Source organism: Paralichthys olivaceus, chromosome 12 (genome assembly GCF_024713975.1).
Source record: "Paralichthys olivaceus isolate ysfri-2021 chromosome 12, ASM2471397v2, whole genome shotgun sequence".
Taxonomy (NCBI): domain Eukaryota; kingdom Metazoa; phylum Chordata; class Actinopteri; order Pleuronectiformes; family Paralichthyidae; genus Paralichthys; species Paralichthys olivaceus.
Genome location: NC_091104.1, coordinates 7626595 through 7698683, shown reverse-complemented (window position 1 = coordinate 7698683; position 72089 = coordinate 7626595). Strand labels below are relative to the sequence as shown.

The 72089-nt window shown below is 43.3% G+C and overlaps 1 protein-coding gene across 1 annotated transcript; it reads left to right on the top strand.

Annotated features, from left to right (window-relative positions):
• Nucleotides 1–53527: 53527 nt before the first annotated feature.
• zfp36l1a (zinc finger protein 36, C3H type-like 1a) lies at nucleotides 53528–58048 on the top strand. Its single transcript, XM_020098140.2, has 2 exons — nucleotides 53528–53766; nucleotides 54817–58048. The coding sequence occupies exons 1-2, from the start codon at nucleotides 53716–53718 to the stop codon at nucleotides 55882–55884; spliced, it is 1119 nt and encodes a 372-aa protein (XP_019953699.1). The 5' UTR covers nucleotides 53528–53715; the 3' UTR covers nucleotides 55885–58048.
• The last annotated feature ends 14041 nt before the right edge of the window (nucleotides 58049–72089 follow it).

Below are 72089 nucleotides of genomic sequence, written 5' to 3'. Positions count from 1 at the left end.
CTGTGATAGCGAGAGCGCTCACTCCTCTCTTTCTCCTCTTCATTTCTTTTCAGCAGCACGCTTCCGCTCGCTCCGTGTGTGGTCTTCTTAATGAGCTGCAGTGTGGCTCCAAGTTTACAAAGGCTAGTGTTGCAGGTAGAGGTCATCTCTCTTATGGCCACTGCTGTGAAAGGAAATAGTAGAAACACATGAGTTTACAAGTTTTTACACTTCTGTGTCCACTTTGGCCCACTTACGGTGACCATGCAATCACTGCATGAACTTCACTGAGCGGCCATATTCACAAAACCACCAAAGCCGGCCACCACCCAGTGTTTGAAGCAGGTTAAGTTGCAGGTTAATGTGTTGTATTGTTTTGGAAGCATTGGAAGTCAAAAGTTTAAATAGTCGCACTGAACCACCACACAGGGGGGAGGGATGAAAAGCCTGTCTAGTGTTTCCCGTTGAAATTAAATTTCCACCAGCTTTGTTGGGGTCAGGGGCGTAAGTTAGCTGCTTAAAGTTAGGTTGAGCTTAAGTCAAGAGAAACAACACCAGCAGTCATAGAGAGGTGGGAGATGTGACATCGACTCTCCTGGAGATAGAGGTTCCAAACCAGTAAATGGTCTGTATTTATATTACTTATTAAAATCTATTCTTCATGACCCAACATGCAACTGGCATGCAGAATGGGGAGGACTGGGATCAAGCCACCGACCTTCTGGATAAAGGATGACTGCTCTACCCACTGAGGCACAGCCGCCCCACCAAGTGCAGTTTCTCATCTCTGCACAGATGGATGTGAAGTGGCTCCTCCCAAATGTTGAGGATTAGGTAACTATGGAGAAGATTTCAACATATTTCCAAGAAATAATCAAAAGAAAATCCACTATGACAAGTCACATCACATTCATTTATAGAGCAGATTTAAAATCAAAAGGAGTTCATCCAAGGGCTTTATAATAAAGCCACTTTGAGGTGTAACTTGTTTGTTTCTCACATTAATCATATTTCAGTTTGAATAAGTCACTCAACAGTAATATAAAACTAAAATCACAATAACACGAGGTTAAAAAACAAATTGGTTCTCTTACACCAGCCACGTGTGTCATGTCTCAGGGCTATATTGACTGAAATTGGGTCAATTTCTAACCCAGTGATTTTCATATTTTTAGAGACAATACTGGGCACGTGCGACAGATTTTAAAGCAGAGGTTTGGTCTGGTATCGTGCAAACGGTCAACGTCACAGTCACTGAGGAGCAACTGGAAAATATGTCCAGCGAGTGAGACGTCGAGCTGCGAGTCTAGTGACAGCAGCCGTGGAGGCAGACAGTGTGAGCGTGGTCAGACACTGATCCTTAAATCACAGGTCCAAGGAGTGATGACTGTTTAGCCACTTCACAATAACACTCATTTCATAAAGCTGCACGTGGGCCTGCATGCATGTGTGTGCGCCTCTAAAAACACTGAAGTGGGCACGTGCTGCATCACAATAATGTGCACGTGTACACCCGCGCGTCTGTGTGCAGGATGAAGCCCTGTAAAGATGCTTTGCAGCGATTTAGCATATAGGTAAACCCAGTCAGTGTGTTTACAACAGTTCTAGATTGCAAATCGCAGCCAATCCACAAACCACCAGACCACAACTGTTGAATATAGTTTTTCACCCTGACTTGAGATGTGAAACGAGCCACGTTTGCTTCCTGCGGTTGCAAATTCACGGCTACAGTCTAAAAAGGATTTCACTCTAACAAGCCTCCTGTGTTGTATCTGACTTTTTAAGCTCTGTAGGGTTACACAAGTCCGATTCCCATTAAGAAAACACACATGTACACCAGAGGGAGGAGTTCAGAGCATCGCTGAAGGACAGAGCATGAAGAAGGGATTCAACTTTCTAACCTTGCAGCTGGGGTGGTCTCATTGGAAGGAAATGGAGGGATATATGCTTATTTGCTTTCTGAAGCAGAGTCAGATGAGAAGATTGATATCACTGTCATGACTGTACAGTGCTGCATAAGGAGCTGGAGACAAGAGCTGGTAGTTAAGCATGAAGAATGGAAACATTGGGCCGGCACCGTGTGAAAGGAACAGTAGCATCCATGTTTTGAGTCCACTCTCAGTTTTTAAAGAAATGTCAAAGTGTTCCTGTAAGAGTGACTGAAACTGAAACTTCTTATGCAGACGTGATGGTTGGATCAATCTACAACTCATCAAACAGTAAACAGGCAGACACATTAACAGGAGGTGAGGTCGCTCAGCTGGGAGACGTGTTGACCCGTAAAAAGGTACATGTAGACTGTCTGTGTATGTACAAAATAATTAACCAATGCATGGACGGAGTTTCACCAAACTCGGTCGGGCTATTTCTTGGGAGGGTATCTCCAGTTTTTTTTTCTTTTGAAGCTGATCGGTGAAATATCATCAAGAACACAGTTTCCAGAGTATCTACACATTGATAGAGCTAAAGAGACAAAATAAACTTTGTCATATCTGATGTGATTGTGACATCACTGTGGAGTCAGACAGTGACACCATACAATGCTGCTGCAACCAATAACGTTAGAGATTAGAGGGACATTATGATGATGTTATGAAATGGCATTATCAAAGTATAAGAAGTTAGCATTGTCTGATAGCATATATACACAGTATGAGTGCAGGGTATGAAAGGCTGCTTCACATTCTCACTGTCTTAACTTGGAGAGGAAGAAGAGCTGGAGCTCTTCACTGATGTTTGCAGGCTGTCAAAACAGAGTGAGGGAGACTGAGTGGAAACGCTCGCTTTCCACCCATCGGCAGGATCTCAATCCATCATGGTGATTCCCACAGACAAAACAGTCATCACCAAGGACAGACAAGATCTGTGCGGACACAATGCTCTCACTGTTCAAACTGGGAAATCTCGAATCAAGTGAAAACGAGGGTGAGGAGTCAGAGAATGATGGGCTGAGAGATAGAACTGCCAGATAGCGCACATATTACATGTTTAGCAGTTTGGAGAAAAGCACACAGTGAAACGGGGTGGAGGTGGAAGGAGCAGGGTGTTTTTGCAAACAGGAGGATGAGGCAATGTCACATGACCTTCTGAAACCATACGGTCGGAGCTGTGAAAGCTCGAGGACAATGGAGAGTATGAGAGCATGAAATGGAGAAAACCCAGCATTGTAAACTGTGACTCTACAGCCTGAAGGCTTCGCTCCTCTGGGGAGGTTTTGGCCGCCGTCCTGCCCTGTGACAAGCCACAGTGTCAGCGGCTGCACAGCCAGAGTGTTTTTTAACATGCAGAGATGATAAGATCCAGCTTTGATAACAGATTTGACACAAGCAGAGAGGATGTGAGGTTCGTGTGCCATCAAATCAGAGAAAAGTGGAAACAAGAATTCACAACTCATAAAAAGTTGAATGTCTGTCGTCTGTGCTGCTCTTTTTTTCCAACTTCAAATTTAGAAATATCCTTTACAAAAGTAAATGTACTAATGCAACTATAAATACTCATTCATTCTCAATACTACTGATATAAAATTACCATCAGCAAAATCAACTGCAACAATTTGTAGTTCTCATTTCAAAAGGTAATATTTGTGCATGTATATCTAAAGCTAAATTGAGGTAAAAGGTGCAACAGTTCAACTAAAATGCAGTGAAGTAAACATTTGCATAAAATAAGGATGTTTTGTTTCCCCCTGCTCCGCTTCCTCCTGTTGCTCCTCTGGGGGAGGCTGTGTGGACGTGTGAATACATCTGCTGCTGTTGACTGAGGTGAGTTCAGACAGAAGGTGTGAGGCCCACACAGACCTTCATACAAATCATGATTCCACCGCCGCGCTGCTGTATGTTCCACCTGTTAAGAGTGTGATGTCTTCGTACCCCCAGAGGAGAAGAAGAAGTGGAGGAGTGTGAATACCTAAGAAAAGAAGGATTAGCACCAAACACATCCTTGTTTTTTCAAGAGGGAACAACGCACCACACCACACACACACACACACACACACACACACACACACACACACACACACACACACACACACACTGGCACTCACAAGCCTCTGATTAGCTCAGAAAACATTCAGCAGAAGACTTCAGAGAAATAATGAGAGCATCGTCTTCCCCACAGATGCTGCAGCTGCAGGCTGGTCATCGTCACTCGCTTGTTTGACGTGTTGACGGAGCAGAAAAACAGCACAAAGTGACCCCCTGTGGGGAAACTGGAAGCCATATCCCCCAAACCAGACCTTTATGAAGCCATAAATCCCCTGGTCAGTCAGCGTCGAGAGGTGTTTGGTGTCTGCCAGCCACTTTCTGCAGAGGAGAGACACTGAGGACGTCTTTGTGGAAACACATACCACACTGGCTTTGTTGTGAGAGAGACCCTGCACAGGTCCCTCACAGGCCTTCAAGGGACAAGGATCAGGACAGAGCCATGACACACACACAACACACACACAACACACACACACACAGACGTCCCCCTACAGTGCACCAGCCTCAGAAAAGAATGGTGTTAAAGGTAAGAATACACCTGGGCCTTTATACAATGGCTAAAAAGGATATCTGTATCGTATAATGTAAATCCCTGTTATAACTGGAACTATAAAAACTGCCATTTTGCTCCAACTACACTGTAGATAGAGATGCACGACATGACATCTCTCCAAACATGAAGCCAAAGCTTCAGCATAAACCACCTCAAATGACTGACAGCTGAGAGAAGTGAGAGGAAGTGGAGACGTGTTGTTAATCTTTTCATACAGGCTTTGCTCAAACTAACATGTTTAATCATGGCGGTACAACAGGAACAGGGAATCAATAAAACTTAAGTGTCGCTGTGGGAGCCTTGAGTGTTTGTACAAAATAATGTGAAAAGACTTAACTAAAAAAACTGTTTATTCAAAGGGGAAAATATTTTTTATCTCCTTAGATCAAAGTTCCTGAAGAATATGATTCAACGATATTCAACAGCTGGAATTCGTCTCAAATTCGTGCTCATGAGCGTAAACAAGATGTGACGTCTCTTCTGACCACATCCAGTTAACGGCTCTGTGGAAGTGCCAAAGGTCCGATGCCAAGCAAATGCAATCAATAACCGTACAAGTCAATAAAAGTTGAGGGTTTCCGCTGTGTCTTGACAGTCCTTAGTCCTCTTCCGTCAGGAAAAGGATCACGTATATATATATAAGAATTAGAGAAGGTGAGAGGAGCCAGAATGACACAAACACACTTTTCACTTATTCCCTGCAGGCTTTCTTTTCCTGGGAAGATCAGATGTGGGCCTCTTTCATCTCAGTGAGTGGGGAGCTGATGTCATCCCCATGTAGTCAATGACTCTGACAGGGTTTGGTCTCAGAGAGGGAAAGAGGAGAGGTACGACGAGGGAATTAGAGCAGAGAGACGGTGGAGGAGAGGGAGAAGGTGACAGAGGAAGACAAACGAGTAACTGTAGGGAGAAGAAAATGGACAAGACGGGGTGGGAGAAGGGTGAGAAGATGTGTAGAAGAGAGGAGAGAGAGGAAAAGAACAGTTTTTATGGAGAGAGGAAAAACAGAGGGCGTAGGTTAGAGGGGGGCAGAGTGATGGTTTTAACAGACTCAAGGCAGACGAGCCAAAGAGAGGAGAGGAAAAACAGCTCCGCAGCAAGTCAAGAGTGTAACCATAGTATGGTGAGTCTGCTTGTGTGGTGTTGTCCATCTGATGTCAACAACGTCACAAAGCTGACAATGAAAGAAGAACAGAAGGGAAGGAGAGAGAGGAGGAGAGGGAATTACAGTGACGGGGGGGAGGGAAGGAAAGCGTGAAAGGCCAAGAGAGAGTGAAAGAAGAAGAAGAAGAAGGAGACAAATCAGCTGCAAAGTTTCAAAGTCCAGCCATAAATTCAGTGATGCTGTCCTCTGCTGGACAGTTAAAGTACAGCCACCTTTGTCCCCTCAGTTTTTATTCTCACCACAAGGGGCCGCCACAACTGCAGCCTCTCTGACGCCACATGAAAGAAGAACTCAACTGTTCTCAAGGTTGTGACTCAGACGAGTCGTGACAAGATGATTTTAATTCAAAAAACATCCGAGTGGTCTCAATGATTTCCTCCTGTTTTCTATTTCATGTGTTTCAAGTTTCTATTTTTAGATCCTTGGCTGCCACACACACACACACACACACACACACACACACACACACAGACACACACACACACACACACACACACACACACACACGTCAGTATTAAATGTAGTTAAATAAATCAAATATCCATGTTAATGCTCTGAAAAGATCAGCTGAGTGTTTCATGTTGTACGTTGTCGTGTTAATGCTGCAGTCGTGAGCACGTTGCCTCAGCAGGAGAGTTGTGAGAGAATCCGATGGTCGTCTGGGCTCTTTCTAATGTATAGGATGTATAATCAAGGAGGTTATGTTTTCATGGTACTCATACCACAATACAAACCTGGAGTACTTGACGATGATACTTTACGTTTCACATTTGGGCCCCAACATATTTTCTTCCAGAGCCACAAACGATATGACATCACAGTTTTTTCCCGTTAACAAACACATGGCCGACAGAAGGCCTCATGTAGGTGTCGCCTTCATGGTCCTGATCAATTCAGTTTATATTGTGTTTTTGTGGTGAACGCAATACTGACAAACAACTGTTCCACAAATGTTGTTTACCATGCGCTTTCTGTGAAAACACATCAACTTGAATTCCAACCTTTATTCTTTGTTATTTCCCTGAGAGATTCATGTTAAATCAATTACAAATTTAAAGGCAGCTTTGCCTTGGTCTCTGTTACTACACATAACAGTGTTGTTGCGTTATTCAGTTTGATGTTATTTCTGTCTTCCCAGCAGACCCACTGAATAAGTCTGACTAATCAATGTCACTATTGTCAGCCAAGGACTTGCCGTACCTCACATGTCTGATATAACTAGATTTTCTTTTCTTAAATGTCAATTGGTAACAGTCTGCATCGTGTTCTTCACATGCTGGGTCTCTGCGGTTGTGTTTTTCCACAGTTTATGTGAGTAAATGAAAAAAAGATGAACGTCTCAGGACATGTCATCATCTTATGCTTTTCTAATGCTCCCAGAGAGAAATATGTCATACAGCTGTCGAGCACAAGAGTTGTGTTAATGACCAAATGTTGGGCTCCGGGGTCTTTGATGGCTTGGTTGTACACAGATATAACAATAGAGTAAATAACACCAGACTCTGCAACAAACAGCCCCCCCCCCCCCCCCCCCCCCCCCCCCCTCCAGCTCTCAGAGAACGCTTGTGGTTTCTTTTTCAAAACAGCAGATGCTTCCACAACTAAAACACACTCGCACTGACACAGTCAATTTGTCTTTTGTCCAGTTCTTGTCAGTTTTGTCTTTAATCTACCCCCCCCACTTTAAAAAAAAAAAGAAGAAGCTTTCAACCCCCCCCCCCCCAGCCAAAGCCTCCTTCTCCACATCTGAGATGCAGCAGGGTGGCAAGAGAGACGAGAAGTTGTGTAAGACAGTTAGAGTGGATACGTTTCTGTAAAGGGGGAAGTTCGGCAGTTACACGTGACGGAGAGAGCGTCCTTCAAGTACAAGGCTGAGGAAGGAGGGGCAGGAGGTCGCGACCTCGGTATCGGCTTCTTGGTGGGGGTGAGCAACCCGAAAAAAAAGAAAGGGACAAGACAATTGAGCACTCTCTCTCTCTCTCTCCCTCTCTCTCTCTCTCCCTGCACTCAGGCCCAGCAGCCACCTCCTGCTCCGCACCCCCAGCAACGCCACATCCCATCGACTAACGGACACTTTGATCAAAGGGGAATTCCAGCTCTCTGTCTCTCGCTGTTCCTATCTCGTCGTACTCAGTCAACTGGAGCGAAGGATGGAGGTCATACTGCTTATTCAGTTCCTGGTACACTGATTAGAACACAATGGAGCCCCATGCTGTGTCAGTTATGTGTGTTTGTGTTAAAGCACACACACACACACACACACACACACACACACACACACACACACACACACACACACACACTCAGTACACATCCTGAGCCAGCTCACTCTATGATCGTGACCCTATAGCAGGTGGTGTGAGAGCCTCAATTGCTTGGGTGTGGCTGGAATCTGTTCTCGGCCAGCTGTGGAGATGCTGGCCAACGGCAAGGATCGCCTAAAGAAATGCTGCTGAGCAGGAACTGGGAGAGGGACTGGTGCCCTGCCTGGTCATGGGACAGTGGGGGGGGGACATACAGGCAGAGACACATGGGAAAGACTAAGTCAAGGAGTCAGAGGGGGATCAGAGATGCTGGGAACAGGGCAGAGGAGTCTAAAGTCCAAGCTGAGGCAGGAAAAAGGAAATGATGTTTGGACTGGAAGTGTCAAAGCCTCAGGGAGATGAGCTGATGAGGAGACAAATATAAAACAGTCAAAGGGAAATGGACTGAAATGTGTCGTCCATCAGTGGGTAATGAATGAAACAAAAGGCTGAATCGATTGAGGGCTGAATCGATTGTCACTGGAACATTTAATTTAGGGTTCAAACTTCACCGCAGCATTTTGACTTTAATTCGTTTTTTGGATCCTATAAAAAAAGGATGAAAAGTCCTGATTGACAGCTGAGACGACTTGTGTATAGTCAAGAACGGGTATGGGTGGGACCTCAATATACAGCGACCCCCCCCCCCCCTAAATTGATACAACACAAACTGGCCCCCAACGGCTCAAGACGGCAGCGCTTGTATCCGTGTTGCTTCTTTTTACTGCTCACTCAAAACTCTGGATCCTTCACTCTCCATAATATGTGTGACAACGTCTCCAGTTCTTCTCTGACACTGTTGCCATTACTCAGAATATTTCCTCACACATGACAAAAGTTCACCACAGTAATAAAAACAACTGTTTTTATCAGAATAAAGCTCCTCATGACTGGAAAACTGATTCTGAAATGTGAAATCTATGGAGATCCCCTGTGAAGACAGTGTGGAGTGGACACTGGTGGGTGATCATGTCTGTGACTGTGTCACTATGTGCACTGATACCACAGTTGTGCCAAGTTTTCATGCCGAGTTATTTTGTTTGCGGCGCCTCATCTCAGCAACAAGTGCATGTTCAACTTTAAAAGCTCTGGAGTTTCACCATATAACACACGTGTAGAAGATCTACGGCTCTTTCATTGATACACATACTGCAGCGTCATCATCAACACACATGCTCTTCATGTTTCTCTGACTTCCTCTGTGGGATTGGTGCCATCTGAAGTGTGTCTGTGCAGCTTTCGTGCCGCGTTAGCCGCACATTTTCCACACCAAGCGAGACTAATGCCAGAACAGAGGGGGCTGAGCAGGGATGGCTGCGTGCGCTCACTGTTCACAATGCTTTACTGATATAATAAGTTTTGAGGTACATTTCATATATTATTGTAATTTTGCCCTTTTTTTTACGGAATAATCAGAGTGGCATCTCAGCTCATGTTGAATTGTTGGTTGTACATCAGCGGATCCCAATGGATTGGGCTTTGATGTGTTTTAATGCTTGACGACAGTAACTACTTCTGGACAGAATTATTCCATCTGTTCCCTATTCCACTTGTGCTTTGACGGTCATGAGGGACCTCGAGCCAAAACCCAGCTGACGTTGGGTGAGAAGCTAAAATGGAATGTTATCAAGAGTGTTAGCAATGGTTCATGTTCTCCATGTATCTGTGTGTGTTTTCTGTGGCTTCCTCCCACCGGCCTGACATTCATCTCTGGTTGTCTCTGTATGTCCTGTGATACCCCAGCGACCTGTCCTGGATGTGACCCGCCTCTCGGCCAGTGTCAACTGGGGTCGACTCCAATCCCTCCAAGAATACGAGGTACAGATAATGGGTGGAAAGTAAATAAAGTAAGTTGCTCAGACACACTGTTTTGTTTCTTATCTAAATAAAGATGAGAACTTAAAACATCAGATGTTGATTATCACTGAGGCCTAAAAACGTATACACAGTTATTATGTATATTTGTTTTCATACAGAAGATAAACACCTCAGTGCATGTTAGAATAAGACTCATCAGATGTGAGAAGTGCAGGAGCAGAGGAGGTGAGGCAGGGAGATTGTGTTACGTATAGGGCTGGTCCACCACACAGGGCAGCCAGTGTCTCCCTCCTGCCAGGGCCCGAGTTTCCTCTGACCACCTGATTCAGCACCCCACATCTGCCCTGCATTAGCACGCTAACGGACGTGCCCAAACCCCCGGAGCCAGCCAACGAGGGGCCGAGGCAAACAGATCCCCATGACACACAGACTAATGCAGCCAGACGGATGGCCCACAGGAACGCCTCACATGTTCCACAGAGGGAATGCAAAACATCCTGCGCTCGGCAGCACCTCGGCGGACACTGCACATCTGGGCTGCAGATGTAGAGTCAGCAGGAAAAAAGGCGAGAGGCTGCAGCTCGGTTCGGCATGGGTGCTCGGATGCTTGTGTGTCTGAGCGGCCGTGTGTATCCATATTTACAAAGCACACATTCGTTTTCATACAGAGGCCGTGCACATGTGTGTCTATGTGTGTAAGTAAATGGGCCGTGGCAGAGGCAGCCGTTTTGTGGGTGGAAGGAGAGAAGATCAGAGGTGTAACTTTGCAGCAGCGGAGACAATCAGCCATTCAGAGCTGGACTCTGTTTGGAAAGGCGTGGAGGCTCGACATCGCTGACGGAAGAGGAGTTGTTCCAGGTCAGTGGAAGACAAACATACAGATGAATGCAGATGTTCTGTCCACTACTCTGAGTGAAACTGATGGAAGTCAGAGGGGATGAGAAATGAACAGAAACACCAAATTAAAAAAAGAGTTTCTCCCCTGTGCCCTCGCATCTTCAAAGCAAATCTGGAAATATACAAGATTGAATACCTGATACCTCAAGAGGAAACTGGGGAACACAGAGGGCGTCTCACCTCTCAGTGTCCATGGACTTGTTTTGTAATATTCATGAGGCCGCTATTTAAAGCAATCACGAGAGCGGAGCAGTGACTGGAATCCCTGCAGAGAACAAAAGTGTCATGAGGTGACATGACTCGACCATGACCCAGGATCGCTGTCATCAGCATCACTGTCATGTTTCAGGATGAATTGTAGTTGGTTGAAGGTGTCACTCCATGACAGGGTCAGATTACATCATGTCTTACATCAAGTCATCAGGTCATGGATTCTTCATGCGTAATCGTTTTCCTGCCACGAGAATCAGAATAAACGTTTTCTATACTGTGGATTGTTTGTGGTCATTTGCGGAGCTGTTGCTTTTTCAGCCAGTGTGTGATGCACATTATCCACGCTGTAGCTGTACATTCAGTAAGAATGATTAGTGGCCTCATTTATAAGATAAGTGGATTATATGAACTAAATGAGATGTTCACCATTTAGATATGGACTGACTGGAAATTCCAATTCATATAAGTTACACAATCCATCATATTTCCCTAAGACATTGGGAGGTAGACAATGTTCTCAGAAAATCTCCCCTCGAAAGCAACAAGGTTAGTATCAAAATACTTGTGTTTACTTTTGGGACACATTAAATAGCTATAAACTACAGCGAGGCTTGTGACAGGAGGTTGTCCTGCAGAGAGATGCTTAAAAAGGTCTTTCAATAGAATAATTAAATTACTTTCATTTATATTCCATCCTAAATGCATTATCTTTTATAATTATTTGAGTTATTGCTGTATTTCTCAGGGAAAGTAGTGTCAAAAAATGTGACTTAAGACTTCCAAAGAATATCATTCCCTCTATCACCACAGTGAAGCAGGTATCAAATTAGACCCTTAATATTAATTGTTTTATATGTATTCCCCAGAACAAGGTATACTATATTGTATTTATATCATATTTCATATCATAATTAGAGGTGAATAAAATAAACACATGACGGGATCTTGCCAAAGAATTAAGGTCACTGGAACGATATGAAGAAATACTTCAGTAATGTAAAGACAGAAACTTTTGAGACTTAAGGTCACGTGATGCCAGTCAGTGAGTGAGCAGGGCTGTACTGTTTATGTTCACTAGGTGGCACTTGTGCTCTGTGTCTGACCACAGACCTTTTTCAGATGAGGAGGTTGAACCTGCTGCTCTGTGAAGAATCTGATTTCTGTCTGAGACTCATGACATCCGCTAACACACACACACACACACACACACACACACACACACACACACACACAGAAACAAACACCAACAATGTTTCATCTACGGTCAAAGACTAATCAAAGTATAAATATTATAGTCTCCAGCTTTTTCACAAACATGCAACAGGACCACATACACAGCACAAGCCACACACACACACACACATACACTGTACAGAAAACACATTACACCACCTCTTCAAACATCCACACATGCACACACATGCACTCGGTACCACACGCTTTATGTACTTTCCTATACATTTACAGGATTAGAGTGTATTTCGTAATAACTAATGACTTCAGGATTATTTCCTGGCACAGATCAAACACCTGTGCATCTCCTGAATGACTGGTAACAGTTTCAGTTGAAACCGCAGCCTGAGCGCAGCCTCTCCACGTGAACTTTGTGGGCATTGTTGTTGTTGTCCTCGGATCACATTAGGCTACTGTTTTCCTTCCTCTCCACAGCAAGTTTGTTTCCCTACAGGGACACCCAGGGCAGTGTTTAAGAGGCCCCGAGGGACACGAGGATGAGAGCAAGGTAAACACTGTGAGGGAAGGCAGTAAAAAAGACAAGAGGCTGGAAGCTGCGGTCACAAAGTGAGTCAACTTGCTGCAGAAAAGGTTCCATGAACAAACGCAGTTGAGAGCCTGAAATCCATCACATGAAATTGATAAAAGATTCTTTCCTATGATATTTTGAGAAGGTTATGTTGGTGTTGTGTGTTTTATTTTAAAGTCAAGGGCACAGAAAAAGGTGTAACATCGTAATTTGATGACTTAAATGGACAATTTGTCGATCACTTATACAAGTTGACTTTGTTTTTACACTTAAAGAATCAGGTCATTGTTTCAAACGAAATCGGATTTCAAAGTAAAACACAGCCAAAAGCGTTAAATACTGAAAATGTAGCACCAGAGATGCATTTTAAAAACAAAATGTATTAGCGTAACATAGTCCAATATTTCTGCTGGCCTTCCATTCTGTGCTTTTTTCCCCTTTTTGTTGGAAACAGCCACCTACTGTGATCGAAAACACGGCTAGAGTAGTGAGAGTAAAGCAAAATAATAACAATAAAAAGCTCTGGGTAGATGAGGTGAGTGATTATTCTCCATGGCTTGATCGGTACAAGCTGCAGTTTTACATCTAACGCAGCCATTTGTCTATTATTATTGTGACAACACTGATTACAACCACTTTAAAAAGCATGTTTTCTAAAACCACCAGAAAAGTGTCCAGACTGAAATGTAGAGATATACACAACAAAGTCAGGAATGTTGATGTGACAGTCGAACACATAAAATGTCCAAACATGACTGTGCTGTGGAGGTGTAATGAGAATTATGCAGCATGAGTCAGAGCAGCGAGGGAAAATAAACACGGTGATGAAGACACGAAGCTCATTTTCATTTACTGACACAAACTGCATCACTCTACCTGATTGAAGAACCCCTGCAGTGTGTGTTAGGTGTGTCCTCACAGCTAAGGTGTTTATATCTGTGTGTGTTATCCCTCAAAGTGTGGTAAACACCTCTGCGGGCAAGTTTAATCTCTCCTCTCCCTCTTTTATTTTCTCCTCCGCTCCCGCTGAATGAAAGAGTGAGTGGGCTCAGGTTGTAATTACAGTAATGAATGATTTTGCTCTACCTTTCCGGCCGTGTAAAATGCATTCTGATCCGTCCTCCCCCCGTTTTTTTTCCTTAAAGCCCCTCTCACCCCACCCCTCGTTCCGCTGGATGTGGGCTGGCTGCTCAGGCCTCTTTGTTTTTGGTAAGGAGATCCCCTGTTTATGTGGAGGTGGCCGTCCCTGGGTGTTCTTCTTTAACCACATTTACTTTGATCTGCTCCTCCTACTCCTACCTCCAGTGTGTGTGAGCGTGTGCACGTTGAGCATGAGCCCTAAGAGACGAACATGAAACTGTCCTCGTGTGTGCACAAACATGTGGTTTTTGTGAACGTTCATACACGTTTGTCTCTTGTAATGTTATTGCAGTGTGTGAGTGGTTTTGGTGGCTTTGGGAACCTGCAGGATTGTTCTACTGGAGAGTTGAAATGCCACTTGAAAAATTGACATCCATCTGCATCCATCTCCTCTCCAGGGCTATTCCCAGCACTGTGTCTGCTCTGGTTATTCTTTAATCTCTGCATATGATTATTATTACATGTGTGCTTCATGCTTTTACATTTTAACATCAGCTTTTCCACTTTTGTTTCCATTTCAGGAACTTGCTCTTATTAAACATGATGTAAAGCATTACAATTGAATATTTTATATTAGAGTAGATCTAATGTGGTGGTCACATGTAATTTTCAGCTCTTTGTTTTCTCACATCAACTTTTGTTTTCAGCCACAGCAGGAAGCTATTTTCAGTAATACAGCTCTGAAACCAGACACACAGACAAAGTTAGCATCTATCCGGTGAACACGTTGAAACATTTAGCAGCTAAAGAGCCACAGGTTTCCTGCAGGTTGAGACCATAAACTGTACAGCATACGGAGACTGACGACATGACTGCTCCCGAGAAGTGAGTCCAAAGTGTCTTGATCGCCATCTGGTGGAAACTGAGAGATTATTGGACTTATCTTCATTACATTGTCAGAAACATTAATACAAACTATAATTACCCCACTGTGGTTGTATGCCTCTGCCATCCAGTGCATATTTTGTCGTATAAAGGTTACTGTAACCTTTAGCTTTGACCACTGAAACATAATAATCACTTAATCCTTGAGTCCAAGTGACAACCGTTCAAAAGTTAAAGAAATCCCCTCAAGCAGTCTTGAGAAATCACATTCAAGAGGCCAACAACACATTTTCGAGGCCAACATGAACTTGACCTTTGACCAGTGAAATCAATTTATCAGTGAGTCAAAGTGAATTGTAATGAAATTCCCCACAGGCAGTTCTAATATATCACATTCACAGTAATGTGAGGTCACTGTGACCTTGACCTTTAAAAACCACAATCTAATCAGTTCATTTTTAAAAGTGAAAGTTTTTACCAAATTTGAACACATGCCCTCGAGCTGATCTTAAGATATCGTGTTCGAGAATAACCAGCCACCTTGAACTAATAAAATCTAGTGATTTAATCCTGGACTCCAAGTGAATGTTTCTGCGAAATGTGAAGTGAATCCTTGATGGTGTTCGAGAGATATCACCTCCACCAGGTAAAAAATGTACTTTCCAGGTCACCGTGACCTTTGACCTTTGACCACCAAAATCTAATCAGTTCATTCTTGAGTCCAAGTGAATATTTTTAACTAATTTCCTCGAGGCAATCTTGAGATATCACGTTCACGGGAATGGGACAGAAGGACGGACAACCCGGAAACATAATGAATGCTAATGTGTCAACTCTTTTACAACTTGTTTTGCTGCTGAATGAGGCCAGAGAATAAATGATTGCAGGTTTAAGTTTTTTTTTTATATAAAAGATCCATTTGGACACACAATATAAATTCTGTATCAGCTTGTTCCAGCTGGTTTTTAAACTGAAAATATTCAAACACAAGACAGATAAAAGAAATCCTGCACATTTAATTCCATGTTTGATTCTGTGTCCTAACACACTTTAGAATCCAATCTGACGCATGAGGCTTCGGTTCATGAGTGTGACTGTTTGCCCCATGGCCCAGCATCTGTCTGTAAAGGGGTCGAAGAGTTTGCTCTGCAACTTCTTTGTTGTTAATTTCACAACAGATATTAACAATGCAACATTACAAAATCCCCAGTTCATCTGATTCAGCACAATAAGGCACTGGTACAAGCAAAACACTGGCTTTGCCTTTAGAGAAGTAAAACTATACATGCAGCAAGTTTACAGTCTGTGAGGAAGGAAGCAGAACTTGGAACAGAACAGGTAGAGGAAGAAAAAGAAAATCATCGGCAGAAGACATAACGTTGGGAAATAATAAGTATTGAGTTCCCAGTTTAGGATTAGCATTATCAGTGAACATCTGCTACAACTAAGAAGATAGTTTATGGTTTTATTTCTTCCCACATCCTCTTCGCCTAATTGCATAATCGAAAACAGGCGAGAATAAATTCCAATCACGTAAACAGGGCTGAAGTTTAGTGCTTTTCGCTTATGTCTTGTCTGGCCTTTCGCCCTCACACCTCCTCACTCTGTGGGTCACAGCTGGGTCCCTCCTACAGGCGTGTTGAGCGTTACCTGTCAGACGGAGCCAGCTCTGGGATCAGGAGCTGAGAGCCTTCCTGCCTCTCAAACACTCATGAACTCGCCCCCCAGCGAAACAGCAGTGGAGTGGGAGAGAGAAATGATACGAAAAACCCAGAGTCGCTGACCCTTGATTCCACAAGCAGTTCACACAGAGTTGAGTCAGAGGTGCGGGACAGCTAGTTAATTCCTTTCTTCCTCAGGGGTCTCCAGAGTGAGCTTACATACAGTGTTATCCTCTTCAATTACAGCATCAATGGAGAAAAACACAAATCCTGTTTAAATTAGAGTGAAGTCAACTTTTGGATGCACAATGGACACCTGTCACTGCTCCAACACATATATTACATCTCCTGTTTTCTTAAAAGGGGAAAGTTCATTGCTTTAAAGAGGTGATATTGAAATCTTCTCTCCTTGCAGGATAAGTTCAATGTTTGTTAGACTGCTGAAAGAAGCACCTTGGGCTGCAGTTCCTCTAATGGCCACTAAAAGCTGTCTCAAAAAAAAGAGACGGTGTTAAATGTACAATCTCCCTCTTGAAAAACAAAGGTTTCCATTTTACAAGAAATTATAAATGTCTCACAAATATGTGGTTAGTTGCTGATATCTCACTCCACCTCAGCTCCACCCAGAATCCATCACGTTGCTCTGAATTATTTTATCTGGCTCAAAACGACTGAGGAAAATATAGTGGGTGGTAAGTTCATGGATGTACTAAGAGAACTGGATACCAGACTCATGCAGCACATTATCATTAAATACGCTCCATGTGAACTATGTGTTGGACGGCTGATCAACTTTGTAAACCTCTCGCTGCCGGTATCCCATTATTTAAATATTGCTTCTCCAGTTTCTATTTCAAAACCACACAATTAATCCATCTTGTTTAAATAGCTGTACGTGTCCCATTTAACAGTGTCACAGACGCCTCTTTTATAAAAGTGGTGCAGGGAAAATGTTTTTTGAGCTGCAGTGGATATTTTTGGGTGCAGTACCACCGTTGGGCCACTGAAACAAAATGGCAGTAAGTCTGATTCGTTAACATGACAAAGTTTTGAAAGTTTCAAGCTGTTTCAGCCCGAGAGGACGTGTTGATGCAGACCTGGTGATGCACAGAACAGGAATTATGACCCTAGTTCTTTGTGGCTGCAATGCATTCTGGTCTTACAAGGCTACAGACTGTAAAGATATTGCTTTCGTATTATTGAACTTCTTGTCTGTGAAGCGTTGGTGATTGTTTTTTTTTATTATGCTGTCAATAAGTGACATTTACAGCTGAAGAGACATGTGAATCTTTTGTTATTGGAAGTATTTTCATTTACGGTGCGTCAACATCCGCCCAGAGTGAACTGGGGAAAAACACTGTCAGACAATGCTTGTAAAAAGTTCATCACACATATTGCTAAACACAACATATCCTTCATTTTAACTGCAACATAATGTCCAGAAGGACCTGTGTTAGATTACATGTCAGTGTCTTTGTGTCTCTACAAGTTCAGTTACCTCTTACCAGACTTTCAAAAAACATACATAAGCTTCATGGTAAGAAAACAAAAACACACACACACTGTGTGTCACCGCAGACGAGGATGCTGGGAGCCAGCTGTGGGAGCGGGGATCTGTGGGCTCACACAGACAAGGATTAAAATGAAACACCCCAGTTAATGGAGCGAGTGTTTCTAATTAGGGTGGCAAGATGGTAAACACCACCAGGGTGCAGGACATCAGAGGTCAGATGATCAAGCTGCAAATAATGGACCCAGCAAGTTTGTCTCCCTGTGAAACCATCGTCCCTCTGCTGCTCTGCGTCTCCCCTATAACCTGCAAAAGTCCTCCATTCCCTCCCCTCAGCCCACTTATCCCAGCTCCCCTACTCGAATGTTACAGCAGCCCAGGGAGAGGCATGTAAATCTGGCCCCCTTTGAGCAAGCAACAGGCTCTGGAGAAAATAAATCTGCAGAGGTTCACAGTGAGTTCAGCCAAGCCACAGCTCCAGGCCTTCTCTCCCTTATTCCTCTCTCTCTCTCTTTCTGAAACTTGCTGCTGTCTCTGTCAATGCACCCTTCTTTCCATCTCCATCGTTCACTCTCTCTGCGTGTCACTCCTCGCTCTCCGTCCCCAATCCTCGCCACAGATCTGGTAATTTCACAGACAAAGCTACAGTGATGTCATTGTTCTGATAACCTCATGAGAGGAAGAGGGACAGTCCCCCTCACATACAGTGTGTTGTGTCTGCTCGGGTTTGGTCGAGTGTCTGATTCGATCTAATTGGTCTAGTTCGGCCTCAGTTTCCTGAACTTCAGAATGAAAGCCATTTGTTTTTTTACAGTGGGAGCCACATGACAGCAGTAGTGATGTTTCAGAGATGACTACTCTGACAAGGACAAGAGAATAAAGTTTGCATTTAGTGGGTTTGCTCTGTCATTTAGGAAAATGAGATCTGTTTTGATCTTATTTCCACAGCAGCTGGTTTGAACTCACTGTATGTGGAAGTCAGGACTGGAAATCTAAAGTAGCAGTGGAATTACTGCTCTGTCATGACCTTTTTTTTTTTTTTACACAAAAAGTGTTTTTTGTTTCCTACATCATGTGAATTTTTGCCATCTTGCGTCATCAAAAGTGTAAACAAGTATGACGTCCCTTTGGAGAGGCAAAGCGCTTACTAATCTTTTATTTTAATTGGGATTCCTAACTACAAAGCAAAGTCCAGACCAGGAACCTCTTGTTGCCAGGTGCAGCTGCGAGCTGTTCTGCAGAAAGAAGTAAAACTATTAACTATGTCACATAAAAGAGGCAAAAAATCCTTTTGCAGTCCCCAATTTGTATTTACTTGTAAAACCTGCAGAAATTAAGTTACTGAGATATCAAACTATCTCTAATATTGTACATAGTTTATCTGTTCTTGCCAAGTTTGAGTGTGATGTGATGTGGTTTATATATATAAATAATAAACCGTAAGATCTGCAATTAAAATGCATTTTTAACCTTTAGAAGTGATGTTATTGTTATTTAAACAGACTCTCTTATCAAAAATATCTTATGATGACATCAGCAGGCAGGTTTCAGGTTTTCTGTGGCAGTTGCCGTGCATTTACTTCAGGTCCTCAACATGACTGAATCATGCTGTCATCACCGTCTGTCTCCAGTGACATAAGCAGTGTTTCAAACCAAGAGAAAATAATTCCAAATGCAACACAAGTTTCTGTCGCTGCAGAGGGAGTGAGCTGGAGCGAGTACGTGTTGTTTACTGCGTCTCACTGGTGGATCATGTCAAGCAGCTCTGTGCTGCTGAGACCTCTCCACTGATGTAGCTGTTTATCAGAAATGGACAGATAGTTTTAAAAAGAAAGAGGAGGAGGAGGTCTGGTCACTGAGTACTTCCAGACCTCTAATGAAGACGGATGTGAGGACACAGTGTCCATGCTAACCCTGTCAACTTTGACCTGTGACACAGCATAGCGCAGAGGCCTATAGCTTAAGAAAAGAGAAAGCTTTGGCAGGAGAGTACAGCTTCATTTGCAGCGGATAATTACATGACACCCCCGTCCAGCACAATTTGCAGTTTCACCATCCCACTGAAATGTTTTCACACCATAAACCAGCTCAAATTGTGGAAAATATCAGCTTGCAGTAAACAAGCAAGAAAACAAAGGCCTCATTGTAGCTAGCCCTAACCCGCTTTCAGTTCCGATATATGAAGACGGTCTCTGACCACGCATGTGCACAATGTGTCCGCATTACACTGATATATAATACTCTTCATTATTTCAAATCACCGCTCCTGTGTTTATGCTTCTAGGACAAATTGCAGGAGTAATTGAAGGTAACCCCTCTTTGTCTGTCATTAGCTGTTCCCTTTCCTTATCTCTGGGTCTTAGACAAACCCCAATCCTCTGATATTATTGATGTCTCCCTTGACAAGTGGTGAGGATATCTCAGAGTAATGTGCAGCTCATTCAGCAGGGCCTCATTCTTAATCCCTGACCAAGAGGCGGGAGGACTCTCAGTTTATAAAGGGAGTGGTGGGAGTGTTAGATTACACAAGGCCTGTAATTATAAGGCCCCTTGACTGATAAATAGAAGCAAATGCTATCACAACATCAATGCATGAATGTGCACGCTCATGCGCACACATGCTTGCGTGCACCCAGGCAAATATACAGTCCTGTAGGTTTGGTTTCAACTAGAGGGAAAATGTTTGTTGGGTGACTGAAATCCCCGGAGGTCTAACAGCTCTGTCCTCTTGTTCAAGATGTTTGTGTTGTTTCATCCAGTAGAATACAATTCTGAATGAGCAAGAAATCCTAATCAGCAAGTTTGAAGTTTGAAGCGAAATTAATTATTGCCTGCAGCTAGCAGCAGAATGCATCAAGGTCTGACCTGCACAAGCTATACAGGTGTGCTCCCATATTTGTATTTGGAGAGATCATTGTTCTTCAGCACCTTCTTTTGTTTACTTTCTCACTCCTGACCCAAACAAGTGGATTTTACTGATGCTTGAATTCTTTTCTGTATAAGACAAATCTAGGAAAACACAACAGGTTCACTATCTCATCTATCATGTGTCTAGTCTGTTTAAATATCATCTGACTGTTATTAATTGTTTTCAGCTAAGACATGATTTTTGTTCTGGAATGAGCATATGTACATTCATATGCAGTGAAAGCCTCACGTAACCTTTATGGCTAAACACATACAGGACAGAGTGAAAGGAATCTATGTCTATTTGTGAAAATCAAAGAGAGCAGTGTCAAAGACAACACTGATCTAGAGCTGCAGCATCACCAGAACCACAGGGGTTAGATCTGACATAACAAACACAACCAAAGGGGTTTGATCCACATCTCTTCAAACAACCACAAATTTCATGTTGCACCTTTGAGCGTGAATGCCCAACTGTGTGTTCTATGTGCACTCTGACCCCGTCCCGCATCCCCATAACCCCCCTATCCTGCCGAGCTCAGCCCAGCTCAGCCAAGCTTAGGTCGACCCACTCAGCAGGACAAACTGCAGGCCCCCTAATCAGCTCATTTGATGCAGATCAATGGCACTGATGACAAGAGCCTAAGCGGAGACTGTGGACCCAATGAATGGTCGAACAAAACACTCTTCTTAAACGATTGCCTCGGAGCAAATAACCCTGGGGCGAGGAGGTCAGGAGGTCGGTGACCTGGGTGGGTGCGGAGGTGGAGGTGTCCGACTGGGGGGGGTTGAGTCCCTGGTGTCCCCGCTGGTGGGCCAGCTGAACAAACAGCTGGGAACAAGGCCGGGCTTCAACATGAAGAGACACAGAGATCCAGCCACGCAGGCCCGGTTTTCAGACCAGGCTAGATTTAGATCCAGGACAGCATGAGGACAGTGAGCTGCTTTCTTCTCCAGAGAAAAGGCCACGTCTGATCAGCACACATACCAGAGTGGAACCCACACACTTACAGTGCTTGCAAGCAGTCATTCTTGCACGTACATACACAGAAGAGGACACACACTTTATCTCATGCAAAATCCATGAATTCACAGAGCACCAGAACTCTCTCTCATCTGTAAGACAAAAGGCCTGTGTCTATCTAACTTCTCCTCAAAATACCACTCCTGTCTCCAAGCTATTGATCGACACTCATCTGTTCCTCCACAGGAGATCCACTGTTTCTACTGACTTCACTGTTCTCCGACAACTGCTTAAAATCTGGCCCTGTTGATATCACACGGCGGAGAGCCACATTCCAGGAACTATTCCATATCTGCACAGCGTTTTTCAAGATGTCCTTTTGGCAACACTGATTACGTAAAAAGCTCAAAAAGCTGGAAACAGCTGAAAAGTTGCTGGCTGGGTTTATTATCAGCTTGGGAAAGCAAGAGTAAAACTAAAGCGAGCGATAGAGGTTGTCCAGATAAAACAGACGAGGGAATTCATTTTGCCATTCCTCCTGCCCATCCTTGATGCCAAACAAAACACAGGCGAGCCTCGACCAGCGTAGGTCAACCTGAGTCGGATTCCCAATTGCATGCGCTCCAGTTCTGGCAAAACAGGGTCACTAGAAGATATGAAGAGGTTTTTTTGGTAAAATACACACATCCACACACAATAGTACACAGACAGCCTTGTTTGGGGCAGCGGGGGGCACAAGCTCTGATAATGAGTGGCACACATGAAAGGGTGGCTCCTCACGAGAAAACAAACTTCGCCAGTGCAGCCGTTGTTAGCGGGATGACCTCTGAGCCTCTCAGTGGGCACATTGTCCCCCGATGGATCCCCTCTGACAGCCTGTCACTCAACTCAGCTGTCTCTATCAACCAATCAGGGCCCAGCACCAGCAACCCACTGGGAAGACCCCAACCACCGGAAGAACTTCAACATTATCTACTCACCACTCTGCCGATGGAGGGGTGGGTCATGTGTTTGAGTCCACAAAACACTTTTGGAGTTTCAGGGGTAAACAGTGTTGCAGCCAAATCCAATACAATTGAAGTACTAGTGTCCACTTCTTCAAACGTAAAAACATTAGCATTTATTTGAAGTTGTGTTTCGATCAATCGTAAATATGTAGTTCAATTGCAGCACAGCCTTTGAATTATGAGAATGCTAATTATGTGTCTGCTGGTGACTGCCGGCCCTTTCAGTCATTACTTCATACCTGTTCTGTTATCTGTCAACAGAAATGGAAAAACATGTAAATATGAACAGAATCCATCTGTATTTAAAGATGTGAGTACAAACAGTCAGAGAGATGCAAACAGATAAAGGGCCAAAACTGGTTCACACTAGGCTGAATGCAAATACAGAGACCAGACATAAAAAATATGCAAATGAATATATCATTTCATCAAGCGACATTTAGCTTTTGAGCAGGATTTGGATAATTTTCATTCAAAGTAACTGTTTACACTAGTTAACAACTACGTCCTCAGTTTTGCACATTGACAGTACGTCATGTTCGAGGTTTTGACCTGCTCGTGTTTGAAGGAGGAAAAAAGTGTCACAGTCGGTCTGAGTTATGAAAAGTCAAACAAAACAAAGGGTTAAATGCAAGTAAAAACACGGCACACTGACACATACCTACACACACGCAGCTCTTAAAGCTGATGATGTGTACGTGAGGAATCTGTTGGGTGTCAGAACTCACTGTACCGCTGCACATTGTGAGGAGACAAAGGACAGGGAGTGGGGAGGTTCACTCCTGCCGATTACATCTCTAGTTTCATGTCCTCTGAGGGCTGCTGCTGCGTAGGTGGAGGTGGTGGTCAACTGTGTCTCGTGAGTGGGCGGTGGGGTGTATGTGAGTGTGTGTGTGTGTGTGTGTGTGTGTCTAGCGCTCGCCCTGGGCAGTGCAAGCAGGATTTTCACGTCAGGAACACCATTTCGAAAATCCGTGTGGATCTCGTGGCACGCGGCGCTAGCGCCCCCTTGCCCCCCAGCACACACACACACACACACACACACACACACACACACACACACACACACACACACACACACACACTTCTCCTCTTTCACATGTCACCACCTCCATGCCTTACAGATGGATGAGAGGATCCTGCTGAGGGTATCTGTACTGTTTCTGTTTCTGTTTCTGATCACCAACTGACTGAAAGTCCACAAGGAAGATATGCCACTTTACTTTTAAGAACTATTGTAAGAGGTAAAATGTGGTTTATTTCATTTGATTCATCAAAAAGCACTAATTCATCACGTACGATCTCAGTGTATAGGCCTATGAAAGGCCTTGCTGTGTTGAAATCCACACCGAACAGAAGAGACCATGAACCAAATGCATGAAAATACCAGCTATATTCTATAAGTGCAGCTTTGTGTACAGTGTCTGTACATCACAGCAGCTCATATCCTCCAGACTGGAAGTTTTAAATAACTTTGTTTTACACTCCTTCACTGTTTACATCTGTGAGGTCCGCTGCTCAAACTTTTTTTCTCCCTGCACACGCCTCCAACCCACGTAAACACAAACCGATCATACACTGTGCATGTGTGTGTTTGAAAATCTCACAAATCTCCTCGGACCTACTAAGACTGTTGTATGTCGAGCAGCTGCTGATTGCGAAACAGGATGACACGGACAACTGCCTCCTCCGTCTATCCCCGGCCAAGCTCTACCTGACCCCGAACTTCCCCTTCCATGAGTGAGGACTTCCTTCATTTCACAGTAACAACGAGTCCTCTTGAGCCTCACTCCTCTGTCTTCAGTCTGCACTCTAAAACATGTTGTCTCAGCGAGCCTTGGACATCTGATTCAGCTGTGTGAGAACACCTAATCTGTGCCGCATGGATGGGAAAACTGAAAGGATTAAAGGGGAAATGATTTTCTCCATGGCTGCTGAAACTAAAGTGGGTTTTGCCGTGGTGGAAAAGCGCTGATGGGAGATAGAGGCTTTTTGTGTCTGCCTCCCATTGTCTTGTTGCCTTATAAATCTTCCACGGCGACACCTGATACCCGATATCGTGGCCCATTTGTCATTCGTGTTTACGTCTGGGATGTCGAGTGTTGTCAGCAGAGGATGCTCCACACCCCCGTGCTGCCCCAAGGGTGTGGGTGCTGCTGGGACAGACGACACTGGGAGTCGGCTGGAGGGGTCAACATTAGGGTGGAGGAGTGCAGGAGTAGGCCAGAGGAGTTAAGCCTGCTTCTCTGAGGAAACACAAGTCTTATCATGTACCATTGAGAGAAAGAAGTAGTAGTAGTTACTGAAAGATAGAGAGAGAGAGTAAGTCTGGAAAATGTACTTTTAAAGAGTTGTTCAAATGACAGAAAAAGACACTGTTGTGGTTTTTAATCGTGGAGATAGTTTTGTTTTCATCTCACAATATAAAAGACGGAGAAAAAACAATCCTGGATCCGCTCACTGACTCGGACCCACATCAAAAAACAATGGATTCTTCCCCAACTTGACACATTTCAACACATGCTGCTAACCGACAAAACATTATCTCCTTGCCGGATGTAACAATAAAACCAACTTCAGGCAGTGACATGCCTTCAGAAGAGCACCAAGATACCATTTTTTTCTCAGTGGTTTATCAACACTAACATATCACCTGTGAAAGTATTTAACTGCTCTCTGATTTTACTCTGATATTAACAGGGTTGAATAGGTTTAGGCTCAAAAACAAATTTGTTTAGTTTCGGGTTTCATGCTTGATTAACCTCATTCAGTAGATAAGATAAAAACCTTGTGGTCAACTGTTGTCATGGTGGGTGTTTATTTAGTAAAGTAGTTCGGATGAAAGCTTCACAGTGAGGTCTGGGGAATACCCAAACAAGCACTTGCTCCTGGAACGATAGCTAAAGTTTAAAGTGCCCCATTTGACCAACGTTAGTTGGTACTGAGATGAGGAGAGGAGAAGATTTTAGACTTTGACAAAGAAATTACAAACCAACTGGAGTTAAAAACACGATAAGTTCTTTGATACTTTTGATTTTCCAGCATTTAACTTACTTAACTATGTATCAGTGCCTATATCTCAGATGTCTACTGTACAAAACACATGTCCCTGTTTATTCATCGGCCTCACAGCACCACCCCTCCACTCCGCCTTTTGCACTCCATCCAGTCCTGAACACAATAACCCCCTGATGCCAGTGCATCGGTAAATACTCGCAGGCTCTCTGGCATAAAGAAAATAGCCGAGCAGGGAGAAGAAAAGAAAGAAAGAAAGAATGGAGGAGGGAGCGGAGCAAGAAAAGAAGCGGAGCAAAGAAAAGATGAGGCTCTGGTGAAGTACAACTTTTGCAAAGCCGGTTTGGTTCTTGGCGAAGGGCCAGGGAGGGGAGACAATGCAACGCTGTGCAGATCCAGGGATCTATAGACACTCAGTGGAGCATTGGGCTATTGGGAGGGGAGGGTTAGGGAGGAGGGGGAGGATAAGCATTCTGTTTTCCAAAGCCAAGCACAGAGGACACGATGGGGCACTGCAGCGGCTGCAACCGGTAGGGGAGCGTGGTTGAATTGGTGCGGCAGAATTTGCAGCACAGTCACAATGTATAGAAAATATTGACCTGACAGACTCATTCAGGGGATCCATAGGGCTTTTACTGTCCTGCGTGACCCACATCCCCCCCTCCACCTCTTACTGAACTCCCATCCCTCAGTCCTTAAAGCAAAACCAAACCCTCCCATCACTGAGCCTCCATATCCCCAGCTCAAGTCTCACCCTCGCAGCACCTGCTCTGTGTCAGACAGCAGAGACGAGGGGGCCGAACAACATACCACAAACAATCTGTGAAAGGGCCGACTCAGTCCGTCCCCCGGGCCTTTTAATAAGGACGGACGAGAGGAATATAGCAATTCATTTTTAGTTTCCCCTCCTCGCGTTGTATTCCGTCCTCCAGCCACTCTCCTCACATCATTACGTTTTCATTCATTTCAATCAGTGTTTCATTTCCTCTCTCTTCTTTTTGGCCCTCTTGGCGATACGTGGAGGGTCAAGACTAATACTGAGGAAGAAAAAAGGGAATGAAAGAGAGAGATGAGGAGGAGGAGGAGGAGGAGGAGGAGGAGGATGGGAGCAAAAGAGAGAGAGAGAGAGAGGGAGAGGTCCACCCCTCCGAGATCAAAGGCTTGGTCCCATTGTGAGGACTGTACAATAGAGTGCTGCATGGAATACACAGACAAAACGCTCCCTCCACTGGACACCCCCACCACACACACACACACACACACACACACACACACACACACACACATGCCAACTGACAACAAAGCCAGGAGGGGGTAGCAGGGCTAACAGAAGTAGGACTGTGTACAGTTAAGTAAAGTTATTTCACATAGGCCACACACACACACACACACACACACACACACACGTAAATCACCACCACCAAAAATGTGTATCAAAGATAAAAAGAATATAATGAAAGAAAAACGAGGAATCAATTTTTACATTAGTCTTGGCAGAGTTGTTAAATATTTATGAATGAACATTATTTCCATTCCCTGAGGGCCACTGTAGATGTTTCCCAGGAACCGAGACCAACGGCATGTGTCCTCATGTGCAACTAATTTTCAGTAGCAAAAAACATATCACAGGAATGTCACACATCCGCTAAAGTGAACCTGAAGCTCAGAAATGATGTGATGATGTGACCTTAAAACAACACAAATACGCTTATTTGTCATTAAATAAATAGAACATAAAAAAAATGTAAAGAATGAAACAAAAATCTTGTAAATGGAAAAACCAAAAGCTGAGAAAAAACCCCAGAGGGATTATTAGTATGTAATGTAATTTAGGTTGCTCTTTTAAGATAAGAGACTCTCACAGAGGTTCATATTTTTTTGATCCCTTTCTCTCTGTTCATGACTTGTGGCGAGAGTGTCTCTAACCACAATCTAGAGCAGCGCAGCGACATGACATACAATATCCTGCCTTGACACAATCTGTAAATGAAGCGGTGGGGGCCGCCCCTTCAATTCTAAGATGCAAAGACAGATAAACCATAGTGTCAAGACTCATTAAAAAAAAGAGAAGAAAAAAAAAAGTCCCCAAAGATCCCCCACAGAGGAGAGCTGGCGGTTGGCGTTGCGTTCCTACAGCTGTAACCAGGGAATGACCTCGGGGAAGAGTAGCACAATAGAAAGAGACAAAAAGCGTCTCAGAGCCTTAAACGGTTTTAGAGCTTTTCAGTCAAACCCTTCTGGCTATTTAGTTTGCAGCATCGCAAGTGTTCAAGTGCACTTGTGATCATTGCCCTCTTGTTATTTCCTCTTTTCTGAGTTTACTCCTTTTCTGCCTTTTTCTTCCCCGTCCTCCTCCTCTTTCCTCATCCCTCTCTCTAAGCCTGCAGGGCTTATCTATAGGGGTGAGGGAGAGAGGAGAATGGGGAAGACAGGCACTTTCATGGCTGAGTTAGGAGCCATTAGCCCCCTGTGTGCTCGGCCCTCTTCTACCTCCTCTCAGTATTAATCTGCAGTGACAGCTTCACTGTTTACCAAATCCACCCGAGATCCTGGGGGATGACTGGCCGGCGCCACTCTGCTCCATTAACCTCTGACCTCCAGCGTTACGGCACCAGAGCCAGGCCCGGGGCTCGGGGTTAACCGACTCAAGCAACCGGTTGGACACCTGTCTGATGTCCGAGACGGGACTCCTGTCACACAGAGACAATCTGTGCACTAAGATGTTTCTCAGCTGGACTTCAGAGGATGGTGACATGCCGAGCTACAGCTCATTTACGTTAGTCGGTGTTTGATTAGAAGTGAAACAGTTAATTTATTAATCAGTTAATCGATTCTTCAATGGACAGAAAATGTGTTTGGAACTATTTCGCTGTCATTTTCATTTTCAGCAATATGAATACAGAACCTCATCCGTGGATTTGCACCTGAGTTGCATCAGGTACATTTTTATTGGCAATGGTGATGAAGACAGCACCTCCCATGATTCCACGCTGCTTCATGATGTAATCAAACTACTTCTTTTGTTGTTGTTTTGATAGAAAGACCCCTAGCAGCCGAAGTTAAACAGGCCGAAGTTGACAAGCTGGTGTCCTGACAACTGGTCCTTGTCAAGATGTCGCACTGGGATTTGTGGACTTCGGAGGTGCAGGGAGTCTGTTTTCGTCACCTATGATCAGAGCAAGGTTGTTTCCCTCTGTTTACTAGTCTTTTTGCTAAACTTGACTAGACTATGCTAGCTGGCTGACTACAGTGATATAAATGTTCTCGTCAGAACGCGCAGCAAACACTTTAATAAGCGTAGAGATTTGGGGATTGTATTTTCTGATCAAGAGCAACTGGCAACAAATGGCCTCCTATGGCAGAAGAAAAATGAGCTGTGATACTTCTATGATGACTGAGCAAATCCAGACACCAGCGGGAGCAATGTCAACAACCCAAAGAACCCAGAATAATAAAAGAGAGTATAAACCTCACTGTAAGTAAAATACGATTGAATTAAAAACAAAGCAAAGCATATTATCCTCTGAACCCTCGGCGGGTTCTTCGAAGAATTCCACCTCTGTAACACGCTACTTCTACAAACAAAGACAGTTTTTAATGGTTTTCGACACAACAGGGAAACCAGGCTTCTGGGACAGAGCAGAACTCACAGTGAGTCAGTGTGAAGGCTGCGGCGCTGCTCCTTCTTTTGATTATATCCCTCCACGTGCCTTCTGATCCATTTCCCAGGCTGACCACTGCGTGCGAGGAGTATTACATTTGTCCCTTTGAAGTATCTGCCACAGTCAGTCTCTCTTAACATCAGTCCCCTGTGCTACTGACGCTGAGCTAAAAACTTAGCGAGCTAAAGGTTTGTCGTACATTAGATTATTGCACGTTTTAATGTTTGTGAAGGTCACACAACAAAAGTGCTGAAGGCTGAAGAGTTCTCACATTCTGTGAATGCAGGTTTTTATGTGCAAGCAACGCTACTGCCGCTGGTGTTAAAGAGGGACGACATGACAGCTCCCCGAAAGTGAAGCCAAAGTGTCTTGATTGACCCCTGGTGGCTGGCTGCAGTATAGGTTATAACTCTACCTCCTCCATGTTAGTGGATGGGACACGGATCAAACTTTTTTGACTGTTTCACTACATTTTATAAAGATGGTGGTTTTATCCTAAAAAGTAAAAAAAAGAATGAAACAGAAGCACAAATGTTTTTTTAAGCAGCTGACCTGCAAGATTTGACTTTTAACATTGAGGCACATGACGCTTACACACGATCACACAGTGTTCCTCCTCAACGCTTGCCCTTATAAAGAACAAGAGCTCTGACTAAGCCGCTCCGGTTGATCTCATGTTTAGCCCGTGGTTTTACACAGGTTCACTCTGGGCCAAACCAGGTCTCAAGATAACTGACTAAGCAGTAGTTTAAAATCATCACACCACAGTGTTAATGCGGAGCTCCAGAACAGAACAGCCACTCAGCAAATAACGTTCAGCTGAAGTTCAGTAGATGGTAAAAAAAAGTATTTGAGTATGGTAAAATAACTTTAACACTGCAAGCAAATCTTTGTTGCATTTTTTTTATTCAAGTACAAAAAGGAGAAGTCGAATCAAATGATTAAATTAGTGCTTTTTATATTTAAACTGACACAAACATTTTTGTTGTGGTGACATTTGTTGTAATGAAGGTTTAAGGACAATATTTAGACGTGGTCATAGATTAGGAAGTGAGATATAAATGGTCCAAAGATTTCAAAAATAGAAAACTAAATCAAGAATGGAGGCTTTGGCTGCTGATATTGCAGATTTGTGCGTGTGTCACACTGTACAGTCATAACGTGTATACATAAACTCACACACAAACACACACATTTCCCAGCACTGTGTTGGCTTTTTGCAAATAAACACGAGCATGCACACTCATAGGTAATCACAAGACATCTTGATACTGCCTCTCTCACTCACACACACACACACACACCCCTTTAGCCAAACACACTCAGAGACGAGGAGTGACAAAGCATCACGTCTTTCTATCAGCAGCACACAAACTCCCACCCCCTCCCCATTTGACCTATGACCTCGATGACAACAAACTGTCATCACCATCACTCCTGAAAGGTAAACACAGAAAACTTGCAGACACACAGAGTGGTGTACTGAAGCTGTGTGTATTTGAGTGTGTGCGTGTCTTAGGGTTAATGTACTCAGACATTTTATGTGTGTCCACGTGTGTTTTGTCTTCTCTGGTTTGTTTCTGCCTTGTCCTTCCCCCTAATTTCATTACATCATCACGTGCTCTGGTTTTATCAAGTCTGCCCTTTATTTCCTAAACCCAGCCCACCTGCGAGTGTGACCGAAGCCAAGACTCTTCGATTTTTCTGCTGAATGTTCAGGAAAATACAAGGTTTACAGAACACAACTGTTGCCAAAGGAGAAATATTTACCCAAGTGACGCAAGTGGTGCCCTGCTACTGAACCGCTCTCAGCTATATTTAGCAGTTCCTCAGCACCAGGCCAAAGTGCTGCACTCGTCAAAATAACATGAAAGAGACTAAATCAGCCTTCTAACCCCCTCGATTCCCCCCCCCCCCCACCCCCCGTAACCGACTTTAATTGAACCCTCTCAGCAAATTCCCAGTCACATCCACTGACGCATCACCCCACTCACGTAGGAGATCAAACCACTCAGCGCTAACTATGCTAACTACACATGCTCGTGCCTTTACCTCATAACCTCACCTTATCATTAAAGACGTTGGACATACTCAGCATGTGAAATTTGGACTGCAAATACAAACACATGCGCAGCCCTCCTGCTAGCGCATTCCCCATCCGCCGCTTTCCACAAATCGAACACAAATGTTTACAGGATTTGTATAAATTAAACAAATAAAGAGGAAGGTGGGGTTGTATCAGGGGAGAAGAGGAGCGTTGAGCAAGGCTCTTGGACGGTGAACGAGCCAGAGCCTGGAGCCAGCTGAGTGCTGCTCCTCTCCCAGGAGAGCCGCCACACCAAGGCCAGCTGGAAACCATTGACAGGAGTTTGGGATTAGTGAGCAACAGAGGAGGGGGGTTTGTTGGAGAAGATCACGGGGGCCTGCCTGTGTGCACGAATCCCCCCCCTTTTTCGCTACCAAAGTAAGAGCAGAAACCGAGAAGGAGAAAAACATGTGTCATGTATATGTGTCATATTTTCACGCTGGGAGAGAGAGAGAGCGGTTTTTAAAAATTATGAATCATCAGCTGTTTTCCCGTAAGAGGCCGAAAGAAAAGCTGAAAGAGAAACACCGTTTTTTAAAATTCCAATTTGGGTGTAAAGGTCATTCATGAATATATGGAGTTTACTTTATCAGTTCCAGAAAATAGAAAACCTGTACATAATATTTTTCATCAAACTTCCTAAGAAAGAAAAGTAACCTCAGCAGACGTGTAGGACGAGGACGTTGTACTCATCTGAGTCACTCAGCACTTGACACTTTGGTGGTGTCTTTGAGCGACTCAAGCCTGTATTGAATTTTTGCATTAAAGGGGGGATTTTTCTCAATACTCAATTCTTGATGGCTGCAAGACTTTCGGGGGTGTACCTTCGTTTTTTTATTTTTTATCTCTGACATTTAGAAGGTTGGAATCCAGAAAGCATAAGTAAGGGAAGGAAAGAACATAGAGAGACCACCAGCTTTATAAAAGCCCGAGCATGAAAACATTGAGGTTTTACGCAAAACACGACACAAACATCCTCCATCTGCACCACTTCAAACCAACGCCACAACGGGACATAACACACTTAGCAGCATGCAGCTTTATCCAGTCAGCTCTTTGATTGCAACATAAACACCAGAAAACTGCACAACATCTTCTCCCATGACATCAGGCCTTTGTCTGACAATCATCACTCTCAAGGAGCCAATGAACAACACTCCAACACTCCTGCTTAGAGAATAAATCAGCATTTTAAGTTCAAGAAGGGAAACAGACGTAAAAAGAGTAGAGTCTTTGGTGCTGGAATTTTTAACACAATCCCCAAATAAAAAAGATGAGACGAAGATATAAGGAGTCGACTTGAATAAGCCGCCTTTATGAAAACTCAAACATGAGGCATTTTCCTCCTTGATCTTCTCGTTTCTTGACCATCTCCAAATGTACAAAGTCTATTTTTTTACTGGTTAACCTGCACCTCAACCACGCAGACAGCTGGTTTTCATTTTTCCTGCACAGGAGATGAAGAACATGGCTTCTCTACCTAAAGATTTTCTTATAGCACACAAGAGCACGCGCAAATCCTGAAACGTCAGCTACAGTAAACCGTTAAAGATCTGACACTTATCTGGCACGATGAGGAAGAGGTTTAGATTTGGGTGCCACATAATCATTCTGGTGTCTGCGTCTTGGTTTTGTGTTAATCTTCATAACAAATGTAACTGGATGCTTGTGGTTTTAAAATATCTATAAACATACAATTTGATTTATAAGGAAAATTTGGGGAAATTAGCTTTTCTGCTTACTTCGTGTGAATTCAACAAGAAGATTCAAACCACTCATGTCTGTCTGGTACCAATGAAAACTGAGCCAGAAGAAGGTTAGCTTAGGCTGAGAACTAGGGGAAACAGGTACCTGATACTGTAAAGAGATGACAAAATCTGCCTCCCGAGTCCTCCCCCTTGGCTCTGGTGGAAAACGGGGTTAGGAGTTGGGGGATGGGGGGTGTAGTGCGCTACCTGGACACAAGTCGGGGCCTGACCAACCCCGAGTGGGTCCCCCGGGTGAGGGTGTCTGATGTTAAGACCCGAAACATAAAGATGGAAAATGACTGCTCCCCTAAAGTGAAGCCACGGCATATTAATTGCCACCTGGTGGATGGCTGCAGTATTCGTCATTAACCTCACCTCTTCCATGTTAGCGAATGGGACATGAGAAAAATAGAGATACATTTTTCTCAACATTTTTGGTCAAGCATGTGTATCAATGGAAGCGTTCGTATCATGGATATTTTGGCTTAATTTCTGGAAAGTGGGAAAATGTGGAGACATGTCATCTATCTTCATATGAAGTCTATGGACCCTCTGAACACCACACCATAGCAGTGGTAAAAACTATACAGCATGTGTTGCATTACTAGTAAAGACTGAAATGTCAATAATTCTCTGATTTCTTTCTCCTTAATCCGGCTGATTGAAAGTTAAAGGCTGCATCACCTGTAGAAACTAAAGCCACGTTTCCTGTGAGAAATCATAAATGCATCTGTTACTGAAGCCAAAGACATTACAATGAAACGTGTGTTGTTTCCATTCATTCTTGTTTAACAAGAGATTTAATTCCTGAGTTCTCGAGATGCACTGATCCCTCAGCACAGCACACACACAGCTAACAAATGATTACAAGAATATGATCACAGTGTTTGGGTTTCCTCCAGTCATGCCCCTGGGACAGTGGTCACAGCTTGGTGGGAGTCTAGTCATGTTCCAATTCCAATGGGCTTCCTCTCTTTAAGCTGATTAGAAAGTCTGTAGTGCATTACAGATGTTTTTTTGAGGGGAAAACAAAGCAATTTTCTGTGCGTCTATTTTTGTTCACACACGACTGCAGAGCAACACAAAGATTGAAATCATTTCCTCGTGACATGCTACACTGTCGGTGCACGTGTGTGGTAGCATGTGCACCTGAAACTAGATCCGGCATTCGTACGAGTGGAAAAATACCTAACAGCAAAGAGCATGAGGAAGCTTGTCATGTTTTTGGCCCAGAATTTCAAACTGCTTAATCACCAATGTCTTTTCAGAGCAGCATAGTCTTTCAGTAACATTAGACTTTCACTGAGCTCAGCGATCCTGACATCACCACTTATCACAAATAGACGACGGTTTGAGGAGTTCAGAGGAAATGTGCGGCCTTTTCGCTGTGGTCTGCTCTTGCCAAAAGACTTGGGGAGATAAAGGGTGAGGGGATATCAGAGGTGTGGGGAGAGGAGGGGATGATAAGACAACCTGACTTACTTTCACATCATAAGTATCAAGGATATCCCAGGATCAGAAGTGCAGTCAGAGGCTCTCTCCGCGGGGAGTTTCCTCTTATACCTTCCTTTGCCAAACTTGGTCATGAAGACCTGCTCTCCTGGCAGCCGTGTGTGGATTTAAGCTTTCACAGGGATAAAGACGATCAAGACACCTCAACAGCATCTGGGCCAGGGTGTCTGCCCTGCCAGAGGTCCTGCACTGCTTCTCATAATGCCCTCATTCCTCCGTATAATCACAGACGGATGTGAGATTGTAACAGCAGGGGGCTGAGAACGAGAGGAGAGCAAGATGTAGACAGAAAAATAAATAAACAAGGACCTGCAGGGTTTTTTCTTTCTTGTCCAGCATTGCTAGTGGAGTACGTCAGTAAGCACAAGAGTGATTTACAGGTAATGACGTAAGATCTTTTAAAAGGCGCTTGTTTCCATCACATCACAAATATGCTCTGTTATGATCATGGGCCTCCATGTGTTTGTGCCTCATAATTAAAACAGTTACAGACTGTGAGAGCGGTTCTTCTAATTCAGCGTCATCCCTTTCCAAAGATGACTCATCCAGCGCTTGTTGAGTGGAAGAGATAAATATTCACAGAATCGCTCAAAGCTTTGCATAACTGAGAATGTAAGTGATGTTCCCAAAAAGGCAAACACGAGTTATGTTGTTTTGTTCAGAGTCAAGTATTCTGTGATTAAATTATTCGTTGAAGTAAGAAAACCACGCAGTTGGTTTTTACCTCCGTGATCATTAATCCCACTCACACCATATACAGCATGTTTCAGTTTGAAGAAGGTTGAGAAATGACTCTGGCAGCGTTTAGTGACAGATATTTGTATAAAGTTACAACATAACTCATTACAAAGAAATGAAGAGCCCTTCGCCTTTGTTACGAACGCAGTGATAAATTATCCTGATGTTAGATTTGTTTTTGTTCCTGAAAACTGTTTTGACAAGAAAAACAATTCACCCTTTATGAGACTAATATTCAACTTCCTGTGTTGTCCCTTGAACTCAATCTATTGTCTCGAGCCTAACTCAAGATGTTGTGACATGGCTTCCTGCACCGAGACAGTTCAGCCCTCTTTAAACTCCGGCAGCGGCGAGGCTGTGTCCACAGGCGTGCAGCCCGCCGCTACAACCTGAAGTGCGGCACGTATGGAGGAAACTGCTCCAGTTGGAGAAATCGGATCCATCTATGGGGAATATCCCAAAATAAACCCCTCTGTTCTCCCATATCAGGCCTTGTATAAATAAGATAGCACTGCAGGCACACTGCATCATGGGAATTAGCCAATCCAGTCCTGTAAACATCAGCCAATGACTTCTGGCAGGCTGGCTGGCTCTCAGGAGGGGAGGTTCTGCACTGGAATTCATAAATAAATCACTTTTCTGGGAGGATTATGTGTCCACAGTCCCCCCGTCTTCCCGGCCCCCTCCCCCTAAAAATAAACAGGGCCAAGCAGAAATAGCAGAGTTTAAGCACCACTACAGGAAATTATCTGGGCTTGTTGCTATAATTTGGGGACATTATTTTCATAGCATTTGCATTTTAGTGAGACCAAAACTTTTTTCTGACCCTGTTACACAACCCCCTTCCAGTCCCCTACAATGTGTGACTGTACATTCCAAGTAATGTGAATAAAAATAAATACATCAACAGTATGACAAACCCTCTGCAGCATTTTAGTGGTTTATAATTTGATAATAATCAAAATCACACTCTAATACTTTAAATAGTTCCCAACACAAAACTGAGGTCAAGTGTCCTTTAACTGGGCTTGTTTTGCTGTGCAGAGGTTGTTTTGGGGGACGTTTGTCCCATTAACAGGTTCCCATAGGAAGTAATGCAACACTATTTAAACCTACTTAGCCCTGGCCCTGCCCTGGCCTTCACGTAATCACATCCTTAGAAAAACATGGGGGCCAAGTGACAGACGTAGTGGAAATTGTTGGAATTAAGCTACGATCGTGCCCTTTTGATACGATACAGAAAGTCTGAGGAAACAGGAGCTCTTTAACCTCTCTGCGAGTAAAAATAGAATCTGATTTGATGACTTGCAGGTCAAAGTCGTATAAGTGGCTGAAACTGGTTGAAAAGAGAAAGTGTTTTGGAAACTCAGGTTAAATTTAACTGCTTTCTAAACACTATGTAAATGACTCAATTTCAATGTGTATTTGGAACCTGGGGCCTATTTCAAGTATTTTGAAAACGCTGATTATAAATAATTGTTGCTCGTAAAGTCCGGATAAGTTTTGCGGGGTCTCTTATACACTCACATAAGAGTGGCACAAATGACATTTGTTTGTTTTAGGAAATGAGTCAAAATTAGCGAGGGGGAAATGGATCAATTTGACAAACATTTCTCAGTGAAATAACAGCAGTGGAAAATATAGTTATTGAAATTCCTCTAAAATAAACAGTTAATCTCAATGTCTAATCTGAATTAACTTTGTTTTAAAGCTTTAATATTTGATGATGATGAAGGATTTTACTCAGGGTAATAAAAGCTGTGACCCTGATATAGGATGACCCTTTAAGTTGATATTGTGAACTTGATACAAACAATATTCACGTCTAGTTTGCACTACACAATACTCAAACACAAATATTTGCTAGTTGCTAACTTTGTCTGTCTGCTGTTTGGTGCTGGGCATGTAAAATGGGTTTTAGAGTTTCTCATTGAAAACAGCTGTCCGCTGCAGACAGAAACAACAATACAAGGGTGGTGAGAGCGAAACAGAACTGTAAAGTTGGGGAAGGAAAACCGATGAGCTCAAGAGATCAGTGAGAGATGAGGGTAAGTGCAGAGTTGGGTTCCAATTTTCTGCGGCTCTGTCACATGATACAGTTCACATTTTATTAATCTATTTGTTCCATTTGAAATCTATTGATTATAGTTGTTTTAAAGGGCCAGTGTGTTGAATTTAGGTGGCTCGAATTGCAGAAATTGAATACAACATTCGTAATTATTTTTTTAATTGGTGTATAAATCCTGAAACTACGAATCATTGTGTTTTCAGTAGATATCTATATCAGGTCCTCTTTCATGTTGCCACATTGCACTGCTGTGATTCTACAGTAGCCCATTTGGAACAAACCAATCAATGCGATGGCCACCGAGATTTATTTCACATACTTGAGGTGAGGGGAGTTCAGTTGATTGGAGGCTGCAGCGCCACATTACCTCGCGCTGGTCCTTGAATCTCAACTATACTAGATGACCTCCTGACCCGTATCTTACCAATTGAATGTGGACTGGATAAGTTAACATTGAAAAAGTTTGGTTTGGTCCTTGCTCTTAGGACTTTGTCTTATGGATCTTATGAGAGACACAGTGACAGCTGTCATTGCTATGATAACTTTCCAAATTACCAGCTCTGACCTAAATAACAAGATCTTTATCATAAAGTCAGAATGATGATACGTGGACATGATGGAAATGATAGAGGAGCGTGTAGAGGAGCTCAATGATTGTTAACAATGCGGGGGATTTTCCAAACGGAGGTTGTTGCTGTTCTTGCTCCTTCATGCTGCAAATTAATTCTTGTGTGGGCCTGAATGGGTTAAACGGCTGGGCGGTAAGACGCTTTCCTGCCTTCATATGTACACAGAGGCATCAAAGAACGGAGCGCTCCACGCCTCCTCTGCATGTTCCATACAGTCTGCAGCTTTTACTCAAACAGTACGAGCCCCACAAAAACCTGGTTTGTTGGTTGACGGGTTTGATGCATAAAAAAAAGGAGACACACGGAACAACCCCCAACATCCTGTTCAATAGGTCTGTACACAGGTGCTGCACCACTACGGCACACACAAAAACATTTGGTGTATGTGACAGTTAAGAGTCAGGAAATACAGTTAATTTTAACATCAGCACAGTGGTTTCTTAGTGAATAACTTGTTATTTCTGCACTGAGAGAGCATTACCACACCTCTTGTAGTCCTCCGTTAACTAGGTCCAGGGGAAGGAAACGGGGCTTTCTCTTTCTACATAATGTAAGATAAGGAAGGAAGTGACATAATTTCAAGTCACATAAAATGAAGTTATGAGACGGTAGCACGAGGCTGATAATGTGTTCAGACACACACACACACACACACACACAAAAACAAGAAGAAGTTTAAACCTGTGAGCAAACTCATCATCCTCATCTTCATCCCTCATTTATCATCGTCACCTCCAGTTTAAAGTTCTGGTACTCGTTGACCAATCTTGGGCATTGTATTGAAACAAATGCCTTCAGCTGTGTGGCAATATAAACCAGGTTGAGTCATAATTATAGCTCATTATGTATAGCCTGACGACCTACAGATAAGATAAGAACATGTCCTGCAGTAGCCTCCTGGTAACCTTCACAGTGCACCATGATTCGGGCTGTTTTGGAAAAAATTGCTCGTTGAATTTAATCAGATTAGTTATTTTTCTCTAAAACAACAGTGAGTTTATGATGGGAAACAGCACTGAGTGGCTCCAATGAGAGAATATGATTATGATGATTCCTGGACATAAAGTCAAATGGATACAGCCAGAGGAGATTCACATCAGTTATTTGGCGAGGCTACAGACAGGGATGAAAGGGGATCTTTTGAGTCAGATCTCGAAAAAGCACATTAGAAATCAAGTGTGAGCTTGGTCGGCGAGGACACATTGAGCAACATTGTTTGTAAACTGAACCCTGAACTAGCGACTGCCAAATTCACAGCGTGAGTCACAGCCTGTGGTTTCGCCAGAGTTTAGCAGCTCGGTAAACAAGGCAACAGATTGGCAGACAGGAGAAAGTGCCCTGGAAAGTACCCAAGATGCTTTGCTGTACAGACAGGGGAAAATCATCATCTTCAGCCTCAATCAATTGACACACACAGACTTAATCTGTACACGCTGAGGAGGAAACCGGAGAGCACGAGTTGAAGCAAAAAAGTGTGTAGGCTGGGTGTGTTTTTGTCTTTGTGTGGCAAAATAGGAAAAAAGACAGAATGCGAAGCACTAAAAGGAAATAAATGAGAGAGCTATATAAAGAGTCTGAAACTACAGATCCACTTTCACTAAAAGGGTCCATTTTGTCAGCCTGTGTGACATCATTAGTCAACAAAACGACCATTTAATTCAACATGACCCTTCACCATCTGAGGGGACTTTTTAGAAACCATCCAACACAGACATGGTCTCACCTTTTGTTCTACAGAGCAATGACTCACCCTGATCCCAAAACCAGGGTTGGCAAAGGTTAGCGTGCCCCTCTAGTTCTGATAATGGACCAGCTGGGCCACATGAAGACACAGCCAGAGTCAAAAGTCTAGAGTTTGAACCCTCTCCACTCTGGACTTGGCTGGAACTCAGAGAGGCTAGAGGCCACTCGCGCAGTCTGATAAACAACTCCCGGGCAGAGAAATAAGCCGACTGAGAGGGAGCTGAGCTGAATGTGCGCATATCTTACACACTCAAAACACAAGTCCCATTAGAATAGAATGGAATTATTTTGACTGTGAACAAAACTGCCCCACTTTCAGCACCAAACTATATTATGTGATGTCTTGTTTTTAACTTGGGGACCAGAAAATCAGACTTCTAACAGTTTAAACGACAGCAACGTCTCTATCTCTAAACACAATGCATCAGGGTTTACATTGGCCAACCGAGTTTGTAGATTCACTAAAGTTGGCCTACACAAGACAAAACCTGCTTTCTCATCTGAATTATTATGATAGTGAACACCGTGACCATGGGAGTTTGTTCTTCATCAAGCATCTTCATGTTTGTGCGCACTTTCATTGGGCTTTTTCTTTCTGAGATCAGCTGATTATTGAGCCTCTTGTCTATGAACAGCGCAGCATTTCATCAAGACCTGAACACAGGAAGTGGGCAGAAAGGGGAGTTCTGCTTGTCACACACCAAGATGTTTGTTTCTAAAGTTTTTCTGCTTGGGTGCGTCCTCTCTTGTGCTCCAGTAACAGCTCATTGTAATGATATGAAGAGGAGCTATTTTAAAACACAGGTAAGGAGGCCTCCGCATTGAGGAGAACCAGTTCTCCCAGAGAAACTTTCCAGTCCAAGTAGAGCCTTATGCAACCGACAAGGTAATTTACTTTAACCCACTTAGGAAAGAAAGAGATCAGTGTAGTGGCTGCAAAGTTCATTAGCCAGTGACAGTATTGCTCGGGAGTCTCGAGGGTACAGTCTGTGTCTGAGGTGTTCTGGTCTGACATTAAAAGTCCAACTTCGAGAAGCTCACCTCTTTTAACAGCCATGAATCACCTAAGAATCAACAAGCCAGGTCGCTCCCACAAGAGCCTTTTTCTATCAAACTACCAAGGGTCATATAAAGTACGCGGCACTGTCACTGTACACTGCAAGAGATAGATCATAAAAATATCTCGCTGTGGTATATGAACCTTAATAGTTTAACCTACTCAGGAAACGGCTGTGTAATAATTCACCTCAAAGTTATTGCTTTCCGTCCAAGCTGAGGTTGTTTTATGAGTGAAAATCTATCATCGTCATTGTCGTCAGAATTTTTCATCTTTTTTTAATCATACATTTTCATGATTCATGCAATTTGGTTTTTGACTGTGACCTACAATTCAGGCCAGAGGATGAACACGCTTGTCTCAGCACAAATCAGAACAGACCCTCACATATAGTGGAAGGAAGATGTACCATACGACTGCTAGACTAAACATAAACACACCGGGAGTTTACATTTGGAGCTCTGGGACTCTAATAGCGCTGGCATGGCTGTGTGGCAGCAGCTTTGCCACGGCCACAGATGTGCGATGTACAACAACTGCACTGTAAGCTGATCCTATAAAGTCAAAGATGCATCTGTTCCTAATCTTCAATAATGCTCCGAAAATCTGAAAATTACAAGTCACAATATTAGTTTATGACCTTTTATGTGGGTTTCTGTCTTTGTTCTTTATATCCCTGCCACATGTATGTACACAGGGGATAGTTGACTTCATGCAGAGCTTCTGCTTCGTCATTCTCTATGATAGAAATCCCAGGAGCTGCAGGAAGGCAGGAAGCTACACCCTGCCACCCCCCACCTCCTCCATCCTCCTTTAACCTTGCTCAGACTGCAGCCAGCCCGAGTCAAGGCCATGTTGTACTATCATGCATGCACGTTACACAACGTTACACAACATGTCTTCTTTTTCTCTTCACATTTTTCAGACGCCTTCTTTAAACAACTCTAAAGCCCAGTGATGCACGGAGAGGAAATAAATTAACTTTACTAAAACCCAATCTCCACCAACTTCTCCTATCTCCCTTCTCTCTTTCTAACTTCTTCCAAAATCCCTCTACTCCCACTCCTTCCCTCCCCTTCTCGTCTTCAATCCTCTAACTCCCCCTCCCTCTTCATCTTCTGGGCCCTCTCACTGACAGCTGGCTCTGATTATGGCTGTGAAAAATGGGGCAGTCACGCCAGCAATCCCCCCCTCCAGCATTCCTACAGCATGACTCCGCACTTTCTCCCAACTGGTGCAGGGCCCGTCTCTGCCTCCCTCCCTCCCTCCCTCCCTCTGCATCCCTCTGCTTTTCTCTGTCTTTCTTCAACTGTCTTTCTTGCAGTCTTGCTTGTTGTTTTACTGTTTAAATACTGTAAAGAAGGAGGTAAAGTTTGTGCAAGCATGTGTTTGTTTGAAGGGTTTTGTGCCCTGCAGTTAATGGATGTTTTAAAAAGGAGCTGCACAGAGGAGGTGGAGGGTGAAGAAGAAGAAAAAAAAAAAAGCGAAGCTGAATATTATGTTTAGGGGAGTCATACGAGAAAGACAGATGGAGGAGATACTGGAGCAGCAGTCCCCAGCTTCTTCACATATGGAGCACAATTCAAAAACACAATGAGCCCACACAAGAGTAAACACACTCCATCACTATGAAGTTTATGGTACATTACATGACTACATAATGATTACAGCATGTCTGAGAGTGCGTTGTTTTGTCAGATTTTTATTTATTCGTCTAATCTGAATAAGAGAAAAACCGCTCTGTTGCTGGCACGAGTATAAACAGTCAATGCTGGTTGGGTTTCGTTCCATGATTTTGCTCCATTGAGGCAATTCAGACCATAAAAAGCTGCAGTTTTAGAACATCTATCCACACCTGTGCTCTTCTGCCAAACGTTCCACCTTAGCTGCGTCCACTCTCTTCTGCTCGATAGAGTCAAATGGAAAATAGGAAACTTCACAGAAATCCTAACAGAATCTTGATGCCATAAAACTTTAAATAGTTGGCCGGGAATTGATTTTCCTCATCGAGAAAAATGATCAGGGGATTAGTAGGGTTTCAGAAAATGAACAATAAACTGAAATGTTACAGCTGAATAACAGCTGTGCGCCATAAGATCTAATGAAACATTTTATTATATTTGCACAGTCCTGAATTTATGATGAAACTCAACAACATCTTTGCTAGCAGGATATGATGATGTGGCTGTACATGACAGGTTTATCTGCGATTGAGTGAGCTACCTCATCACTGAAAATGTCACGTCGTTTGGCGAGCTGTTTGTTTGCAAAAACATGTGGTACGGAGACAGGTAGTAAATTCAGGACCTGAGGCCTCTTTTGCTATTTTATTGTACTGTATAGGACCTGATATGAGCTTGAAACTCTGCCTACAAATAGATTAAAGCTTTTGGTTGCTCAAAGCCAAATGCCATAAAATGTGTGAGTGTTTTAAAAAAAAAAAAAGAGATCAAATTAAAAGCATTAATTCCCATTTGATATACTTTGAATAAAAGGGGCTTTACCATTACTTTGACTACAGCAAAGCAAAATTCAAAGGCCTAGCCACGGTCACACTGACAATCCAAACATGCTGATCTAATAGGTGTAAAGTTTCAGCAGGCTAACATTTGCTAATTAGCACCAAAAACAAAGCAGATCACATTAGTTTTGCAGGTTTCGTATCATGATTAAGCAATTGGGCAAATAAACATGTTTTTAAACTTTTGGTTACATTTCCGGAAAGTGAAAGAAAAAGCAGACACAGTGTCTGTCTTTATTTTGGATCAGACATGATTCAGCCAGACAATATCAAAGTTTTCTGAGCAGGCTGTTGGCTATGATTTTGTGTTTTTCAGAGCTCTGTCAAAAGTCCCATTAAGTACAGGTAAAACCTCCAGTATACCAAATGAACGACCTTGTACTTTTTCACTGTATCTCCTGCATCTGAAATGCCTTGATAATCTTTTGATTCTGTTTGACAGGGACAGGGTTGAGAGGGTTGTTACAGCACGGAGTGAACGCTCCAGAGAACAGCAGATGCCTCGTGTCAGGTTGCATAAACAAGACGGAGCATTTTCATCCATCACACTGCTGAGCTGGGAGCGTCAGGCCCTCTTATCCGGCTCAAGGCATCTTGTTGAAGCAAAGACATTTTCAGAGCGCCGACCTTGATATTACCTCAGCTGAGATAAATCATGACTGAATACCGAGCTCTACAAATACCCACTCTATGCCTTTCTGTCTCCCTCTGACCCCAGAGAGGAGTTTCAACATTATTATTTCACAACTCTTCATATTCCAAACGTGTCAAAGTGTTCAACTCTTATTTATTCTGAAAATTGTTATGATAACGGAGGGAACTTTTAATCTCACATGACAGCAGTTTGATTGAAGAGGTTGATTAATTGATTCATATCCTGCCTGTGAGGACAAACACAACCTTTGACTTGAGTCGATTAAGTCACAACATCATTAAAAACAAATCAAGAGCGTCACCCGGCCTGTGATATTAGTCCAATCTCCCACATTCTAATGAAAACACCTTCGGTACGTCAGTGCTGATGTCATTATTCAGTGTGAGAGGTGTTGGAATGTTGATGTGAAGATTTTCTGTGGTATTGCAAATGTGCACAGTGAGTCATGCAGTGAGAAAGTTGCCCACAGTGGAAGCTTCAGCACTGTACTCCACCACAGTCCCACCTACACAGAAGCAGCTTCTCACCTGCTAGCTCTGTTCCACCGCGTCTCTCCATTCACAGACTTTAGATTGATTGTTTATGGTTCAAGCTAATGTGGACGACCAAAGCAGATCGAGCTGATCTCCCACCGAGGAGCCTGGAAACAGCTGTTCAGGCCAAGTCCGCGTGGCCCAACTCTGAGGTTTTATTAAAATACAGTAAATGATTGAGGTCACTGTATTAACCATATTAATAGCTTTCCCCCAAAAGGGCTGGTACTCATGTGGAACCCATTTCATCTTCACTCTTCATAATATCTTTGATTTTGTTGGATCATTTCGGACTCCGTGCTGGCATTTTCAGAAGATCTGAATTTATGTCTCAGAAAGAAATTGACCGCATCCTTCTCTAAGTGTATGTGTGAACATAAGCCAGCATGAAAGTAGAGTACAGCCTTTTCTCTTGGGTTTGAAAAGCTCAAGCTGGAAAAAGAAATCATAATTAGCATCAAAAGCTAATTTTGAAACTTATTCCAAATCAATTTATTGCTATAAAGCCTCTGATGAGTTTTATTAACTTTGGATTGAACATGGCTTTTAGTCAAACAGCAAAGAGGCAGTGAAAACACTTTAAGCTGTTTACTGGGAAAACAAGAGCTATAAATGAAGATTGGCGAATAATGGTGAAGTGGGTGCATGTACAGTTCCCACCAGCAGCATTAAGAGTTGGAGGGCTTTAACGGAGTAAACCCTGTCAACAGACAGTTGGAAGGTTTCAATGAGTAGAAAGGGGGATTGTTTGGGTGTACTTTGGCAGCAGCTTTGGCACAGAGTGGCGTTGGTAATGGTATGAAGGTGGGGACTGTTGGCTCTGGATTTTTGGTAAATGTGCCATTATTTACGAGTCGGGTGGGCTGAGGGGGACAATAAACTCTCATTTCTGGGAAAGCCATTCAATTTTACTAGACTTTGTAGAACCTATAAGAGTAAAAGGCAAGAAAAGAAGGGGGCAAACCAGAAAGTATTTAACAAGCGCAAAAAGTGTTTCCATATTCAGCTGTCACACAACACCGCAATAGCGCGAGCACTCCCCTGGGCTGACGCAGTCACAAGAGCTGCCATTTTGGCCTGATGTGACACTATTAGTGCTTACTGGAAACATGCACAAGCAATGCTGTATATGTTTCTGAGGGCATGCTAATGAAATTATCCACTCGCAAAAGCCAAATCCAAACTCAGGGCATAATTCATACCAGTTTTTGCTCGTTAAATCGCTGTATCGCCAACAGGAAAACTTGCTGACACACACGCTAATGGTCAAATTGCAATAAACATCTGTCTTCACATGTAACATAGTCTGATATCCAACCCTCAGATCGCATTGTTTTCGGTCAAAAGAATCTATGCCAACGGAGTGAAGCAATTCCACTTGCTCCCAATTACGTTTTGTGTTTTTAAGAAATGAGGGTCACTATCTTGAAATCAAACATTATATGGTTACAGCATGAAGATAATTATGTTCAGTTTTCATAAATCTTGAAATAAGTGTCTTTTCATTGGAAGCAAATGAACCCAGTAATTTTTAAGGCTAAAAAAAATGACCAATTGACTTGTTGAAGTGGCAGCGTTTAGTGGTGCGCCTACATCTGGACCCGTAGATGCAGCCACACTTTGGCAGACAGGCGATGGAACCCTGTGTGGTATATGGCTGCAGGGCAATCTTCAATGGCCTGTTGGACACAAGTGGCCGGAGCCCAGGAGCTGCTCTGGAACTGGATGTTAGGCCCTGGCAGCAGAAAATTATAGCATTGGCCAGGAAAGTCAACCAAATGGGCTGATTCTTCTCATTCAGGACCAAAGGACTCCACGCAGCGGCACTTTCTTTCATTGCAGGGAAGACGAGTGAAAGAGGAGAAAGAGATGAGGAGTGGGGCACAGTTTGGGGCAGTTGGACTGGACCAGCGTTAGAGACCCAGAGGGTTGGAACAAAAAGAAGCAGCTTAGACTCATCTTGGACATCAGACTCTATTTTGGGTTGTGGTGTGTTGGGACTGTGGGCAATCACACAAAATGCCCCAGAGCTGTTTTCTTTAAGAGTGATTGGGAACACTTTCGCAGAATTACCATCAAAGTGGTAAGATGGTTACGTATTCTGGCCCCTTTGAGAACATAAAAATACTGTTGGAGCATTTGTCTTCATCCCTCTGAGGAAATCCTTCTCTCACAGGCTCCTTGAGTTTTGATCATTTCGTCATCATTTTCCATTAAAAAGAGGCCGGATGTACTTCACATGCTTTTGTGACTCTCAGGTCACAAAGAAGAAAAGAGCTGGCGTTCCACTGACTTTTCATCTCAGGACGGACAAAGGGACAGTTTAACAAATGAATAATCTTTTGCTGAAGTTCAAACACCTGAAGCTCTCAAGACAACAATATGTCTAAGAGCACAGACTTCATCACTACAGGTCCATTACTCTTTGTCCTCTTATAAACCATAAAGCTACAAGGGCCCAGGGAGCACAACACAACTGAAGAAAATAGTGCAAATAGACAAAACTTAATAACACAAAGGAAACGCCTTCCTAAAGTTGACAACATGGTGAGTGGTTGATTTTATAATTCCAGAGGGACACTGGTTTGTAATTCCTTGTAACTAAGGCACAAAATTGAGCAGAAACAGTAAAAACTGTTGCAGACAGACAAAATATTTGTACATGTTTCTTTGCATTTTGTTATAATTCTTATTTTGCTCATAATACGTTTCCCATTGAACTGCAACTAAAAAACATGGTTAAATATAGAGACTATAATAAATAAATACAAACCAAAGAGCACATGCAGAAAAAACTAAAACAAACAAACAACGCTATCAAATAAAGAAAAAATTACCAAATAGAAAAATGTCATAAACACAGACAACCAACCAGTGTATTTCTGTGTTCGGTTGTGGCGTCTCCTGCGTCTCAGTGTTGCCAAAACGGTGGATGTGTTTCTCATCTTGTCTGTGTTTCATATCTTTACAGCATTTTTCTCTAAATGCTCAGCATGGGTCTTCAAATCAAATTGTGTCTTTCTGTTGCTGATTTTGTCAGTTACAGTGTGTTGAGGTCTCAGGGTCCCAATAATACTTAACCAGACGTTTACTACCAACATGGAAAACAAAAATGTCAAACCATGGAACACAGTAGACAAAGTCTGCAGTGCTGTATTCATCATGTCGTCTGCAGATGATTATTATTTCCAGTGTTCTACCAGCAATAAATACCGGCACAGAATTAGAGCTGCAGCAACAATAAAAGCAACGTTTTTCACAATAAATCATCACACGCCTAGAACAAGCAGGATTTTGACATCGCCATATGCACTGGATCGAGTGATGGCGGCACCAAACAACTGATCCTATTCTCACAGCTCGACATCACTTAATCAAAACCACGCTCCCATCAATTCACACATCATCAAAAGCTAATCTCATTTACGTTAGACGAGCTGTCGTGAAACACAGAGCGCGCCCACGTCCTCGTCAAAAGCATCTGGACAGATATCAATAACTGGAGAGAGGAGACACGTCCAAGTCAATAAATCTGTGGGGATAAAGTGTGAGAAAAGTGGGCAGGGTCACACGGGCTGTTGTCTTTGTGTATTGTCCAGAGCCGGACACATGGACTGTGTAATTCTAGTCCAGGAGTGACCACACAGGGCTGGTTGTGAGGTCTGGGAGTGCAGGAGAATGGAGACAGATGGGACAGGGGCAGGATTTTTTTGGTGAGAGAATGCTTTCCACTGTTCCTACGTTATACAAAGCCCATTGATTTTTTTTTCCTGTGTCGAGTGAGGAGCTGAGGACTATCCCATTTCAGCGTCCGCCGCATGGTCATGACACCTGGACCAGGGTCAGGTCTGAGCCCAGGGGGACGCGGACACAGCAAGCACCAGAATCCTCGTCTCAGCGTCCCTAACCTCTTCTTCACTGAGTGCGTCTGAACATTCACATCATCTGCCCTCTCACTGTGTATCATATAGCTCTGGTCACCATCAGCTTGATGGCTTTGACCTGCGCTTCTTCCTTTGCGACCTCTAATGTGCGAGTGGTAAACAAAACTCTCCCTTCCCATGAGCCTCTTGGATAGACAGAAGGATTGTCCCTCAGGAAACCCGGGTCAGGAAGTCAGAGAAGGAAGCTGGGCTTTCGCTCTAAATAAAAACCGCCTCTAGAGACCGGCATGCCAGCGGAGGAATTGGACAGTAAATCTCCTATAAACGCTGACCCCCTCACTCGCTTGCGTTGCTGCTATTTTTGTGACCTCGCATTTAACCAAAACATCATTATTGAACTATTTTGCTTCAAATTGGCACTGATGAGGCCAAAGACTCTCATTTCCAAGATGATGGTGTTTGTGTTGAGCTCCGCTCGTGTAACGCTGTGACGTGTCAGAACTATCTGAATGAGCCAAGGCTCACATTGATGCCGCATCCCACCCAGTGTGAGATGAAGGGCAGTGGAAGTCAGCGGATGGGCATGTTGGAGCGATTCATGGGAACAGAATCAGCAAGAGGAGTTGGTGGTTCACCACTAACAATGCTGTGGCTACTCTTATGGACAATTAATTGCTGCTAGTTCTTATTTTCCTCCCTCCCTGCCTCTCTTTCTCTCTCTCTCCCCAACTCTCTTCCTCTGAGGCTAGTTTCACCCTTCACGATGACCACACTCCTCCCATATGAATTTGGCAAACAGACCATGAGACATGAAAAGGAGACAATCATGGTGTCCTGGCTGTCAGAGCACATACGGACGAGAACAGGGATCACACAAACAGGGAAATGGGAGGGTTGAGAATGCATACAGAAATAAAACCCACGCACTGTCACACTGAACCTGGGCCGATACATGACAACATATTCAAAAGGTCAAACCCTGTTTAGGGTTGAACTTATGTATATATTTTAAACTGCTAATTGCTCAACAGTCAGCAGGCTGATTAGCTGTTTGAGTCGTGTTTCGAAAGATGTGCTCACATGCTGTAAAAAAAGGGAAGTTAATTATTAGTATTAAGTAATCTCTGTCTTTTTATAGGAATAAAATAAGAACGTGGACATAACTATGATGAGAGGCCCTGTGATAGACTGGTGACCTGTCCAGGGTGTACCCCTCGTCTTGTCCACTCTCAACTGGGACTGGGTAAAGCTCCCCTGTGAACATAACTGTTATAGATAATAGATTGATGGACATTACTTCAGTATTTTAGGTTCATGCTAAAAATAGTATTTTGTTTTTTTTTAACTCCACCACATTCAATGTACAGGTTTTTTATAGAATAAGATGATGTGATACAAATGTAGTAGAGTAAAAGTGAAAAGTACAGTAATTAAGTAAATGTACTCTGTTTCAGTTATTGAAACTAGCTTCCCTTAATCCATCAATTATCTATAACAATTATATATATATAATTTAGAGTCTCCAATAAACACCAATCTCTTTCTTTCTGGACCATGGCATTAGACAGAAACGGAAAGAACCCCTCACAGAAAGGCCCCAGTCAAACAGGGATTTGAACCATGAACCTTCTTGCTGTGACAGTGCTAATCACTGCACCACCGTGCTGCCCCAGCTCCACTTCGATAACAATTACATGATATTACATGATATTATGATGTAAATGATGCTAAATCAAATTCTTTCATTACTGCATGTTTGCCAATAATTTAGTCACGTGTTCAGCACTTATTGCTCCACTTACAGTATCTAATAATATCCCTCAGTGTTAGGGAAATGAAAATGCAAGTGAAAAAATTTACTTTACTAAAAGATATCATGAATGTCTGTATGGGGCAAATAGTCCCAAGTATTCATGAATGACCAATAACTACATAATATGTACCACGCAGCAGTAAAAATACAACTTATTCCTGCTTTAAGATGTCGTTAATGAGTCTGTGGTCGCCCTGAGTGCGATGTGGTGCAGCACAGCTTGAGATTACCACACTGCCAGTGTGAGGCATTTGTGCTTAGTAGTTGATAAGTCTCTTTGCTTCTCGTAGGGCAAGTATGTTAGTGTGTCAGTGCAAAGGCTGATAACAGAACACACACACTAGGATTATGGAGTCCCAACAACGAGTTGTGTTTGACTGTGCTTATCTTATTATGTAATGTTTTATTTTGGATTCTCAGGTGTAGCCATGTAGATACTTTAAATGCTTCACATAGAGAGAGGGGAGTGCATATGAAATGCTGCACCAGGAGGACAGAGAAAAGGAAGAACTCTGCCCTCTTCTGGTTTTAGAGGAGAACTGTGGCAGCCTGTTGCTTTTACAACCACCACAGCCAATTTGTTGCTTCTGCGTTACTTCTTTCATCTCCCCTTTGGAAAGATAAAACTTTAACATCCTGTCATCCCACTTACACATTATCAGTGACCTCAAGCCTCATCCCCATCCTCCCTTCTGAGGGGAGGTCATCAGAGACGACAGTGCAGGAAGCAGAAATCAAACCGAGACTGAGGAGAGAGACTGATAGGCCTTACAAGTCAAAGCAGGACAGCTCTGACCTCAGCAAACACAAATTCTCAGATTTAAAGACTCTGAACTGCCAGTGGGAAAATCCTGCCTGAGTGTAAAAAGTAAAATATTTGAAAACTAAGTGTTAAAAAGTTTATAAAAAATCAAGCGGAGTTTATTCTCTGCATCTTTAAAACAGGAACACACCTGACATTTCCCCCGAGAGAGCGGCCTGTTTTTTTTTTGGGGTATATTTTCTCTTTGGCAGGAAACAGGTGCCTCCTCTTAAACCTGGAAGGATAAGCGAGTCGCACAATATCAAGCAGGCACGATACATCTGAGAGTATGAAAGCAAACAACTGCAGCGTGTGAGGCTTCTTGAGGCCAAGGTCCAGCACAGGGGACATTTCCATCTTAGTCAGCAGCTTGTTGTCGAGTTTGGTGCCCCGCTGACCTTGCATGAGCTCAAATCTGCTGTGAAGTTTCCTGCTCTAACATCACGGTCCCCTGTGCATTCGCTGTACTGTAAATAAACCCTGGCTTTGATTCTGTTTAACGTGTGACAAGTACGAGTCCTTTAGGTCATTTCACACCTATACAGATTTTTGGGGATTGCTGAAACACACACAAACTCCCCTGTATTCCTCAGAGGGCACTGATCGATCTGATCCACTCAATCAATCACTGACAAGCTGCCATTTGAACTGCAGATGTGATTTCCAGCAAGTCTGTCATCCCACCCTGTCGTCTGTGAAAACATTCCAGGGGGAGATTGCTCCACACAGCCGTGGCTCGTAAAACTCTTTTTTATGTTGAAAAGCACACCCTCACTCCTCTCTCTCTCTCTCTCTCTCTCTCTGTCTGTCTGACAGGGTCCAGAATAACTTTGTACTTTCCTAAAATGCACGGTGGCAGATAACATTCTTGTTCTTTAAGGTCAGCTCATGAAAGAACTTTGAGGTTTGAGATGAGGAGAAGTTCAGCTCCATCCAGGGCCTCGTATCTGCTCTTTACTATCTCAACAAAACTCAACATTTCAGTGCAAAAACAAACTTCCCTCTGCCTCCTCGCCGGCTGCTAGCAGAGAGACAAAGCTCTCCACCCCCTGTGTGGCTCCTGTGTAGCCAAAGAAGAGGAAGGGGAAAGGGAATGTTTTGCCTCTCTCTCCCCACCCCTCTTCCCTCACCTCCCTGGGGCAATGCTGTGTAGTAATAAACGTCTCCCATAAATCTCCCCCTCACGCCATCATCCCCCTCCTCCAACTCCAGACCTTTTTTTTTTGTTATCAGCTTCTTTTCTTCTTCCCCCCCCAAACCTTTCTTTTCCCTCTCCTCCTCACTATTGCAACCCAACCCTTGACACTGACTCTGCACATGGCCGATGGCTGCTCTGTCATGGATTGAGAGGCAAGTATAAGTTGGACCACAATAGGTTTCACTCTCCGCAGCCTGGCTCCTTTTATACACGGCTGCTGGTGTCAGTGTGACAGGCTGTGGTTGAATTCGGTGAGATCACTCGCAGTATCAGGTTATCGAATACCTGATGAAATGACACATAGTGTACGTCTGTGCACAAATTCAGCTCGGGAGAGGGGAGGTTTGTATCTGCTGGTGAGGAAGAGGAGAGAAACTGTGGTGAAAGGAGAGAGAGACACACACAGACAGAGAGAGAGAGAATAATTTAAACCGTTGATGGGAAAGAGTTAAAATCTCTGGCTGCCTGAATTCACCGGAAAGTCCCACAAGTGACGTTACACTCCAGCAATTAAGCGTAAATTAATTACAGAGTAGTGGATGGTAGCTGAAACCCCGAGCACAGAGCAGCGCCTCCCAGTAAACAACTCCAGACTGTTTAAGCAGCAGATTTCCAGAAAAAAAGGGCATAAATCCTACACGTCACCACTAGGGTTTTAAAAAAAACTACTGAAAGTTTTATTTGCATACTTTTACACTTGTGGATTAAAGTAAAGACACTCAAACGAAGTTATAAACAGAACATGTACAGTATCACCAATTTTACAAAACAAACTTTAAATCTCTTCTCAAACTAATAAAACTCACATACTTGAAGAGCATGCACAGTTTTTTAGTACATTGTATGTTTATTATATTCTATTTTGAGTTACTTTAACTCTTTTTTATCTGTTTTAAATCTATATCTATCCATCTGAATAACAACAAAGGGACTAAAAGTGATTTGGTTTCACTTTAAGTTTCTCAGAATTAAAATCATTGGACTCGTCTGTTAGTCAGGCCGCCTGTTTGCAGTGAAGTGATGTCAAACAAACCAAACCGATGCAAGTTTGTCCACCAGAAGAGGAAGAGAGAGAAGGGGAGAGAAGGGGGGAGAAGGGGAGGAGGGGGGGGGGGGGGGTTAGGAGATGAAAAAGTTGACCGAAAGTTGACGCCCAGCTCTCGAGGCTCCTCCTGCAACAGATTAAAAAGCAAATGTCGGGGCTGGTACAGGGCAGAGGGGGAGTTCTGCAGGGTCACTAAATACACAGGAGCAGCAAATCCAAAAAGAGAGAGAGAGCGAGAGAGAGAGCCTCAGCAGACCTGCGCAAACTTTCTAATAAGAGTCTTTTCTTCTGCTTTGACTTGAGTCCGCTCGCTGCAAAGATGACCACAGCCGTGGTGTCGCCTTTCTTCGACTTCGAAGTAATGAACAAGGTAGCTGCAAAAACTTTTTCCTCTTCTCCAGAGCGGAGCGGAGCGGGGTGGTCGGCCTGTTAGCAGCGGGGACTTTAGCCGCTGCCTGTGGAGGAATGACCGCGGCCCTCTGCTCCCTCCGCGCGGAGCCTGTTGCTCTGCTGTTTTGATTTGTGCTTGTTTGTCGCTGTGTGTCGTTTCCTCCTCTCTTAGTCTTTTAAAGTAGAGCCGAAGTCTGGCGGAGACTCTAACGTGTGTTGCTGCGTTTAAACTTTATCTTAGCGTTTTCGTTTCGACCCCTTGACACGTGTGTTAAGGTTTATTTTAAGGTTTGTTTAACCGGGTTTTGGTGCAACACGGTTGTGATTCAGTCTCGCTGTGGAAGTGGGAGCAGTTTTGCGCCACTTTTAATGCTGCTCACAAAGCAGCCACATGCTCGCTAATCATTGACCAGATTTGTCTGGCTTTAACCTACTCCTGCCCCTGTAAAACTCTTTATGTAATAACCTTTAACAATGGAAAAAAACCCTGTTGGCAAAATAAAACCATAACTTCTCTCCGGGTGGAAAACAAACTGCTTCATAGTCTTGCACCTATTTTCAAGTTTTCACATTTGTTTTAAAACTTTTTGAGACTTGAATCTGTGCTGGTTTTAATTCTCATGTAAAAGCAGCAGCAGCAGCCTGACCGGTGATTTCCTGCAGTGCATTGAAAAGCAGATGAGTTTGTCTGTTGTAATTCAGCAGGATGCTCTGCCACTTTCATTCTCTTTCAAATGATGCAGCCGCTCTGTGGCCACTGACTGGCCTCTCATGTGCTGCTGCTCCATTTACTAAATAGGCACACATTCCTCGCCGGGGCAACTTGCCAAACCAGCTGCTGTTCTATAGGCCTGTATCCGCTCATGTTGTCAGAGCCAAAGAGAACAGTCATGCAAGAGGAGGCTGGGATTTTTTCTCCCCCTCTTTCTCTGCGGCCCTCCAACACTTTCATTTCAAGACCACGTTGTCAGTTTTGGTGAATCTGTGGAATGAGTTTCTAACGGTGCATTTTTCTTTTGTGTTTTTACAGAACAACAAATTGCTCAGCTTCAACAACAACCTGGGTGCCCCCCATCCCATGTCTGTCCCCTGCACTGGCGCCAATGTGCCCATCTCCAGCCCCACCGGAGCCCTGCTGGACAGGAAAGCGGTGGGATCTCCCTCCGTGGGAGGTGTGTACCAGCGGCGGCACTCTGTCAGCAGCACAAAGTTCTGCCAGAACCAGTTTCTGAACAGCCTGAAGGCAGCGGACCACTCCTCGCTCATCTCAGGGGTTGGCAATGCCAGCAGCAACAAGGAGAACCGAATGCGAGACCGCTCCTTCTCTGAGACAGGTGAGAGGCTCATCAACAAGTGCCTGGGCCCTGCCAGTCCCACCGGCAGCAGCAGCCAAGTGAACTCCAGCCGATACAAGACGGAGCTTTGCAGGCCCTTCGAGGAGAACGGCTCCTGCAAGTATGGCGACAAATGCCAGTTTGCTCACGGAATCCATGAACTGCGCAGCCTGAGCCGCCATCCCAAATACAAAACTGAGCTGTGCCGCACCTTCCACACCATTGGTTTCTGCCCATATGGGCCTCGCTGCCATTTCATCCACAATGCTGAGGAGCGACGTGGACCTCCCCAGCAGTCCTCCCCTCTAAACTCTTCCAACAAGATAGAGAGGCCTCGACTGCAGCACAGCTACAGCTTCGCAGGCTTCTCCAGCTCAGCTGGGCTGAGAGACAGCCCCACCTCAGTCACCCCTCCACCTATGTTCTTCCCTGATGAAGTCTCCGACTGGCCCAGCAGTAACCCCTTCACCTACTCCAGCCAGGAGCTGGCCAACCTGTTTGGGCCCAGCCTCAGTGCAGGCCCTGTAGGCACAGAGCCCAACAACCCTGCACCTCCCTCTCCAACAAGCACACCTTACTATTTCAGACCCATGTTGGAGTCCCCTCAGATGTTCGAGTCTCCATCCAGCCCTCCTGACTCCCTGTCAGACCAAGAGGGCTACCAGAGCAGCTCTGGAGGCAGCCTGAGTGGCTCTGAGTCCCCCACGCTGGACACCACCCGCCGTCTTCCCATCTTCAGCCGCCTCTCCATCTCTGACGACTAAACTGCACGCGCCCACCAATGACTTTAAGTTTTGATGACACAAAGAGAACATGGCACTCCCCTCTACCTCTGCCCTTCTCCTAAGCCTCCCCGTCTTCTCTTAACTCAACGCACCGTGTCAGTTCCTTGTTAGCATTATGAGCATTTAGTCAATTAAGGGAACTCAAATTATCATTTCATCCATTAATCCGCACAGCAAGTTTTAAAAACGTAACCTGCCATGTGTCATAGTGCCAAAAATGGAGAGGAAATTGAACAATGAAAAATCACAAGAACAAGAATTGACTGTTTTTCCCCAAGTGCCACTTGTTATATTTTTTTTTTCTTTCTTCTTATTTGTTCTTGAATGTGTAGCAGCACAAGTGGCCTTGGAAAGGGGAGTGCATTGCACTAGCCCCATAGCCCCCCTCCCTCCTTCCCTCCCTGACGATACCACTTCCCCTGAGCTAGCTAGAGGGTGCTCACTAACGTAAGTGTAGATTTACCGCAGCCGTTTTTACAGACTGAGTTAAGACAAAAGGAGAAAAAAATAACAGACCCTGAAATGATATGAATAGTTTTTAAAAAAGAAAAAAGTGCCTGGGGCGGTTTTTGCATGTGTTTAGGGTGAATGGACTACTGTTTATTTTTGGTTCTTTCTCATTTGCCTCCCTCCACCCCCCCCACCCCCCGTCACGGTTCTTCTCGAGCCCGTCTTATGTAATTGTGGACTGGGTGAGTCTGCAGGAAGGACTTTGAACTGGAAGTTGGTTATGTTTTCCCCTCTTGAGTTTTCTCCTCCTGTTGCTGGTCACTGGCTTTTTTTTTCTTTGGGAAGGAAGTCTTGATATGAAACTGATCATTAAACCTGTAGGACTGTAGTCCCACCTCTCAACCCTGCCTCCCTCCCTTCATCTTCACCGATCTGGGGAATTCCAGCATTCCCATGGTGCAGTTCTACATCCTGCAACTTGACGAGATCGGATCTCCAAGCTATTTTACTTAACTCCCCCCCCCCCCTTTAAAAGCCTGCTCTGAGGAGCACTCTGTACTCATTACATCCCTTTTTTTGCTTTCTTTATTTGATAATTATTTTTTATTAATGTTATTATTACGGTTATTATTATTTGAAAAAACTTTCCAGACAGAAGGTTTTCTTGTCACTGCTTATTTAACTTATCAGAACATATTTATTGGTGATCATATGCATTTTTTGTTAATTTTGTTTTGTATTTATCTGGATAATGAACAATAGAATATATTTTCTTTTATGTTAAATTATGATCTTCCATATTAATCTAAAGATTGTGAAGACGTTTTTGTCAGTTTTCCTTTTTTCACAGTTTAATATATTGTACTTCAATGACTTGTTCTGCAACTACACTTTGTCAAAATGAAACTTAATTTAAAGCAAAAAAAAATGCAAAAAAAGATGTTTTGCGTTTTGATTATTTATTGTACTTTTTTCTTTACTCCCTCTTATTGGACTGCAATTCCATCTTAACTAGATTTGCTTGTATTCATTCCTGATGTTTTCCCCTCCATGCCTTCCAATAATCAGACAGTAACAGTAGCCGACTGTTTTTACATTGATTCAACTGTTTGTTTTTTTTGTCTCTGAATTTGCCCTGACTTTAAACAGAAGTATTTTCACAGTACTTGGGTTGATGGTGGGTGCTTAACAACCTCACATCACTGGTTAAGGAGAGTCTTCAACTTGGAAGCCTGGTGATGTCTAAACATCAGTAATGTTCTTACACCCAGTCTGTTTTATTACAAGCAATAGCTGTGACCAAATGGGTTGAGGAAAGTTTATTTAGTTTTCTTTTAATTTGATTGGATGCTTGATGCACTTGCTTGGCACCCCCTCCCCCCTCTTGACCATTGGAAGTGCCTCATTGAATACATTCCAGGTAGCTAAGGCTTCTGTGGCCTTTTATATTTGATAAAAATGGAGGAGAAATAATTTTTTAAGTCACTTGTTCTGTCTTCACGTGTTTGGAAGAGGTGAACAGATTTTGACACAAAGAAAGTAAAAACTGTTGAATGTATTTTTTCAGCCATGTTTTTTTTCACTACAGTAATTTCTGTGAGTTAATATGAAAACTGTTTTTTTTTTTTTTTCCTCTTTTGTAAGTATTGATTGCAGTTAAGTCAATAAACCCCATATTTTTGGAAAAGTTGAACTGTGTCATGAACTGTGTACAAAGGTTACTTCGGAAAATCGTGCACATTTAGACGCCTAACCACCTGAAGCAGACACTTACACATTTACAGCTGCACACTTATTAATAAAGACTTTTAAAAGACAATATCAGGGCTAAGGAAGATTCCAACTTTCTAGGGAGCATTAGAGGAGGCTGGCCATATTAATATCAGGATAAGACAGGTCATGAGGGACTTGTGCTGTTTCAGCTGTGCCAAAGCTTTTTATCAGAGGCATAAATGCACCTGATTCATTGCCAATCTGAAAAAGATATTACATTCACCTTGGAACTTGCCTAAAAATTGTGTTCAAAATGAAAATAGTCCACAAATAGATTGTAAACAGGAACAGCAAGTAGCTCATTCGGCGGACTTTAAATAAGATAAAGAAGAAATACTGGGCTCAAGTTTTAATCCACACAAACTGGCCTAATGTTTGACAATGTCAAACTTTGAACACCATGCAACGTTTTTTTGTAAATGTATTTAAAAGTAGGAACAAATAAAAATGGGAGCTACAAGAGGCCTGACGTGTGTGCAGCCTGCAGCACTAATGGGAGTTTCACTGTGGTGGAAGTTGATTGGTGGTGATCTGCGCAGAGAACAGTCAGGGCTATTGACCTGGGGATGATCAAACGCAAATTGAGAAAGGTTCAGTTTCGCAAAGAGAAGAAGCTCCTGGTTTCAGCTGAAGTATTGATCTGTGTGTGTGTGTGTGGGGGGGGGCTGTAATCATAATGTTTCCAAGAATAAAAAAAGTGTGATATGCTGAGGTTATGACCCGATCGGTGATCCAGAAGCGAGCTGATCGATGTGTGTGTGAGGACATCCCAGCGAAGAGAGGGATAAACAGTTTCCTCATAGATGTTACAGCTCTCAGACTGTCCAGCTCCCTGTGTGGTCCGTTTGTGTGTATTTTTACATCAAAATAAATGGAGATAATCTTTTTGAGCAATAATACAAGCAGAATGGTATTTGATTTCACTAACAACATAATGTAACTTCCCCTTTTAGACTCTCAACTCAACACCCACACTGCTTCTGTGTTTCCTTGCTCTCTGGACACTTCCGTCTGTCCATGTTTATGTTCTCTCAGATTGCAAAAAGGATCCAGAACAGGAACTCCCTTCCCTCCATACAATGGTGGGTGCTGACCCGTCACAGCTGACCCATAGAGGCCCCCTTGTTGCTTTATTCCAGAGAACCTGGGCCTTGTAAGATTCTTGTCTTGTTCCTTCGCTCCCACTACAACCTCCAGCAATATCTCTGAACAAGTTGCCTGCCTCCTGAGAGTCTGACTTTACTGCAGGGCCCAGTCAGTGTAAGTGCAAGTTCCTCTCATGCATACCAATAAAGTGAGAGGGGAAACTGAAAATAATGCTTTGGTTATGATTTTGTTTTTGAATGATTACTCACCACCTCGTATTGTTTCATTCTGTGTCATATATTTTTTAGAATCCCACAACAAGAATATTCAGTTTATACTACAAATAAAACCACTGAATTTTAAAGCAGACATCAACAACTGAGTTGGCGGCAGAAACCGAAATCATGTTCTGGAGGTTTTGTGTGAAGTTCTGGAGACCACAGGCCCTTTTTAATAGCTGAGAAAAAACAGTTTCAAGTTTCAAATCTTTAGCATGATTTTGTTTGGAGTCTCAGGAAAAAGGTTTTTGAAACACTTGTCTAATCCATCTACCTTTCTTGTCTTTTTCTCTTCACACCCCGATAGCTATCAATAAAAAAAAAAGAGAACGCCAGTGCCTGTGACACTCGTAAGACTTAAATAAATACAAGGGATCATGCAGTTGTCAGTGTGTGCTCATATGTACACAAGGGCTTCCATTGCATATCCAGTGCATATCATATAAAGTGTAGCCTTTTCCAGGATTACTAACCCTAGCTTTAAATGCCCTGTTTTTAGACTCTGAACATCTGTTTGGTATTGACATCACCACCCTTCACAAATCTCAAACAAGGACATCATTACCTACAATATTTAAATACATACATATGCCTCATACATACTTTATACGTCTTTGGAAGAAAATGTTACTTTCCTTTAATGCATCAAAGCCATTTTCATAAGTAGTGTCTTGTTCTTGGCAAAGCAAAAGGTTTCCACTTACTACATTTGGGGTTTCAATAAGAGGAGATAAACATTCAAAGTCTAATGTGTCTGTATCCTGAACTAAACCAGGTGAGTACAACTCATGCACATCACCTTCCTTTCTTGCTGCAGCATTTCATAAGAACTTTAGCTGCACGCAGTTTGAGGGACATAACAGAGGGCTGTTTCCTGTTTGTCTGTGGTGGTGTGTGTGTGAGAAGAGACACCTTGACATGAAGAACCAGGAAGTGGGTTTCTGAACCTCCGGCAGCAGGTCTGAGTGTGGCAGAAGGAAGGGGGTGGGGTCATCTTCTTTTTGATATGTGGTGGATAAAGAAAGAAAATTCCATTACTTCATCACATTTTACAGTGCATGGATTGCTTGTGGTTAATTTACTGCTTCCTGCACAACAGGATAGAGCAGGTGTGTAGTTTCACTCTCAGAACCCAATCTCCATTCACCTTTAACCTGCGGGCTTGAGCAAGAGACAGGGGCGGCATGTACACTTTGTAAGTGTGTTATCAGAGGCAAGTTTACCTCTTTGTTTGAGAAAGAGGTGAGCAAACAGTGCTGGATGTGCTAACTGTGCTATTTTCCTTATCTACACTCACAGCTGAGAGTAGGGTATGGCTGCAGCGCGGCGTGCATGCGTGTGTCTGCACTGCTGCAGTGTGACAGGTGATCTGGGAGGGATAATTAATCACCAAACAAGGGCTCAGGTCAACAATGAGTGATGGGGACAGGTTAGAGGCGACACACAGGACGCTTTTGTCTGCAGAGAAAACAGAGATGCACGATTAACCTCCTTCAGACACACATACCAGAGCTCCACATACCTGCATCAGAAACATCCACCCAAGTTAGAAACTGCACTCTTAACGTCACAGGCAGGATTAGATGTTGCTCTGACGAGTAAAAAAAAACACTGACCCATCAAAATCCCACACGATAATACTCTCAAGTCTCTTATGAAGCCACAGGCCCCACTTGGTTAGCATAGCTTAGCAGGGGGACAATAATGACTTGGCTTTTGGTTTGAGTGAATAAAATCCTGAGAGTCCAAACAGAAATTTGACATTTTAACTTTGGGTTATGTGCTGGGTTATTTTAATGGCTGCCACTTTCCATTGGTCACCTGGCAGCTGGTCCTGGCCGAGAAATAGTTCACTTGTAAAATTGTTATGTTTTGACAGATCCAGACTAACGGGATATTTCCAGTCTTTATGCTAAACTAAGCTAACCAGCTGCTGGTTACAGCAAAATATTCACCATGAAGACTGACAACAAACTGCTCAAAAGGTCAAACTATTACATTCAAGCTAATTCAAAAGTATACTGTAGTAAAATGAAATCTTCGATTTTACATCTCTTCTGAGCAACGTTTGCAGAGTCTGCATGTTGTCCCCGACAGAAGGTAGATTTATCTGGAGCTATAATGGCATATTTGTGACCCGGCGAGCCAAATGTCAACCTGTGACAATCCAAAACTGAAGGATTAAGTCACATTTCTGATTTATACTTTTCTACATAGCAAAATGACAACACAGGTACCAGCTCAGTGTCTAAAACGTACCTCAGTGAGACGAGTGTCTGTCACAGTGATCGAACCTTTGACCTTGCTGTTACAGGAGCTGCTAAAGGTCGCCTCTTGCTCATGTATAGTGAAAGTACAACTTTTACTCCTTTTGTCTGCACTCGCTTTTAAGTGTGCTGCTCTGTGGTTGATTTGCCCGAGACTTCACAAGTGGCATCGTGGGGAGTTTAGAGTCTTGTTTTCACAAATATTGAAATTCTTAACTTAATTATGGGGATCTGTTTTATAATTTGTGTTAACAAGGGGCCTTCTCATCCCATCTGTAATCCCTTCCTGTCTATTATCAGCCTGCAGCGTATACAGTGTATTTCACTGTTTGGGAAGTTTAACTTCTGAATACAAAACAACACTGATTACTGTAAAATTGTCGCCACTTATATTCACCAACTGATAATTTTACCTTCAAACAGATAAGAATTAAATATGTCTAAAACTACCATATTGCATCATGTATACAGCTGCTTCCTCATTATCAATAACGTCAGTATCGTCCCATTCTCAGGATGAGAATTTTCCCTTCATGCATGTTTCTGCGTAATCACATATTTCATATAGTATCTCCTCAGAAGATCATGCTTTAACAGTAAGTGTCAAGCTTTACAGTTTACACTTCAGTGATCACATTGCTCTAATCTCAGTATATGTAACACTCGACTTCACACAGTCATGCAGTTTTCTCTGCCGCCTGCAGCAAAATGGAAGTTTTATCTTTGTAGGTCCTATGGCTATATGTGTCATTGTGAGACTGATTGCAGATCAACAAAGACAACAGTCACAACCACTCCCTGATCCTGTGGGTTAACCCAGGCAGTCCGCAGCCTTATTATCTTGGCGACTGAGGCTATGACACACTGCTTACCGAGTAATGACATTAGCCCTGCCAGGATCCAGTGTCACATGTGCTTTTCTTCCCTCGGGCTAAGTGGCAACTCTTGACCTGGAGAAGAAAGGAAGAGAAAACACATATGTGTTGAGCAGAGGAGCCGAGAGCTGAGGAGGCTTCAGAGGAGGGCACTGGTGATGGCCGTCTGACAGGTTGTGGAAACACACCCTTCCACTCCTTAGTGTGACGGAAAAACAAACACAGAGCCACTAAACTCTCGCTGAGCTCTGCGTTAATGGACAAGCGATGACTTTTTCCTAACGAGTCTGACTGGCCCGCTGGAAACAGGAGAAGAACTGGCCAATGGGAGAGCCGGTCCAGAACCTGACACTGTTGTGCTTTAGTTTTCTGGTCCACTGGGCTGAGTGAGTCACTCCTTCAGCTCTCCTGAGTGTCAAGCCACTTGGCTCTTCCTGTCTCATGACTCCCACCAGCGAGGCCTGATGGGAGGAGAGAGGCCTCTGTTAGCAGAGCTGCACCTGTTGAGGATTTTCTCTTCCAAGATAAATCTGGTTTATTATCATTCGGTTAATTTTGTAGATTTGGCCATGGTAACAAACTTAGAGGTTAGCCAGAATAACTAAATCAGTGTTTCCAAAGCTTTTTTGTGATCCCTTAATAATAACAATCTGAATTTGCTGCCGCTTATTATGTCTGCTGCGTGAGTTTTGACTGGTGTAATGAAAGTTTTTGAACCATTTTACGAGCCTAAAGAGATAAACTTGACAACATTTCAGTATAAAAAAGGCCTAATATTATAGAATATGCCAAAAATAAACATAATGTTGTGTAAGATTGTTTTTTCTTATTTCCTCCCCAATTAGTAAATGCTGATGACTTAAGTTGTGTATTTTCACAAACACACCATGACACAAAGCACAGTACATACACAGCTTGCTAACTCTTCTCTTATTTCCGTCAGTGTGTGTGATGCATGATAGTGAAGGATGTTAGCTCGAAGTCACTGAACCATGCTAGAGCTAAAAGCGGCATGTTTCCTCCTTCACATGATTCTCAGGTTTGTTTTGCAGCATCTGTTTCCTCCAGTGAGCAGCCGCACTGGAAAACAACCTTTCTCACTTCTTAAGCGTAGTTTTCAGTTTCTCACCACTTCACTGCTGACTTGTGCGACCTCAAATGACACAAACATCACACTCCGAGTAATAAACACACACACCTACTCACAAAACCCACCTATGACAGGCCTGTACAATTTACTTACCAGCTGGTCTGAGTCACCCAGGCCTTTTAGAGGTATAAGCACACAAGGATGACATCAGTGATAGTTTTACAGGAAGTCCTTGCTCCATCCACTATCCAGGCCAAGTCAGCGGTATGCAAAGATGATCATCTTGTATGATTGATTTCCCAACTCAGTCACACGATGTATCTGACAAAAAGATAAGAAATGGTAAAAACGTGGCTGGATACAAGTGGCTCCAAGGCCAAAAAAGGCCCAAAAAAGTGACACTGGGTGCAAAAACAGATAGTGAGAGGCAGAGGATGACAGAAATGAAGTCTTGCTCGTGCAAATATAACCATGGTTGTATCATTTTGTTGTTTGAGTTGTAAACAAGCCCTTGAAATCTGGCATTGAGAGGTCAGGGAATAGTGATATCTCTCTCTCCCTCTCTGTCTGTGCATATTTCACAATGATCTGCTGGCAGAGGCTGAGAGAGACGAAGATAAGAACTGACTGTGAGAAACTGCAGATCTCACACCCACTCACAAGGAAAGAACACACAGAAACAGCCAGGGATACACACTGAAAACATGTGCAGGAGCCTGCACATTCACACACAACTAAGGTGTATGTGTGTGTGTTCATGCTCTGGTTCACATGTTGGAAGTCTGAACACACAAAACAGAGTCTCCAGTAAAGGCGCATCTACAGAGTTGACACTGGGTTCCCCCCGTGGACGTACGTGGGGCTCCTCATGTGGAATTTGGCTCACAGTTTGTTTGGATGTTTCTGACTGCTGTTCAGATTTCTCAAGGCAAGTCTTCCATCGAGATAAGGCCCCCCCCCCCCCCCCCCGCAACATGTCAAGCTCGCTCCTGTCTTGCACTCACCCTGGAGGCTCACCTGCTAACCTGTTGCGACACGCACTCGCACAGGTAGGCAGGAAAAAAGGATTAGAGCGTAGCTTTACACAAAAGCCTTGAGTAATGGTGGTGTCAGGATATTACTAAAACAACAATCGCAAACCCAGTGTGCCCACAGTGTAGTGTCTATCTGAGACTTTTTATAAAGTTTATCAGACGGTGACGGACAGTTGACGCAAATTGAGATGATAATTATTAGAAGGGGGCTTTGAGCGGGTTGGGAGTTGTGGCTTTTAGACTTTGAATCAGATACAAACCACAAAAATGAGGACTTTACTCTTCTAACCGAAACGTTACAAAACAAACTAACATAATAGATCCATTGAAAGTTGAATTCAACAGCAATTAATCACAACACACCCTTGTTTTATTAAATACACCCACAGTTCTTGCCGACACACATCCCTACTTGTTCTGGTTTGACTTCTAGCTCGGGGAAGATTGCAAAATTGAAGTAGCACGATACAATCAGAGTTGAAAATCTGAATTCAAATGCAATAAAAAACCTGATTTAAATATGCTCAGGTTTTTGGTTTGGCTTCTATAGCTAGTTTAAGCTCGCAAACAAACACAGACAGATATTGCTAAGTCACTTTTTGCAACTTGCACTATACTGCAGTATTTTGTTTTAGCATTTTACAGATAAAACAACAAATAAACTCCCTTTACCTCCAGCTTGTTGTCCCATATTCTTTTCATTTGTCACGTTGCTTAATGACGTCTTTTAAGCAAGACGTCTTTTTAGCACAATACATTTACAGAGAGAAAGTTCATTTCAATTTAATAAGCTTTAGTTCAATCACATACAATATGCTAATGACATTTCTTGGTACAGCCTTAGTTGTTCTGATTTGACTCGTAGTTTCCTTTAATTATCATGCACTGCATATATTGGATAGACATTGGTGAGACACAGTTTCACTGTAAAATTATATATGAAAAATAAAGCTGATTGTGTTCTTTTATCATATCAGTGATACAGTAAGTAAACTCACTGTACCTCCAGCTTGTCCCGTGTTGTTTTTCATTAGTCATGTTGCTTAATGACGTCTTTTAAAGCACAATGCAGTTACAGTTGAAAAGCTAAATAAATAAGCGATAAAACGCTTAATTAATATAATAGGATCAGGAGTTTTCTTAGTAAGTCCTACTTGTACTATTGTCGCAGCATGGTATTGTTAGATAAACATCTTCAACAAGGGTGTGTATACATACCTTTATCTAATTAAATGTGATCTAGAGCAACGAGCTGATGTTGGATGGGATGCGGGTCAGTGTTTTTTGTTTGGATCACAATTGATAAAAACCTGTTTCACCCTCTGCCATTTGTTCAAACCAATCCTGACAATTCGCTCCGTCACGCCACTTTTGAGCAACTCCTTAAACAGGCCCTGTCCATATTTTCTGTTTCTCTTGGAAATAAGTCAGATTATGACAACTTCAGACTTTCTAGCTTTCTATTTCAATGCGACTTTAAAGCTGACTCAACTTATTGTTTGTTCATGTTCAGCAACTGTTACAAGTCAAGTAAATTTTAAACCTGGTAAATTCCTGGAGCGATTAAAAATTAATAAATTGTCCCCAGACTATCAGATACATCTTGGTAAGTACTTAGTTCAAAAGATTATGCAATTATTTAGACCTTTAACACTTCAGATTTGTTTACTAAGATGTGATTTGGACTTCTCGTTAAGGATTTGAAACTTAAGACATGCTTTGACAAGACTTGGAACAACCTCAAAAGACTTTGAACACTCTTGGGTCTGAATTTTCTTAACGAGAAATCCTAAACCACCTGTACAATGGCTCTATGCGGGGGAACAATGACCTTGTTCTCAAAGGGGAACTCATCTGGCTTTTCCACTCTGAAAATCAGCCATCATTGTTATAGGGGACGAGGAATAACAGGCGAGAAGGGGGACGTGGTGTGTGAGGGCAGGCTGAGGCCCAGAGGAAGGCCACAGCACAATGCAAGGCAGAGGAGATGTCTATAAATCACAGCCCTAACCGATTCCCCACCTGTGTCCGTTGTCTTCCCAGAAACACACAGTCACACAAACAGCTGCCCTGCTCTGGAAAACCATCACGTCCATGATGCTCAGACAAAAAGTCACACAGTCAAGACAGTTGGATCTCAATGCGTATAGAACAAACTACCCCTTTAAGAGAGAAATTGTTTCCTTGGCACAGGATTTTCGTATAATGTCCCACAGTGGTGCGCACACAGCTGCACAAATCCATGCTTTGCACACAAGTGATCAAACAACTCAGCCATTAATTTGATTAGAAGGCTCCTAACAATTTCCAGTTTTCAATCTTTAAAGGGCATTGTGGTCTCAGCCAAACCGAAAGCCTGAAATAAATTAACATAAACGTCATCCATAAACTATCAACTGTAAGACAGTGGCACCCAAATGTATAGTATTTCCCAGTAAAAGGTCATTAGTGTTTCTGGAGGTGATGCATTACCTTTGTGTGTGTGTGTGTGTGTGTGTGTGTGTGTGTGTGTGTGTGTGTGTGTGTGTGTGTGTGTGTGTGTGTGTGTGTGTATACAGTATGTACAAGTCTGCGGCATATGTAAACACATCCAAAAGTGTATGAGCATACAAACACATATGTGTATGAGCATGTGTGCTGAAGGGGGAGGGTTGTTTACTCGGGCAGCCTCTCAGAGAGTGTTTCCTGGCCGGCTCCCACTTCCTGCCCCTGCGCCTGGAGCAGCAGCCTGTCTAGTCAGCCACCTAGGGCTGACAGGGAGACCACATGCTATAAGACTTATTGGCCTACTTTAGAAGACCTATGGGAGGGAAGGGGACTGGAGGCTCTGGGTGGGGCTGGGACTGTTTTGAAGGGAGATTTGGGGGTCTAGGGGGTGTCTGATTTTTTTTTTTTAATAAAGCAGTCAGCCTCGCTCTGCTCTCTCCCTGCTTTTCTTCTGAGTGCTTACAGCTGCAGGGATGGTGAAGGGGGGGATAGCGGAACAGAGCGAACAGGCTCTGCATAGAGAGGGCCCTTCATGAAGTCACATCTGGACCTTTCCCAAAGAACTCAATAGAGCCGAGAGGCTAATGAAAGTCTTAAGTTATGTAATTGAGCTCTTCCATGTGCACCAGACGGTTCTGTTGGCTTGATCTGCAGCACAGGATGTTAGAAAAATCCTATGGACATTTATGTCCCTCACGTAGGCCTGCAAACTCAGTGGTGCTCGTGTTGCTACTGTCATGTCTGTAACAGCTTTTACTAACACAGGTTTTGGATATACTCGAACTCCAGCCTCATACATGAAATCACTTCAGTGAGGGACTTGGCCTGTGAGGCATAACAAACAGGGTTTGGCATTTACTGTAACTAAAAGGCCTTCACAGATTGATTGGCCTGTGTTGTTTTGCTGCTTCCAGTGTTCGGCACAATGGAAAATCACAAGAGAATTACCAACGTTAAGTACAGCACATGATTAAATGTGGTGTACAATGATTCTTTTTTAACTATTTCAAAGTGTAAACGATTGTAATGTAATTTTGAGCCTTCCACTTTATGACAAACATATGTCTGCTGGTGTATTGTTATGTTTCACAGTGACTTGAGCAGAAAGGCAGTAAAATAAGCTGCCTGGCTGGTTATGAGCAGGGAAAGAGAGACCTGCACTGCAGGATTATTTGGTGAGAGGAGGAGTGTTGAGTGTTGGAAAACCCACATGTACAGTATAGAGTGTGTATGCTTGTGTGTGTGTGTCCATATGTATGGAACAACTGTGGCATGGGTAGGTTGTGACCACAATCAGATTGCGATGAGGTCTCCGGTATCAGCCCCAGCTTTGATTTACCTTCCACAGCCGAAGGCAGAAGAAAGAGAAGCAGACGAAGCAGCGGAGATGCTCCTGAAATGAACACCTTGGTAAAACCTGCCGCTGTATAAAGTATCAGTGCTGGGCCTCTCTGTGGCACAGCGCCAGCCCTGGAGTCACTATCACCTCCACCATCATCAGCACCGCACTGCTGTGCCTTCCATTAATAAAGGAGAAAAATAACAGCGACGGAGGGGAAGATGGGCCAGAGCAACGATGCATTACCTGCCAATTAGACGAAGGGTGGAGGCAAATAAAGGGAAATGCAGACCATATGGGGGGCTATGTGAGAGGCTACCTGACCCAAGGGGCCCACAACTCTCACATCAACACTCCTTGCCAGACTGGACCTGTTTGAATTACATAATGCTCTGAATACCACCCTCTTCTTCTTCTTCTTTCCCCACAGTCTTTCCAGCCTCTCCACCTACTCCTCCCCTCTTGCCCTCTGCCTTCTACTCTGAGAACACAACCACAAAGACAAGGCTCCAGCCAAGCCAAACACAGCCCAGAATCAAATCACTCTCAAGACGTTATGGTGCAACTATTACAGCTTTAACATGCTACTGACAAGCTGCATGACTCAGTCCGACCTCATGAGCGAGTTAAATATAAGGGGCATATCATCTGTAAAGCAAGTGATCAGACACACAAGAGACATAACATTGCTTGGAAATCACAAAGTCCTTCCTCATGCATCCTTATATAACATGCCTTAGTAATCCTGATGATTATTCCTTGGACGTAGCTCAGTGGAATCAAGCATGCCGTGACACAGATCTTTTATACCGAGTCATTACAGGGTCTTTCCTTGTGTTTTCCGATGCTTAAAGAGAGAATTTTCCAAACATTTCCTTCTGGTAATGGACCTCATTACTGCAACAAGTTTGGCGTGAAAAAGGTCAAAATAATAGTTAAGGAAAAACACTTTCTGACCCAGTTTGCATAAAGACTGGAAACAGGGAAAACAGCTAGTCTGGCTCTGTTTAAAGGTAATCAGACTGCCTTCACCCTTAAAGCTGATTATATAACAAGTTATATCATAACAGTTGGTGGTTTTCAGGAGAGATTGTGACCTGGTGATTTTTAGCCAGGTACAGTGGCTTCGTCTGGTAAAATCTCACATTAGCACAAAACCTGGATTTAATTCCCCATTCAATCCCAATTGAATTTTACACTTGTGGTAAACAAACAATATATAGCATGTTAGCGGGTGAGCTGTTTATAGATTAAATGTGTGACTTGACAGAGCCAGGCTAGCTGTCTTTATGCTACACTCAGCTGAACGTCTGCTGACTGTAGCCTGATGCATGGCGTAGAGACATGAGAGTGGTATCGATCTTTTCACCAAACTCTTTTCGAAGTATGCAAATACGCAAACTTCCCAAAATGTCCGACTCTGTCTTCAATCAGTGGCTCTTCTGCTGGCTCAGCCTGGCTAGTGTATATGAGCGGCTCGTGGCCAGGTCTAGTCAGAACCAGAAGGGCCAGCAACAGCTCTGTGGAAATACTGACTCACCAGCCAGGGGCCTTAACTCAGCTCTGCCTCCTCCTCACAGCTGGCTGATGGAGGGGAGAAGGGGTTGAGAGGGTGGATTTTATTTCTAAAACACCTTTATTGTTACCACACAAAACAAAACACAGCTAAAACAAACTTGCAAGAAAACTTCACCGCAGTCCAGATGAATACATTTCACAACTTGCACACAAAAAAAAACCAGGAGCGAGAAAAAAACAGACAGACAGAAAGCTGTATCATTAATGTGGTTGGACCCCTGGGAGACTGCTGGTCCATCATAAGCCTCTTATTAGACGTCTCTCCTCAGAGAACCTGCGGTCTAATCTTTTAAAACTCTCTACACCCGCTCCCTGCATGCTCTCCCACCGGCTTATTAGTCGCAGCTCTGTTTTTAGTGCTTCAGTGTGGTAGATGGACTTGTTATACTTCAGGCTACTTTTTCAAAAAAAGCCCAATCTGAATCAGGCCAGAAAAAAACAGGACACAGAGGTGTTGAGGTGTCGTTTGAGTGACACAATTTTTTTTGTTTTGTGTTGTGTTGCTGAAAGCTAAATCTTTCGTCAGCCTAGCCTTGCTCAAACCTGGTACAAGCAAGGTCAAAATCACAGGCCCCAACCTACACGCCACAGCACACGGAAATCATACTTGCCCGAAGCAGAACACATCACAGTGTACAAATGTGTGCGTAAAGTCTGTGGTTTAATTTCATCTGTGTATTTATGTTTCAGGTCAGAGGTGTCCCGTTCAGCTCAACGCTGGAGGCCAACAGCCAGCTGGTTTTTATTTTAACTAGGTAGTTTTACCTTAAACCACAAAAGAGGAATTAATCACTAAAGCATCATCGTTCTTGTTGAAATAATTCTTGACTTAAAGGGGGTAAACAGGAAACAGCAGTGATAAAGGAAGTAACAGCAGAAGCAGCAGCAACAATATCTGTGGTGAAAGAGGCTCTAAAGAGTTTAACTGTTTGTCCCCAAGAGGTTTCAGATCCTCCAGCAAAAACAAACAGCTCTGCATAGAAGGGAAATTGGTATTATTATTGTTTGACTATTTGCTGACGAGGATTCTGTCACATGAAGGCAATGCGGCAATGTATCGTTCTAAAAATGATCTGTTTAGTATCACTTCCGTCATGAACTTTAAGCATTTCCACTCAGTCAATGTTTATATTTCCTCATATATCTGGTGAGAAAGGGAAGTTACAGTTGCAGCTTGCACTCGAAAAGGTTTTGCATAACGTAGATTGTAGATTTAATCCCTGTTAAATAATTCAATGTGTTGTGAAAACACTGTTTTCATGAGTTAAAAGGTTTGATAGCATTTCAGCAGGAGATACGGTTAGAAAACCTGGCTCAATTAGCCTAGATCAATTAGTTCAATTAGACTAGTTTAGCATAAAACAATGGTAGCGGGGGCAAACTGACTAATTACCACACTGTGTCATACTGATCTTTTTAAAAACAGGGACAATTTGTTCAAGAGAAAGCAAGATCTAACACTATACTGTTAGTGAAAACACATGTTAAATGCTAATTTTCACTGCTAATAACACCACAACATTAAGTAATTAACCTGAACCAGGATGGAGCAGACAGAACATTTAAAAACTGGTGAGAATAAAACAAAGCTCACTTGTAAGCAAGGGAATTGTTTTTTGTTTTTTGGGTTAACTCAGCCTGAGGTTGTAGACCAAACATCTGAAACCTAAAATCTTGAATAACAGCTCCAGTCTGTCTGTGCACCTACACCCCCAGTGTTGGCTCTCCAGTCCAGGGTTCGGTGTGAATCTGAGTTCCAACAGCTGTGACCAGGGCTGCAGAGACCTCTTGGTCTCTAGGCCAAGTTCCATGTCCGCTCTGATTATAGCACTAGAACAATGTGAGCCATTGTGGCCAGTGAGCGTAGAGACTCAACAGTTTTCTCCATCATCTCTCTCAAATGTTCTCATTCAACACACACGCACAC

Bases quoted from the DNA above. Each gene is read 5' to 3' on its own strand.
- zfp36l1a (XM_020098140.2), top strand. From the start codon at position 53,716: ATGACCACAGCCGTGGTGTCGCCTTTCTTCGACTTCGAAGTAATGAAC. The intron at 53,767-54,816 runs GTAGCTGCAAAA...GTGTTTTTACAG, and splicing joins ACTTCGAAGTAATGAACAAG to AACAACAAATTGCTCAGCTT.